General features: G+C 38.6%; 3 protein-coding genes across 3 annotated transcripts; 1 reads left to right on the top strand and 2 right to left on the bottom strand.

Annotated features, from left to right (window-relative positions):
• Nucleotides 1-17,438: 17,438 nt before the first annotated feature.
• On the bottom strand, nt 17,439-21,715 carry LOC145771534 (snRNA-activating protein complex subunit 3-like). The gene is made up of 8 exons (XM_082583232.1): nt 21,577-21,715; nt 21,208-21,338; nt 20,460-20,637; nt 19,400-19,546; nt 19,124-19,308; nt 18,531-18,698; nt 18,340-18,424; nt 17,439-18,049 (listed from the first exon to the last, which is right to left on the bottom strand). Exons 1-8 carry the CDS (start codon nt 21,667-21,669, stop codon nt 17,876-17,878), a joined length of 1,161 nt encoding a protein of 386 aa, XP_082439358.1. The 5' UTR covers nt 21,670-21,715; the 3' UTR covers nt 17,439-17,875.
• Nucleotides 21,713-31,231, bottom strand: LOC145772465 (snRNA-activating protein complex subunit 3-like). Its single transcript, XM_082584343.1, has 8 exons — nt 31,118-31,231; nt 30,160-30,287; nt 28,355-28,553; nt 27,767-27,913; nt 27,286-27,470; nt 26,299-26,466; nt 25,711-25,795; nt 21,713-25,268 (listed from the first exon to the last, which is right to left on the bottom strand). Exons 1-8 carry the CDS (start codon nt 31,229-31,231, stop codon nt 25,095-25,097), a joined length of 1,200 nt encoding a protein of 399 aa, XP_082440469.1. The 3' UTR covers nt 21,713-25,094.
• Nucleotides 31,232-35,055: 3,824 nt separating this feature from the next.
• LOC145771922 (3'-5' RNA helicase YTHDC2-like) lies at nt 35,056-59,744 on the top strand. The gene is made up of 32 exons (XM_082583686.1): nt 35,056-35,224; nt 39,296-39,386; nt 40,052-40,171; nt 40,527-40,600; nt 41,000-41,202; nt 41,749-41,915; nt 42,401-42,503; nt 45,168-45,327; nt 45,739-45,793; nt 46,553-46,605; nt 46,942-46,991; nt 47,264-47,328; nt 48,056-48,177; nt 48,601-48,793; nt 49,215-49,357; nt 50,295-50,476; nt 50,828-51,006; nt 51,264-51,471; nt 51,781-51,862; nt 52,273-52,422; nt 52,690-52,818; nt 53,232-53,344; nt 53,958-54,089; nt 54,594-54,761; nt 55,165-55,308; nt 55,674-55,829; nt 56,138-56,292; nt 56,592-56,665; nt 57,487-57,581; nt 57,793-57,903; nt 58,243-58,386; nt 59,527-59,744. Exons 1-32 carry the CDS (start codon nt 35,137-35,139, stop codon nt 59,578-59,580), a joined length of 3,963 nt encoding a protein of 1,320 aa, XP_082439812.1. The 5' UTR covers nt 35,056-35,136; the 3' UTR covers nt 59,581-59,744.
• The last annotated feature ends 12,345 nt before the right edge of the window (nt 59,745-72,089 follow it).

Raw genomic sequence — 72,089 nt, 5'->3', positions numbered from 1 at the left:
ATGAGCTACATAACAATTGTCATGACAAACAATATGTAAATTGTGATGTCATCAACAAGCAATAATGTAAATTGTGATGTCATAGACAAAAATCTTAAACAATGAGTGTAAAAAAGGTCAAAATTTGCAAGTCAGAAAATCTAACTTTTATCATAGTAGTTATCAAAATTAATTCAATTTTTTTATTTGACATGAAAGTGTATTGGTATAAGTATAAAACATGTGAATTTCAGTTCTTAATTTTTATACCCATTTTTTTTATAGGCCCCCAAAGTTTGGCCTCCGAAAAATGCATGTAGCAAGTTGAAACCTTTATAATCATATAAAGAAGTTCTCTGTCAACTTTTTAGTTTACATTTTTGGATTCCTTGGATCTTAAAATGTCTGTTTAGCAATTTTCAGCCATATTGTATGATCGTAGGATAAGAAAATAGAAATATGACAAGAAATTGGACAAAATCACTGAAGTGGAACAGGCAAAAATGGTGATTTTTCCAATGCCTATAACTCCACCAATGTTTGAAATTTTTCAAAAATTTTTTTTGCATTTTTTATATTTCGTCAGACTAATAAAATAATGGCGTAACTCACTTTTTGACGAAATTGAGATATTAGTGTTTTTTAGGTCCCTAAAATATAGCGCATCTGTCACATAATTTTCTAAGGCCTGCGTTAACGAGAAAGTGGTATTTTTGTAAAAATGTCAAATAGCCTAACTCAAACGCATGACTTAGGCCATTTTACAAATCTCTTTAATCGTTGGCTGAAAGTAAAGCTTTCCACCAACCGAGCAGATATTCAGCAGACGACGATATAGATTGTACAGAAATTGAGCTTCCACTTCATCACAAGTCTAGACGATTAATTTAGCACAAAATAATTATGTTTTTTTCTATTCTATGTATCGTAATCTTGGCCATTTCCAAGTAACTACCCTACTTATTTCAATCTGTTTTCTTTCTGTTCCTTTGAGAAGCTTCATTTTTCTAGCACTCTGGTTGTGCGACTTATCACCTCACACTGTGATACAGGTCAGATCTTCTCAATGCACCGTTTCTCGAAGTCTTCTTGCACCCATGGCAGGTTTTTGTAGAAGGCCATTGTTGGATACTTAATTAATTCTCAGATTAATATCACACTTAGCAACTTTATAAGCTCGTTGCTGGTTCATCGCCATCATTCTTGAGTTTCACTGACATGGGAGGAGAATATAGGAAAACATAGATTTAAATACGTTTGATTTGACTTTTAAGTGTAGGTAAATGTGCTAAAATAAAAAAAGAGGAAAATCACTTTTTGTCGAATTTCCCATTGACTTGCCTACTGTAGATTCCCATTAGGCCTACATGTAGCGGTCCCACGAATTACCCATAAGTACCCATAAGCACCATAAGTACCCATAAGCCCCATAAGTCACGTCGAATTACCCATAAGTACCCATAAGTCGCGTCGAATTACCCATAAGCCCCATAAGTCGCGTCGAATTACCCATAAGCCCCATAAGTCGCGTCGAATTACCCATAAGCCCCATAAGTTGCGTCGAATTACCCATAAGCCTCGTAAGTCGCGTCGAATTACCCATAAGCTCCATAAGTTGCGTCGAATTACCCATAGGCACCATAAGTAGCATTGAATTACCTAGAAGTAACGTCGAATTACCCATAAGCCTGTAGAGTGTAGTCTATAGCCGTCTAGAAGCCTAGTAGTCGGCTGCATAGCCGAGTGGTGAGGAGCACTGGCTGGACGTTCCAAAATATAGTTCGACACCGCTCAAGAGCAGGACACTTGAAGGCATGCCTAAAGGTGGACACGAAGATTGGCTTCATTGCCTTCCCGTCCGCTTATGTGTAATCTGCGGTTTACTGCAGCAGATGGAGTGTTTTGTCCGATAAAACACCTTAACATTGGACAATTTTCCCTATGAACCAGGTGACTGCAGCATAGCAATCGTTCTCGCACTCAGCCAGAGACTTAATTCTTGCTTTAAACTTGATAATTAAAGAAAAAAAGAATAATGGCAAGGGTGGGAATCAAACCCGTGTCACCAAAATCCAATAGCCCTTTGACTAAACCACTCCGCCACGCAAGCGCTCGTAACATCTTCGCTTAATTTGGTTTATATGGGTAATGTTTCGAGAACGCTCACAATATTATCAGTTTAGTTTGTTTTTATTTCTGACCACCACAACGAAAAAACAATATACGACAAACTTAGCACAGATCTATAAAAGGTAGAAGCGACAAAACGCGGACGTTATAACGTGCATGATACCAAAGCAGGACAATCAGTTTAACATATGACACGGTCGCAGGTCGCAACAGCAACCTGCAGATTACGTATACGCTGACATGAAGCGTAAGTAATTCCACGTTGCTTATGGGTAATTCGACGCGACTTATGGGGCATTTGGGTAATTCGACGCCACTTATGGAGCTTATGGGTAATTCGACGCGACTTATGGGGCTTATGGGTAATTCGACTCGCGTCGAATTACCCATAAGTCGCGTCAAATTACCCATAAGCAACGTGGAATTACTTACGCTTCATGTCAGCGTATATGTAATCTGCAGGTTGCTGTTGCGACCTGCAGTGAAACTTTTCTGACCAAGTGTGATGGTCAGAAATAAAAACAAGCTAAACTGATAATATTGTGAGCGTTCTCGAAACATTACCCATATAAACCAAATTAAGCGAAGATTTCGCGAGCGCTTGCGTGGCGCCGGCGGAGTGGTTTAGTCAAAGGGCTATTGAATTTGGTGACACGGGTTTGACACGAGTTTGATTCCCACCCTTGCCATTATTCTTTTTTTCTTTAATTATCATTTTCAAAGCAAGAATTAGGTCTCTAGCTGAGTGCGAGAACGATTGCTATGCTGCAGTCACCTGGTTCATAGGGAAAATTGTCCAATGTTAAGGTGTTTTATCGGACAAAACACTCCATCTGCTGCAGTAAACCGCAGATTACACATAAGCGGACGGGAAGGCAACGAAGCCAATCTTCGTGTCCACCTTTAGGCATGCCTTCAAGTGTCCTGCTCTTGAGCGGTGTCGAACTATATTTTGGAATGCCCAGCCAGTGCTCCTCACCACTCGGCTATGCAGCCGACTACTAGGCTTCTAGACGGCTATAGACTACACTCTACACTATACATGCTTATGGGTAATTCGACGTTACTTCTAGGTAATTCAATGCTACTTATGGTGCCTATGGGTAATTCGACGCGACTTATGGGGCTTATGGGTAATTCGACGCGACTTACGAGGCTTATGGGTAATTCGACGCGACTTATGGGGCTTATGGGTAATTCGACATGACTTATGGTGCTTATGGGTACTTATGGGGCTTATGGGTAATTCGTGGGACCCTACATGTAGTGTCCATTACTGTATATGCCCATGACTGCAGAAAGATCACAACGTACAGAAAGAAGAAATTCTTGTATCGTGGAATTACCATAATCCAACTTCATCGACAATACAAAGAGCTTGCTGAATCATTAGGAATATGATCATTGAGCACAGCCTATTTTAGTGAAGTATTTCATAATGAGAACTTCTCCGTCTTCATCGTGGGCTCCATCGTGTCCGAGTATTGGTTTGTCTTCAAATTGAATTTGGCTTTGGATGGTGATGTCGTATGTGGCTTTGGAGGCCCAGTCTATGATGGAAAAAGACGTGGGCAAAAGGCACTGGGAGACGGTCATCATAGATCTACCGCCAATGTGTGAAACCAGGCTGGAGGCTTCCAACTCTACCAAGCCTGTCCCCATTACCAGTGATATCATCGCCATTGGGCTTTGTTTGGTTTGGTCCAAGTCCACATTGAGACAAAGGCCATTCGCTTGTATGGTTGTTTAAGGTGGTCGTAACTACGCGAGGGCTACGCACACACTCTTGGCCAGCTCCATGTCCACTGCGGTCCAATAAGATCAAAACGTGCAGCTTCACGGGAACTGGTTGCAACTGGCTGCCGGGTGCTCTGTTTATACCACGTAGGGATCAGTGCGACGTGTGTGTTTCATTCAAACACGGGAATCTTACCAAGGAACAATACGATAACCAGATCAAGTTGAAGAATGAAGCTAGAGATGAGAAGATGAAAGACAAAGAATTCGCTAGCACAGTAAAATCCGTTTCGACAATGGATTTAAAGGCTGTACTTCTGTGTCCCAAAACTAAGGCAAGAAGTATGTACTATAAAACCAAGCTGCAGGTACACAATTTTACACTATTCAATCTTGAATCAAAAGATGCTTATTGCTCTATTTGGAATGAAACAGAAGGTGATTTACGCAGTGCAGTATTCGCTTTCTTGCAGTTTAGTCATTTCGAACGGGTAATTTCTGGAAGCCCCGGTCTGGAGGAGATAGTTATTTGGAGTGATGGATGTGGATATTAAAATAGAAATTCTAATGTCTCTAGTGCCTACTGTGCCCTTGAATGGAAGCATGGCATCGCTATTACTCAGAAGTACCTCGTGGCTGGTCACACTCAAATGGAGTGCGATAGCATGCACAATACTATCGAGCGAAAATTGGTAAACGACATTTTTACGACGAGAGATTATCCAGAATGCCAGGATCAGACCGCATCCCAACAATGTACAGAGGATGCAACACAGTGATTTTATGAAAATCGATGGATGATGCTTGTTGAGTATCAGGCCTGGAAAGAAAGCTGGAGCTCCCACGGTTCATGATCTTAGAGGCCTGAATCATGAAAACAGTGGAAAGGTATTGTACAAAGGTGACACTACATCGATTTCTATTTTTTCAAGCCATCTTCCAATCAAATTGAGGAAATATAATGATCTCCAATCTATGAAACATGTTATCCAACAGGGTGCCACTCCTTTTTTGATAATTTGCCTCATCACTGATAATAATGTAGCCTATTCAGCTTATCTTGCCAACTCTGAACTGTTTTTGGGCGAAATATGCAGTCTAGCATGAAATATAACTCCTATCGTTAGATTGGAGGTGCTATTAGGGATTTTCCTCTTAATTCTAGTCGTATTATTACTGTTATTGTGTCACCGTTAAAAAATTCATATTGATAAACTCAAAATATCAAATGGCCTAAGTCATGACTGTGCATTCGGAAAATGGCCTAAGTCATCCCAGCACATTATGGGATGCAAAATGAAGCAAATCAAAGTATACATGCTCATTGTACTTGTATCGACATGCTATTTTCGTTTAACTGTACAATAAATATGATAAAAACAACCGTGTAGACAGTTTTTTTCGATTATCTCAAAACAAGAAAAAATGAGTTACGCCATTATTTTATTAGTCTGACGATTTCTTCGACATCTACAAGTATGCCAAATTTCAATAAAATCTATGACATGTGGTGTAATTTTTCCAAAAAATTTGCTCATTTGGCATGGAATGACCCGATGATGATTTGAAACTTGACTGATTGTTGTGCGACAATGAGACTGGATTTAATTTTTAAATTCGGACTTCAGCGAAACGTAATCTTACAGCCTATTAGAAGGTGTGATTTTTTCAGAGAATTTGTGCTAAGAAATGAAAGGAATTTGTTAAAAATAAAGACTAGAAAAAACTTTTTTAATTCGTTTTGAAACTTTTTTATTCACTTGTTGATTCATTCATATCAGTTTGTATCCTTTTGTAGTTAAAAAAAAAAAAAAAAAGAACGCTTCCGGATAGTATCGAACTCATTCCCTCTAGAATGGCAGTCCGAGACGTTACGTATGCGCCACGGACTCAGTTGAAGAAAACGTGTTGAATTTAAAACTTAAGGCGCTTATCGTCTTTTGCTTTGAAAGAAAAAAGTGCTTATGTAGTGACGTCATGACCGGTCAAATAGTGTTTCAGATTCAAAGACCGGAGCCGGTCAAATAGCCACTGCCTTTATAATAAACTTATTCACAGACCAACCCAGTACGAAATCAATACGTTTAAGCAGCAAGCAAACAAAATACGACAAGATTGCAAAAATGGAATGCAAACACATCACATTAACAAACAAGGCAAGTGTAGACTATACTTTGCGGTTTACGGCAGGTGCAACTTAATAGAACTGCCCTGTCCACCGCTAACACATTCTCTACTTTCTACCTATGTCTCCACCAGGGTTACCAGATGTAAATTTGGCAAGGGGCCAACTGCACGTTCAAAAAGGGCTAAAAAAGAGCCAACTTCTAAAACAAGGGGCCAAAAATAGGGCCAACTCAATTTTCAAGTACTAAGAAGCAATTTCACTGAATTAGCAACACATTCTTAGCAATACAGCCACATATTTCACTTGTAAACAAAATAATTAAAGGAATACCTTAGGAAATAGTTACTGTGTACACAAAAATAAGGAAAATCGACAAACAGTATTGTTTGAAATAGGAATCCATCAGCCAGTTTAACGTTATTTCCAGAAGTAGCACAGACATTGCAGCACTGAAACATAACATACCATACAGCATGTAAGATCATGCTTCTGGAAAAACACAACAATAACAAATAAACAATTTACAAAAAGGCGTGCAGAGAGTCTGATCCCAATAAATTCCACCGAGCAAGTTATCTAACAGTTAAATAAATATTTCCTCATTCAATTCACCATCATCCTCCCATTCGAGTTCACAGCATACACAATGTCTGTGGTACGTTTTTCCCCAATTACCGTACTATTGTATTTCCTACCGCTCTCATATCCTGCTTTCTACTTGTTTGGCATCCTAGTCTTCCTGGATCAAGTCCAACACACAATAATAGTAACACTTTGAAAACGGCCAAACAAGGTCCAAAAAAAACTAAAGGGAGTCATTCTCTGTCAACTCAACCAGGCCATTCAACCCAAAGTCTCAGATTTTGCTGAAATTATATTTGTTTGAAAGAAAATTTAATTCTGAGCAAAATAAACTTTATTTTATCAAAATCGTATAAGTGGTTGCGATGTTACGGCTTTTTAAAAATACTTAGTTTTTGTGCTCAGTGAACCGTGAAAAGTAGTAGTTTTTCGAGATGTTGTTTACAAACTGCCACAACTTTATTTTGAGTTGGAGTTGGAACCTGAAACTTAGCTTTTTGAATAGGTTAGTCTCTAAACTGTACTTAGGAACAACTTTTATGCATATTTAATTGAGGTCAAAGGTCATACATGGCTGCAAAGTTCATATGATTTTCAAAATTACTCATGCGGAACACAAGTTCAACGTCTAATTTCTCAAAAGTATATCTCTCAATTTTTTTGAGTAAGGTATCATTGGAAAGCTTTTTTCATCCACTTTCTGCTCACACTTGGTCCCATTGCTCATATCAAATGTTATGATGATCATATGAGGGTTAGAACACAAGCTACCAAATTTTCGACAAAAATTTTCCTAATCCTAGGTACACTGAAATTGCACCAAGCAGTTTTTCTGCTTTATTTATGTGTTGCAAACTGATACCTGATTTAGACTGTGACAGAAATTCATCCCAAAACTGAAAATTGTACATGAATGCCAAAAGTTGAATTGTCACACACTGTCTAAAACTTCAGTTTTTATAGGGTCCTTCGTATAGTGTATGACACTTTAGTGAAGTTGCTGTCTACTGTCCATGTATAATTTATCATCTTTCAACCTTGCAGATAAACTTTCTTAATACTAACAGCCTATACTAACATCTACATTACCTAACTTGATTTGAAATGAACATGGATCTGGAGAGCTGCAGTATTGGAATCCTCATCAATAAGGAAACAGAGTGTCACAAGCTCACATTTGCTAAAACAAAAGCATTGGTTTACTTTGCATTAATAAAAGAAGAAGATAAAGAAAAACTTCTCTATCGGACGCAACTGGAAAACAAAAAGGATGAGATTGTAACTGTTTGTGCACACCACAAAGCACAATTTATTGAAAAATATGAAATGCAGCAACGAAAGTGCTGTGATCCGTTTAAAGCCCACAAGAGAGATATCAAAGTAAGGCTACAAGTAATCTCTACAAAATTTGCCAAGCTTTTACGAGAAAAACATTATGTAATAATCCCTGGAAAAAAAGTTTGTGGCAACTGCAAAATTCGGTTAAATCAGATATGTGAGGCTTCAAGTTCATCTTCCGCTGAATTGACAGGTCACAGTACCGACAGCGAAGCAAGCAATTATGATGCTGAATTGTCCACTAGTGCCCTAAATACAAGCTTGGTGGAGATTGGGCAGTCTCCAATAAAAGTACATGGTGTCGCCTCCAGTAGCAGACCTATCTATGCCAAGCGCAAGCTTTCCTTCGTTCAAGAAGAAATGAAAAAAAGAGTTGCCATTGCACTTGGTGTTGTTGAAGCTGATGATGAAGAAGAGTGTGACTTCGATGATATTCAAAGGAAAGCCAATGAGTTTGACATATTAATGGGAAAGATAAAGGAAAAAATACACAAAGAAGGAACTACTCGCTCAGAAAAAATACAGCTGCTGACTTTCTCTCCGGATTCATGGCCACGAGATAAAATAGCTGATTATTTTCAAGTTCCTGTTTATATGGTCAGAGCAGCTAAATCAGTGGTTAAAACCCACGGTATTTGCATCATGCCACAACCAAGAAAAGGTAAAAATTTAAGTGAACATGTCAAGAAGGTTGTTAAAGATTTTTATTGCGATAACGAAAATGCAAGGATCATGCCTGGTGCTCATGACAGAGTAAGTGTAGCCCCCAATGTATATGAACAAAAAAGGTTGATTTTGTGTACACTCAAAGAACTCTATCAATTGTTTAAACAAAGATATCCAGATGTTCAAATTGGTTTTTCGACCTTTGCTACATTAAGACCAAAATGGTGTGTGCTTGCGGGATCATCTGGAACACATTCAGTTTGTGTATGCACCATCCATCAAAATGTTGTTTTAATGCTGAATGCCACCAAAATTGAAGAGAAATATCAAGATCTACTGGCAATGATGGTGTGTGATCTAGGCAGTACAAATTGCATGCTGCAACGATGTGAAAGTTGTCCTGGTGATAGTATTGTCACGAATTTTCTGGAAAGCAAGTTTGATGATTTAAATGAAAATATTACTTTCAAGCAATGGGTAACAGTAGACCGAACAGAAATGATCCAACAAACACTGTCAGTCATTGAGTATCTCAACCTGCTTGTAGCCAAACTTCACAAGCTTCTACCTCATTCGTTTATTGCAAAGCAGCAGTCAATATATCTTAAAAACAGAAGACACACTGGAAAACGGAGATGTTCTATGCTTAATGGATTTCAGTGAAAATTATTCATTTCATGTCCAGGACAACAACTGCACCGTGCATCCAGTGGTATGCTACTACAGGGAAATGGAAGAACTGTCTCATGTGAGCTTGTGCTTTTTGTCTGAAAATTTAAGTCATGATGTTTGTATGGTGTATCAAATTCAAAATCAAACAATTGCTTACTTAAAACAGAAGTTTGAGCACATAGAATATTTCACAGATGGTTGTGCTGCTCAGTACAAAAACAGCAAGAACTTCCTCAACTTGTGTTATCACAAAGAAGATTTTGATGTTGATGCAATATGGTCTTTCTTTGCCACTAGCCACGGGAAGTCCGCGTGTGATGGTATTGGTGGGACAGTAAAGCGTTCCACAGCATTAGAAAGCCTAAGAAGACCGTATCAAAATCAAATTCTAAATGTGAAAGATATGTTATCACACTGCAAGATATCGATGCCGAGTATTCATTTCGAAGAATTAGATGAACAGTGCTTGGCAGCAACAAGAGAGATGCTTCAGTCAAGGTTTAAACAGGCAAATACAATAAAAGGCACAAGAAGTTTCCATCACTTTAAACCCTTGTCAAAATCGGTTATTGCCACAAAAAGAATAAGTAATGATGAACACTTCACATACATTGCTGATTTTTGTAAACCAAACCTTGAAAGAGAGATTATCAAGCAGTGTGGATATGTAGTGGCTGTTTATGATAGAGAGTGGTATGTTGGGGTGGTAGCTGAAGTGGATCGGGACAATGGAGATGTTAAAGTGGATTTCTTGCATCCAAAAGGCCCAGCTACGTCATTTCATTTCCCAAAACAGCAAGACACTTGTTGGGTTCCAGTGGATCATATTTTATGTCCGATTGAGACACCAAAAGTTACAACAGCACGAGGTCAATATCAGCTATCATCTGCAACTGTTAAAAAAATTTCATTAGTTTGGCAAGCATTTTTGGAGAAAAACATGTAGAGGAAAGAATTAGCAAAAACAGTAATTGCAACCCTCATTTCAAGTTTACATTATTTGGTATGTTTTATTACTTCCAGCTTCATATTATTCATGAATTTTATTTCACTTGCATGTGTTTGAGAATTTAACTATTGAAGTATACATCAAATTTTCATTAGCAATGAGGTGAACAGGGTCGTTCGTTAGAAGTTTTGTTTGAGCTGATGCTATACAGCTGCTACTATAGTATACATGCGGCCATGCAATGATGCATGCAAATCACTGTTAAAAGACCTTTCTTCATAATAATAATAACATTTGATAACTTTGGGATGAATTTCTGTCACAGTCTAAATCAGGTATCAGTTTGCAACACATAAATAAAGCAGAAAAACTGCTTGGTGCAATTTCAGTGTACCTAGGAAAATTTTTGTCGAAATTTTGGTAGCTTGTGTTCTAACCCTCATATGATCATCATAACATTTGATATGAGCAATGGGACCAGTGTGAGCAGAAAGTAGATGAAAAAAGCTTTCCAATGATACCTTACTCAAAAAAATTGAAAGATATACTTTTGAGAAATTAGACGTTGAACTTGTGTTCCGCACGAGTGATTTTGAAAATCATATGAACTTTGCAGCCATGTATGACCTTTGACCTCAATTAAATATGCATAAAAGTTGTTCCTAAGTACAGTTTAGAGACTAACCTATTCAAAAAGCTAAGTTTCAGGTTCCAACTCCAACTCAAAATAAAGTTGTGGCAGTTTGTAAACAACCTCTCAAAAAACTACTACTTTTTACGGTTCACTGAGCACAAAAACTAAGTATTTTTAAAAAGCCGTAACATCGCAACCACTTGTACGATTTTGATAAAACAAAGTTTATTTTGCTCAGAATTAAATTCTCTTTCAAATAAGCATAAATTCAGAAAAATCTGAGACTTTGGGTTGAATTTTGCTATTTTTCTGGTTGAATTGACAGAGAATGACCCAAGGGCTAAACTAAAATTTAAGGAACTAACTGGTTTTCAAAAAGGGCCAATAAGCCAACCCAAAATTGAAGAGCTAACTGGCTTTCAAAAGGCCATATTTCTGAAATTGGCCCAAAAAAGGCCAACCTCACCTGGCAATCCTTCAACTCACTAGAAAAAGGTCATGCTGATGTCAGACTCGGTCAGAGCCGCGTATGAAAAGAAAACAGTATGAAAAATCAGAAAGTCAAGAGTTGCCAAAACAATACGTTTTGATTTCCATATTGCTGAAGCTTTACAAAAAAAATCTAGATAAGAGTTCTCAGCCTGCTCAAAAAGAGCCAACAAAGAGCCAACGGGCCAACTAAAAATTTGGGGGCCAAATAGCTTCAAAAAGAGCCAAATTTCTGAAAGTTGGCCTTAAACAGGCCAACCTGGCAACCCTGGTCTCCACTCACTAATTAAAATTAAAACGAATATAGGTCAGGCTCTAAGTGATGATAAGTGATACTTTTATATTACAATTGAAATTGAATTTCCTTAAAAAAATACTTTCTAAACCGGTCAAAATTTTCAACCATAAAAAGGGCCAAATAAGGCCAGAATTTTTTTAGGCCAACTGCAATTTATAAAGGCCAATTTTCTGGAATTTGGCCTAAAAAAAGGCCATCTGGCAATCCTGGTAATAATCATGAGGATAGAAACAGCAGCGTTGCCAGATGAAATAAAAATATGGAGTCGCCAGACGAGCCCGTGTGATTTTTAAATCAATATTTTGTACAGTTTTGTTAATATTCCCAGGTTTTTCTGCGCGGTTAATAACACTACACTTAAGTCTAGAGGTAACTAATCAGTATATCCGCTTTTCGGACGAAAATTAGTGCTCCGACTCCGCTTGAAAACAGCCGGACTCCGGCTCTTCTCTGGTCACATGTAGGCTATTGTACAGAGTTGCCACCCAAAACCATGTTTTTAACTAACAACTTTAAATTATGAGAACATTTAGCCGAAACCGGAGATATAGTGAGCTCACTATGTCCCCGGCCGAAACCTATGAGAACTGCAATTTACAAATGCACTTCAACTGTGAAAATTCAATGGCTCATCGTTCCTCTTTTGTGTGTTCTAATTGTTTGTCAAATGCCTGTAGTTTACACCTCATGTGATCTGCTTCCACCGTATAATTTACTTGTAATCATTCCTGTGTCACTCGTTCAGTTTGTGCTTTTCAGTCTGGAGTATCGTTAGTATACAGTTACAGTTATAATGCAAAGTCAAATTTACCTTACAATTTTCATTTTATTTATATTGCAGATATGTAATTCCTGATGAGGACACAATCATGTACGTGTCGAAAACGTTTGAGTTTATTTTAATTATGTTATATTTGTGTATGTACAGTAATACATCATGTTAATGTGGAGCGAATACTAGAAAAGAGGTTAAGAACATTGGTGAAATTAAATGATATGCAGTTTGGATTTATGCCAGGAAAAGGTACAGTGGATGCTCTGTTTATATTGAGAAGAATGCAGGAGGAATACCGAGAGAAGCAGAGAAAACTATATATGTGTTTCGTCGACTTAGAAAAGGCATTTGACAGAGTACCAAGGAAAGTGATGGAATGGGCAATGAGGAAAAGAGGTATACCGGAGGTATTAGTGAGAGCTGTGATGTCTATGTATGAGGATGCAAGAACAAAAGTGAGAGTTGGATCAAATTATTCAAACGAGTTTTCTGTGAAGGTTGGTGTACACCAGGGATCAGTTTTGTCACCTCTGATATTTGCTATTGTGGTTGACGTTGTAACTGAAGGAGTGAGGGAGGGCTTATTGAGTGAAATTTTGTATGCAGACGACCTGGTCTTGACAAGTAATAGTATGGAGGGAATGGAGAGAAAGTTTGAGAAATGGAAAGAAGCATTTGAAACCAAGGGTATGAAGGTGAATCTTGAAAAAACAAAAGTGATGGTGAGTGGAGCAGAAGGAACAGTTGTTGAGAGCAAAGTAGATCCCTGTGGAATATGTGGCAAGAGAGTGATGAGAAATTCAATGCAATGCAAGGAATGTGGAAAGTGGGTACATGCAAGATGTGCTAATGTCAAGAGAGCCGCAACAAGATTGGCGAAGTGTTTTGTTTGTGGGAAATGCAGTAAAGGAAGGAATGAAGTGGAAGGCCATGATGATGAGTTCTGCCATGGCATCGAAACAGTGACAGACTTCTGTTATCTGGGTGATCGGATAAATGGAAGTGGTGGATGTGAAGCAGCGGTGACAACAAGGGCAAGATTGGGCTGGGCAAAGTTCAGGGAATGTGGGGAAATGTTGCATGGCAGAAAATTTTCACTAAGGATGAAAGGAAAAGTATATCGGAGCTGTGTGCGGCCTGCAATGCTATATGGTAGCGAGACATGGGTATTGAGAGAGAGTGAACTGGCAATCCTGAGAAGAACGGAAAGGTCAATGGTGAGAGCAATGTGTGGGGTGAAAACGAGAAGGGAAAAAAGGACTGAAGAACTGTTGGATATGCTAGAGATGAGAGAGACCATAGACCAACTGGCAAGGGCAAATGGAGTAAGATGGTATGGACATGTGATAAGGAGGGAGGAAGGAAGTTTTATTAGAAAGGCACTAGATCTAAAGGTGGATGGGATCAGTGTTTCAGTATAATTTGCCAGAAAATAAAACTCTTTTAAGTTGTAAACTTAGGCTACAGAAGTGTAAACCTTCGACCAGTTCTTTGCTGTATTGGAAGCGATCTTGCCAGGCAAAGATAGGAAGAATTTCTTGTATTATACAGCTTCAAAAGCTAAGCATGCAAATCAAAATGTTGATGCAGAACTTAGACGAGGCTACTTTCGAAATACCTCAAAATGCTACAGGAGCACTGCATCTACATAGATTAGCGGTGGAAGATTGAATTTTTGCTGGTGTTGAAGCTTCGCCTGGGTTTGTTTTATACAGACTTAAAGCACAAGGTTTGGTATTAGTTCTGCATTCGTACTGTACTGTACATCGTATTTTTCATTCATGAATGCACCTCATGTATTTAAGGTTGATTGGTTTGAACATATTCCCTCATCGTGACGTTATCATAGCAACCATGAAGCCAGACTTCTAAAAGGACTACCCAAGCACCATGATCATCATCGACTGCACTGAAGTAGGCCTACGTCTCGAAACACTGTCCTCACTTCACCGTCAGTCGCAAACGTACTCGAACTATAAAAGTACGAACACTGCAAAGGCATTAGTCATTAGTGGGAGTTGATCCAAATGGGGGTAATATGTTTGTATTTCAGTTGTACACTGGTAATGTGAGTGACAAAGAAATATATCAGAGGAGTGGATTTTTTCACCTTTTGAAGCAGAAAATAGCTGCTAATGAACTGCACGCCATGATGCTGTTATGGCCGATAAAGGGTTTATTATAAAAAAAGACTTAGCCTACATGGTATTGGTCTACATTTGAATATCTCACCGTTCCTAGGCAGAAGGCCTCAAATGAGTGAGGACAAAATGTTAAATAAACGACGTATTGCACGTCATCGCATTCATGTAGAGAGGACCATAAAAAAATTTGTCAATTTCACATCTTCGACAGGAAAATACCAGTGACTATGCTTGGTAACTTATCATCAATAAAATGTGGTTGGTTCGTTGCATATTATGTTATGCAGAATGAAAATAAAATGTTGCAAGACAAGGTGCCACTATCGTGGTCAGTGGCGTAGCCAAGGGGGGGGGGTTTTGGGGGTTACAACCCCCCTTTGGCACGCGTGTGACGTCACGATATTGAGAATGATGCTTTCAGTCTCAGAGGACAAAATGTTAAATAAACGACGTATTGCACGTCATCGCATTCATGTAGAGAGGACCATAAAAAAATTTGTCAATTTCACATCTTCGACAGGAAAATACCAGTGACTATGCTTGGTAACTTATCATCAATAAAATGTGGTTGGTTCGTTGCATATTATGTTATGCAGAATGAAAATAAAATGTTGCAAGACAAGGTGCCACTATCGTGGTCAGTGGCGTAGCCAAGGGGGGGTTTTGGGGGTTACAACCCCCCTTTGGCACGCGTGTGACGTCACGATATTGAGAATGATGCTTTCAGTCTAAAAAAAATCGCCTAATTTTAAACAAAATTGCATTAAAAGAGCGAGTTTTGCCAATACCAAACATTCAAACATCTCAGCCAGGAATTAGCAACAAGAAAACATAGAGACTTAACTTTATTTCCGAAAAATGCCGAAGAAAACATGATGTTATACTTTTGCTATGCCACCGGACAGCACCATTTTACAGGAATATTTATACCCACATTTTTGTTGAAAATGCTCTCAGAATGCACCAAATTCAAAGTAATTTTTCAAAATTTTCTGGGGGAGGGCCCCCAGACCCCCCGCCGCTGGGTGGTCAAAACCCCCCCTTTCCAAATTCCTGGCTACGCTATTGATCGTGGTCCATAATTCCCGGTCAAAATGCACACGCTTCACAATGGCGTCCTAAATTGCCTTTCCTAGTCTGTTAGCCAACACTATGATTAAAACGAACAAGAATTGAAGTGTGCCGATAATCTACAACAATTCATAAACACAAAAAATTTACTTTCACCTGCCACCGACCTCACGCTTGCTTGCAATAACAAGAAACGCTTTCATAAACCGTAGTAAACAAGCGATTCTCAACCCCCAGACTCCGCGTAACTCAAACGTCACGCTCTGGTGATTTTGAATGTGCAAAAGGTCTATTATTTCGGATGAGGTGCAATTGCCCCCTTGTGATAATGGTGACTAATTGTGATCCTTTTTTGAATACTAACTTTTGCTTTACTAATTGTGAGTGTCAAGATGAAAAGCACCATTGTGAAAAATCCCGTGGGGATTCCCTACAACAGTAGGGATAAATTCTTACGTATGGCAACATTGGCGCTGTAGAGTTCTGAGTAGGCCAAGCTGAGAGGTTTTAAAGTTTCTGCTATTCCAAGCAAGATTGCCACATATTTTTATTTTCAGTTTTCCCAAATTGCCAATAAAATGTAGCCCAATTATTCACAAGCCCAAAATTTGCACAAACTAAAGTAAAACGATTTGCTTTTCCAAAAATGGTATTCATCAACTTAGTTGAAATCGCGACTCCAAAACAAAATTACCGCACCGTACCGAGGTAGGCACTTTTACGTATTACACTGCCCGAAAAGGTAACCGCAACCATGCGTGACATACGACATCGCTGATGTTGGTAGCGCTATCATGCGTGACATGACTCAAGATGTGATTAACTGGTCGTCTTTATCGAAAGATTTTGATACAAAGAAATTTAACTGAATGCATCGCCACAACCAACGTTGCCTAATGGTTAGGGCAGAGGAGTAGTAATTTCGATTGCATGGGTTCGATTCCCACCCTCTGCTAATACTATTTTTTCTTCAACTGAACTGAGTGCAAGAAGAATCGTAGTGACTGCAAACAATGGAGTTTATGAGAAAAGTTGTGACTGAAACACCAGTAATGTCATAAACGATACGCATGATTGTGGTTACCTCTTCGGGCAGTGTAATACGTAAAAGTGCCTACCCCGTACCGAGGCCAGGACCGTACCCAATTCACCAGAACTGGCAACTTTGGACCCAGGCCTATGTGTCCTTTTGCTGTCTGTAAATTATTCCATCCACTTGATGCCACCAAATAGAAAGCAGTCTTTGAAATGTGTTGCTCAAGTGCGATATCCCGACAGCCGAAATGGCTCTGCTTGATTTTGCGGGTTCGTCATGCACAAAGTCAGGCGCTTAATCAACTATGCTATCAGGGAGAACAATTTACATCTCGCCAACTTCTTGTCGCTCTTTATGGCAGTCAGCCTTCCGCGTTGACAAAGACAAGATTGATTATCGTGACAAGCAGGCGTAAGCCTAGCTATTTGATAAGCATATGATCCTCATTGTAGCCTTGCTATTTCACACCAACTTAACTTCCGTATTGAACGCGTTTACCGCCAACAACGAGAACTTTTGGTTAGCAATTCGCACAAAGGGCCTTTCAAATTTGGACCTGGTAAGAGCGAGGTTTCTCCTTTTTTTTTTCTTTAACGCGGAATGACACTAAAAAGTTGGCAAGACCTACATGTGCCAAAGCTAGGGCGGATCCAGCAAGTAGCCTGGGGGGGGGGGGGAATAAATCACAATGTGTAGGCTAGGTAGGTCTACATTACTCCGACCTTGCAAATACACTGTAAATAAAGTCACTTTTGTGTTTTAGAGGTGGGGGAGATTGTCCCCTTTCTTAAATCCATAGCTGACCACAGCTTACGTGGCAGTGATTTATTCGAAATTCGATTGGTGGAAGGTGAAATTGATGAAAATTGAACATATTTAGCTTTAGTAAACATCACTTTGCAAGTCTAATAACTTAAAGAAACAATAGAACACCAAAACAATACGCGGTGATTTAAACAAACTTAGTGATATTTAATTTGATGCAAACATAGGGTCAGTAGCCTAAGTCAGCATGAGGTCTTAATCAACCAACAGTTTTTTTGATACCGGTGATGATCACATTTTCACGCCAAATTTAAGGATGACAATAAATCGATGTGTAGATGGGTAGCCAATCATAGCCCAGACCATGATATCCGTTGAGCTCATTTGAAACCATAGTCTATAAGCCTCTGCCTCGTCACCAATACTATCCGTTTCTTCGTGTGAGATGAAAGCAGTATATACTGCAGTCAGCAGCGCTGTTGTTATCCGTTGAGCTCAACAACATTAGTCCTCGGATAAGCTGTGAATTCACCAAGTTTTTTTCCTTGCTTGTCGTAGTGTAGAGTTTTGAAGCATCGTTCGCAAAAGAACGCAGGATCTGAACTAGCCAGTGTGTCTTCTCGGGTTAACCACGTAGAAACATAGAGGCCGCATACCTGCAAAAACGTTCGTCAGGTAACCTGTCTTCAATTAAAAAAAAAAAAATCAGTAAGCAGGAATCCATAATTTCGACCATGGCACACATGTTTCTACCAGAACTAGCTTACACCAACCAACAAGGTTGGTGTAAGCAGGTTCATGATTACAGATTTAAGCACTTTCCGTACTTAAGTCTGCACTCATGCGCTTGAATCATCGCTATTATATCTTGCATTGCCTATCCGAAGCAACTAAATAAAGTAAAAGAAATAACAAAACAAAAGGCTAATCTCATCATTGCCCTCACCTGGCAGGGGGAGTTCTTTCGATTGGGCCTCGATACGGCAAACGGGTAGCTGCTTCTTGACTGGCAGTCGCTAGAGTTGAAAAGTCTGTAAAAAAGATTGTCTCGGTTGAAGAGAACCCGACGTCAACAACAGTTGTATCATGACAAGTTAAAAATTGACATGCACGCATGGAATAGAAACTCAAACAAACCGAATGTCTTTGATAATGACGACATGTTCACAGTCTCCCTGGTGGAGGAAGATGTAGGGGCAACCAAGTCTGACGTTCAAGTCATCAAAAGTGTAATCTTCCATGCTGACGCTTTGTGTGTCCGGTGGAATGAAAGTATCACCAGATTCCGCCCACTCGACCAGATTCCTACATCAGGGACCATCTGATATTGTTGTTACGGAATTGCGGCAAACAGAATACCGATGGCGTTATATTGCATCAGATATTAAATTATTTCATGTTTGATTTTTACCGCATAAGATAACCTGTGCGACCAGAAAAGCGTTATTTGTGCATCGACATACAGCATCAAAAAGTATAACACATTAAAAAAACGTCATTCCCTCATAAGATGAGCATTGAGCAATGTAATGGTGCAAGAAACGTTAGTGAAGCAATAATACAACCTACATGTTCCTGCTTTTACTTTCTCATTAATCAGACAAATATTTTAACGATTACAAGAGAAGTAAATATGCCTAAAACATCCTACCTTTTTGAATGCATTTTGTACTTGCTTAATTTAACGCTAAGTACATAAGTACAGTTTTAAGTTTAAGTTCATAACGTACTTGCTTAATTCAACACTTTCTGGAGCTCTTGTGTCGTTAAAGAAAGTGTTTTCTATAAAAAATAATGAAGAAGTGCAGATATCTTTCAACTTAATGTCCTTTGGGTGGTCTGGGTTGGCAGTGAAATCTCCCACCGGTTGCTCGCTCAACACACATGGGATCTTGTCTCGAAGTTCTGTGAGATTCTGGGGAAAAAAGATGCTAAGGTCTTTAAAGCTATGGAAGGTGCAATAATACATCCCAATGTTAGGAAATAACTCGAAAAAAAAACTGTACCTGACTTCCCAAAACAAAGTAGTCCACACTGCAAGCTTTGTGACGGCGAAAATCCCTCGGTAAGCAAACACAGACAGTTATGACAGACTCAGGACATGCCACTTTGTCGTCTTCGCTCTTAGCAGGGGTCTGCAATGCTTGTGCATGCTGAAGATAGATGGAGTTTACTTAAGTTGTATTAATATACTATTTTATTTATTATTATAAGGGTAGTTCTCAATTAAGTAAAAAATAAACACAAATATGAGGGTATGAAAAAAAATCTGCATCAATGTGTTGAAACTACTGATTCGCAATACAGACTGAGCTTCATAGAAGTCTTCCGAAGCACAGAAGGATATTGAAAGACAGAGTTTCATAAGCTCAACCCAAAACTATTATACATAAATAGTATAAATACATATCATATATAATAAGTAGGCTGTAATTTTAGTTTCATATGGCAATTATTCTTCGGCAAAACTTGACGAATATTATCACCGATACTGAAGGTGTTTATTAGAATGAAATTTGAGAAAGCCATTAAATTGCGCATTTTTTGCACTCAGACACGATAAAGATATAACTTTTAAAGCAGTGATATCCACGGTGATTTGAAAATAAAACTACAAGTAACCCAGCTATTAAAATAATCGTAATTGAAAAGTCGCATCCCAAGATCGCCAGACTGTTGTAACTTACAGTCAATACTATATACTATCAAATTTAATAATAATAAATACTATATACCAACAAGTATCGATGACGATATAATATCAATGTTAAATAGACGTGAATCAATGTTAAATAGACGAGCTAAAATTGCAAAAGTATGTTCTGAACTTTCCGCACATTTGTGACATTTTGTAAAGCTGCGCTGTTTGGAATTTGTACAACGGTGACTTGTGTAATCACACAAACAGCGAAAAACTGGTAGTTTTGTAACAAAGTTGTTGACGATTTTGAAATGACATCAAAACAGACTAGGACACATCTCGTCCCCCCCCTTCTGGCTCATACCAGCGAGGACGTCGCTTTAGGCATAACCAACGTCTATGCATAAAATACTACATAATCTTACCAAAGCACAGGTTAATTGAGTGTATTTTGATTTCAAAAGACGAGTTGAGCGCTCAGACTTGTTCTCATTGAATCTCTTCCGGTAATCCAAAGTTAGTAAGCCACTATCTGCAGGTACACAGCTTAGGTCTCCCCAATTCAAGATTTCAATTTCACGAGGGCAAGTCAAAGATGAAGTGCTGCGTTATATAGCATTAAAGTATGAAGTTTAACAAACTGTAGCAAAAAACTCCATCGACCAACAATTCACTGCAACTATTACAAAGCACGGAATAGGAATTTCCCAAGTGTGGCTTTGAATCGCCACAAAATCTCGGAGCAGGACTTGTGATGCAAAATGTATTAAAAAAGGGGCATTTAAGAAGTCATAATGCAGCACCTGGAAATCGTACAACGGAATGGCTCAATGTGGCATGGTGCGATACTGATGAGCCCCTGCCCAGCCTCATGGGCGAACCACGTGTCTAGCGCTATCAATTCTTGCTACATTGCATTTTTCAAAGTATTGGCAAGAACTTTGATTATAACCTACTGAAGTTCTCTAACCACTAAAAGATGACGCAAGTCGGTGAGGTTACTTTGATTTCACATATATCTACTTGGATTTGTCTTGCTCAAATTACAATTTAGCTTGTCACAAAGCTATAATGTACACTGTCGAGGACATCATAACCTGACATTTTTATAACAGTTGAGGTCGATTGCTGCAAAGTGTTAAATATAAAATTGTCTCAATTTAAAAAACATACTTGCAAACTTCTTCTAATTCTTTGATGGTTTCTTCACTCACATCCATTTCTTTGCTGATACTTTTGGCATCAAAAGTTCCTTTTTTACGAAAATCAACTTCAGTTTTTGGAAGTAGCTCTTCACAATTTTTCTAAAAACAAAAAAATAACATTTAGGTAAAATCATTGCACCAATAGCAAAGTAGTCTCAGTGTACCAAAAACACAAAACTGTTTGCCAAAATGACACGTATTTTAGCGTGAACACAAAGCTACGAAATATTGCATTACGCATTATTTTTTGACACTACCAAGTCTAACCACATTAACTCAATTGTTTTTCAACATCAACCTTGAGAAATTTAAAAACTAGCATCGTCATCAAACTCACCTTAAATTGACCTAGGTTAACCAGCGAAGAAATAAATCCATTTTCTTCTGCTACATTAACGAAGTTATTCAATTTGGCCCGTATTTTTGACATATTGGACACAACAAATTTGAAATTAACTAAATGTTAATAATGCTCTGCAAACAAAAAATTATTGGTGTTTTTGTAAACAGGAATAGAAGCAAAACCAAAAATATACACTGATAAAACTATTTTTGACCTCAGTATCGTTAACTTGTACAACTAGCAAACCCAGCCATGCATAGAGACATAGTCTATAGACCTAGTCTGTTAAACTGCAGTGCTGGAGTAATGGATTTGCCTAGATTGCTTGGAATTGTGAGAGATCAACAGGTAGCGATCCTTGTTCAAAAAAGTACTGTTTCTAGAATAATTTAATTAAAATTGAACTTAGCCTATGGAATAAGTATTTTAACACAACATTCAAGCAAGAGTTCGGTCTTCTTAAAAGTCTTTGATGAAACCAAAGAGTATCTGCTCAAAAGTAGCTTTTTTGGTGTAGTCCGATCTGAAATGGTAAATGATTACTGTCGGGCTCAAACTCTTTCATGGTGGTAACACATTGGCATCATATTAGGCATGTTAACTTTATAGGGCTCCGGTATATAACTAACAAGAAAACTACAGCACGTCAGGTCACTGTGACATCATAAACATTCAGTGTCTGCGCAATATAACAAAAAGATAAAAACATATTCTTAAAGGTAGAACAACAACGTTCAATGACAAATCAAAACATGTATAGTAAATATCGTAGTAAATGTAAGCGAGGAGAGATCTCCAAAGTTGTATGTTCATATCACTAAGCTCAGGTCTATGATATGAGGTACAAGAAGAAGTCAACCACGTGACAGTAAACGAAGCGAAAACTCAAATGACAAAATTCTTCAATGAGAATGGGTTTACATCAGCAGTGCAATGTGCATTTCCTAATTTATGTGTTGCACCATGGCCACCTGAAGATCCGGCCTGATTTGTCACATTTTGCAGATTTTGATTACGGCTACTGCTAGTGCTTGACCAGGCCTCGAAATTCACGGCGGACATGTCCGCCGTCACAGCATGTGATGTCCGCGGGAAGTACCCTCTAGATCGGTCATATTTGTCCGCCGAGAAATATCGCAGAAACTGGCGATACAAATCGTCATTGCATAGCACGAACAACTGTTGCAAGAATATAATTTGCGCTGGGAATGCGAAATTATCGCATTCTAAGCGCGCATCTAGACAAAGTTAATACAGTACTGTATCTCTTACCTTCCATTCAAGCAGAAAAACTTTCGAATTTTACGTTGCTTCAACGATTGATGACATTGAATCAGCGTAACAGAGGTGAATTCTTAGCTAAGAATTGATGGGAGTACCGGTACTTCTACACTAATCACGCGCAACTTAGTTCAAGTCTTATGTCACAATGTCTGGCTTTGATCTCCGAGTAATATTGATAAGGCAAGGTTGGTTACAAAGTTAGATTATAAGAGTATAGGCTACTACAGCAAGATGCCGCAAAACTTAAGTTTTGATATTACAGTAAGAAAGAAGAGGCCCAGGAAAATTTCTGAAAGTGAGAATGAGGGCGATGAACCTACTACTAGGAATTTTAGTGGTGATAGACGCATATATTAAAGGAACAACGAATGTAAGGATTAGCTCTGTCAAAGATCACAACACATCGTTTACCCCAAGCCATCAATTTCCGGTCATCAAGGCCATCGACAATATGAGTGACAAAAAAAAATCAAATTAAGAGATTGTTTGAAATCGCATATTTTATCGCTAAAGAAGAGCTCGCATTTACGCTTTTCCCTCAACTAGCCGGTCTGGAGAAAAGACACGGAATAGATCTCGGTATCACGTATCTTAACGACAAGCAGTGATCTCGTGGAGATTGGCGCACGTCTTTGAAGATCGATGTTATTGAAGCTCTATTCATGCGCATATGTTTGAATGGCCTTGACTGCGCTGATTATAACTCCGAGCCTGCCATGGTCTCGTGAATACTGATACTATTTTGGAGAGGCGACCGCATCACGGAGAGGGGAAAAAATAATTGTGCTTTTTCTAATGTTTTGTTTATTCTTTTCGTCACTTTCGCTCACATGACACGCAAAAATAAACCTAAAGAAAAAAGCCTAGTGAAACTTTGCACATCAGAAAATAGTAGCGTTACGCGTTAGTGTAGAAGTTTTCCGACTCGTGCCCAGAACATTGTGACGCAAGAAGCCACACGACCTCGTTCGGTGGAAGTTAATCAGTTATGCAGCGGATTATTTTTTTATTATTTATTTGCATCAGACACAAAAAGTCCATAGAATTCAAATTTTTAACAATCATCATATTATCATCATCATATTTAGTAGCTACACGGCGTCAAGCGCACGTCGTTGGTCTGATGAAAGCTTTTCAGAGTGACTTCGCTGAAATTTTAAAAAGCCTAAACCGTAGCTATGGTTCTCAAATGGCGAAGACTTATCAAGATAAAGGGATTAAGTATGACGATCGACGTTAAAACTGGTGTGTCCGCCGTAAGACTTAATTTGTCCGCCGAGATAGCTGCTCAGACCGGACACGTTTGTCCGCCGTCAACAAAAACGAATTTCGAGACTTGTTGACTGATATTTTTTGAGATGTTTTTACTTTTTGCGGTTTCCTAATGACATTAAACTTTTTTGTTGCCTTGGGGAAGCAGCAGCAAATGAAAAAAAGTAAGTTGAACAACGCTAAATCAGACTGTTATTGAAAAATTAACAGTCTGACTAAAATCTTCGAAATCAAATTTTCTTTGTTTTTCAACATGTGAGGATGTTAAAACCTATTGTGATATCTGGGGAAAAGAGAAAAGAAAGCGTAAAAATCTAATTTTTAGAAAAATTTATTTAAACGTTCGCCCAAGGTTAGAAAAACCGGGAAATTTCTGCAAAATGTGACAAATCAGGCAGGATCTTTAGGTGGCCACGGTTGCACTAAAAGTGTGTCCTTGTCTGATGACTTCTAAATGCTCATAGGAACGCTCATTTTCAGGACTCACAAACGTGACCAATTAACTATCTTTGTCTATGGGGCATAAAATGCTGAACAAGTTTTCATTTTTATTCCAGTGCCGACAAAACGACAACGCTGTCAATATTGACAGGCTTGCCTTGCATACATAATAAAAAAAATGTCATTTAAATGAGCTTCTTCAAGTAAATCCCGCGGGTATTTTACTTGTAAATTCTTTTTGGTACAATACGCAGAATACGTGGCAATAACGCTCTGACCATCACAAAGTTATTCTTCTTTCGTATGAGACAGGATTGTTAAAACTTCAGGGCAGGTGATAGAATGCCAGGTGAGTGTAGCTTCGTCCAGTGCTGCTATATCATGGATTCCATTTGGTGCCTTAAAAATGGGACATTCAAGAACGACATGGTCAGCAGAAACATGAAAACCTTAATCTCAGGTTGGGGACAACGTGCTGCAACGTCGTAACAAACAATTTATAACATCATCATTCATCAGTACTCCAGTTCTTGCACATTAACACGACGGAAGGCTGTGAATTTGCCGAGCTCATTCCCATCCTTGTCATAATGTAGTGTTTTGAAGCATCGCTCGCAAAATAGCGCCGGGTCACTCTCAGCCAATTCGTCACCACTGGTGCTCCATGTTGCCAAATTCAGATCGCACAACTGCATAAAAAGAAATCAATTCTAGAAGATTGTGAATAAAAACAAAGACAAAATCGTAAAGTACACTGCATCTCAATGTTAGGTTACCGGTACATTACTTTTTGCGATAAAGACGTTATTATTTATGTCTTTTAGCAGAGGCTACTTAAACCTAAATAGTTTTAACCATGTTTCTCATAGCTATCAGGACAAGAGGGCGTGCTCACCATGATGAGTAAATGGAGAAAAGGTGGTTAAGTGCTAAAAGCTATAGTTACCTTTAAAGTCAAACTGTCCTACCACCAAGCTAGGCAATTGATTCGCCTTTCTTTTCAGACGATAGTCAGTTTAATCGCAGGGTATACTGTATTATAGAAAACCAAGCTTTCCAAAAACCTCGTGCTTTCAAAAACACTATTTATTGAAGCTTTTATTTAACTGATTTCAGATGCAAAGAGCTAACCTGACAGTATCTCCCTGGTACGTTAGCTCGTGTAGCAGTCACTGGGTAGCTGCTTCTAGACTGGCAATCGGTGCTGTGGAACAATCTATGAGAGAATCACATGTTTGTCAAGAATACCTCTCAACACGAAGCTAGGAAAACTTGCATGAAAAGAGCTGACACTATTTTGGGGAAGGACACGACAACCTTTTCAGCACTACCTAATAGCTGTAGTTTTATAACTTTAATTTAAAAGTAAATGTATGCACGCAGAAACATACGAACATATAGTGAAAGATTGAAACATGTCATTCTTCAATTCAACCAATAACACTGAAGATGCAGTTCTAAGAAACAAAGCAAAAACATTGTTAACATATTTGCGATAGTCGTTCGTTACATGGCCATTGGCCAAGTGGTGACATTGCTTGAGCAACCCTCCAAAGAATGTTAGTTCTACACCTACCAAGGGTGGGCGCTAAATGAGATACACGAAAGTTAGGATTCTTGTTACCCTTCGATTTTTGATACTTTTCGGATAAAGTACACTATATGTTAATAACGCAAAATCCAGTCGATCCTATGTTTTTTTGTTGTGAATAGAAATACCTGATATCTGTAAAAACCACTATATGTTCGCAATCTCCAAGGTGTAGGAACGTATATGGACAACCTAACCGAACTTTGAGGTCGTTAAATGTGCAGTCTTCCATCTTGCGGCATCGCGCCAATGATGGAACTGCCGTTTTCACGGTCTTTGACCATTTCATGATGTTCCTGTGCCCAAACACGCATTCAAAGATTCATAAAATAATATAATTGACATTGACAAACCAATCGCTTATATGCAAAAACAAGTTTTCAGCAGACAAAAACTCGTCCTGTTGACATTCCGTTAACATTTGACAACGATAAAGTAACGCAAATAGAAACTTTTGCTAGATGTGTAGTTTGTAAATGATTTCCAAACAATTCCTCTCTAAGAAAAATGTTTGAAAAAATATCTCAATCCGATCAGACATTAAACACATAACTTACATGTTGCTAATTTCAATAATTCACTTAGTTGACTCTCATTAAATTTTCTATAAACACACGCAATGTTTCTGCAATGCAACAGGTTTCACATAAGCAATACATCGACAGGCGAAACCAACTACACGCCGTACCCCGTACGAGTCTCATACAACTCAGCACATTGCAGTTGAGCAAGTGACAACTGAGGTAAAATTTCAGCAAGTGGCTAAAATAGGTAAATAATGAACCTAAGCCAGTAAACACTGACCAAGCCAATACTTGGCATGCAACAAGTCAGTAAATTCAGTTTAGCAGGCAATCCCCAAGTAAGTCCGATGCTAGATGAAAATTTCATTTGCTGATTTGCGCAGTAGCTGAAATGTACATGCTGAGGCGTCGCATGCCGAGTGGTCCAACCCGCCGTACGCGGCAAGTTATGCTCATCAATAATAAGGAGCAGTAAAAAAATGAACCACCTCACGCTCAAGTAGCAGCGGTTGAAAGCCTCTACAAGTGTGTAAAGTTGTCAGAATCAGATTAAATGAATTTCTTTAATCAAAGTAATATAATGTTGCTGACCTGCTTAGATCGAAAGTTTCCGACGAACGTAAATCATTATAAAACGTATTTTCAATAAAAAATGAAGACGATTTGCAAATATCCTTCAATTTAATGGAACAACGATGTCGGGGATGGCCGATGTTTGCACCGACAGGTTGGTGGTCCAATGTGCATGGTATCCGGTCCCGCAACTCGGTTAGTTTCTGTCGAAAAAAGTGAAGGAATTAGAAAAAACATAACAAATCGCACAATAAAAAAGCAATAAATTTTCGCCAATTCCTTTCAGTGATAACTGGGATCAAAATGTCCCTTTTGAAACCATCGCTTACAGAGAAGTAGCTTTCAAAATAAAGCTTAATGCAGTTCAAGTACCAGGAAAATGCAAAAATATCACATCATTTGCTTATTCTTAAAAACTACGTTTTTTTAACAGTTAGAGAATACACGAAATATCTATTCTAAACCAATAGATTTTTCATCATATTTAATCCACGCTTACCTGGCTCCCAAGGACAAGAAAGTTCACACCACAAGTTTTAGTTGATCTTGTTCTAACCCCAAGACCGACTTTGACAGTGATGACAACTTCAGGACACATAATTTGATCCTCATCACTTTTAGCATAAATTTCAGATGCTTGAACACGCTAGATGAAACATAACAATACATGCAGTTGAACAACACAATCCTCGAGTGCAAATCATAACAGGTGAAGTCAAAGTAAAGAAATGTAATATATATATAATATATACATATAAGAATAATTGGGCATATAAGCAAATAAAGTCAACCAACAACATGGCATTTTTCATATTACAAAGAAAAAGAAACTGCAAACATGTTTGGATAAAGGAAGCACTTAAAAAAGATCCATATATATATATATATATAATTAATTTGATTCTATTTGAATAAGACCCTTCTGATGATCCGTTAAAGGTGAAACAGGCTGTTAAGGATTCAGATAGTAATAACTATATAATATTTGATTTAATTAATTTGGTATGTATATCACAATATCACATTTTTGCATCAACATTAAGTAAGTTATGTATAGAGGATTTTAAGAAAATTTACGAATACCAACCAAAGCACAATCCATTGGTGAGTATTTTGAAATTGCCACTGACTGTCTCATTTTGTATAATGGAGTGTCTGGTGTGTGCCGCAGCTCATGAATTCTTGACCAATAATCAACAGAAACTAAGCCAAGGTCTGAAGGAGCAGAACAATGTTCATCCCAATCAACTATTTCATTTTCTCGAGGGCAAGTCAACAAATCAGGGCTGAAATACAACAAAAGTTGGTTTAAAAATAGGTCACTTACAAAATTCCATAATGTGGCGGAATGATTTGAAATGCACATTCTATCAGGTTGCAATAAAATACCACGGGACTTAGGGCTTTTACAAATGACTTAACAATAACAAACATTGGGTAAATACTTTTCTGCATATCAGGTTTAACCCACAGCATCTAGCAACATGTATAATACAAAGAAAAAACAAGACAATTTTTTTCAGGAAACTTTTAATATAGTCAATTGATATGAGTGGAATTTGGTTCGGTAAGTTGATCACCATTATGATATCTGAAGTGATTTGTGTTTAGTTGGACACATTGGGCATGTTTAAGAAATCTCCTCAAGGTACTGAATTGATGTAAACAAATTTTATTTGATATATATTATATATCATGTAACGTATTTAAAAACATTATAATACCACTGCTAGTACAAACTTGCTATATTACATAATATATATATTATATAATATTTGCGAGGTGTGGAGGGGAAGACTTCATTCTCGACAGACAGGCCACACCCTCGCAGGGTTGTTTTCTAAGTGGTCAAAACTGGGTTTTGACCAAAACCAGGTTTTGTTTTGACCAAAACCAGGTTTAAACCGCTTAGTGGTCAAAACTGGGTTTTGACCACTAAGCGGTTTAAACCTGGTTTTAACCAGTCAAAACTAGGTTTAAACCGGTCAAAACCCTGACCTGACTGGTCAAAACCCTGTAATGAGTTGCTTGATCGTGTTCGCCAGAAAATCACTGAAAATGTGAGGGAGATGGTAGAAGGTGAGGGAGGAGGGAGAAGGTGAGGGAGAAAGAAAAGACGAAATTGACTGGTGAATGAAGCATTTGAATATACTGGAGAGACTTGTTAATTCCAATTGTTCAATTGAGGTGTTCTAACTTGCATAAAGTAGATAGGCATAAGGCATCACAACTTGTTCCTTTTCCGATAATCCTTTCTTGGCTTGACGTGTACTTTGCTTCAAAGAACGAATCATAAACTATCCTGTCTTTAATTTTTAAAGCATCTTAGAATATGCATTCGCATTGTTTTATTTTAACTGGATAAAATTTGATGGCAAATGTTTTTCATAAAAAAAAATTGTTGGAATAAATTCTTGTACTTCAGTTGGCTGTGCAAATTGTTCATCGTTCTACCAAGCATTTTTTGGTTCAGCAGAAACTTATTTTTAGAATTTGAATTTTCTCAGTAATTAAAATAACCAACTGATTGAAATATCAAAAACAAACAGAGAAGTTGAATATTTTTTGTTCCAAACCAAGCATTTAGGTTATGTTGATCAAAACAAAATATAGTTGAACATCATTACTAATAACATGGAGGGTAATACTTTTAATTCAATTGAAAAGCAACTTGATTCATACACTAAAGGGGTTTTGACCAGCAATAGGTGGTCAAAACCGCCCGGTTTAAACCAAGTTTTAACCGGGCGGTTTAAACCGTTTATTTTTAACCGCCCCGGTTTAAACCGATCAACCCTGCACCCTCGACATGAGGATTAATTTATGGCCTGTACAATCAAAATTGGTTGATGATGATATATCATTTAGAAAAAGTAGTATCAAACATCATACCTACACACTTCTTCTAATTCTTTGACTATCTCTTCACTCACATCCATTTCTCGACTTAAACCTTGAATGGTAAATTTCTTCTTGCGAAAATCTATTTCAGATTCTGGAAGTATGTTCTTGCAGTCTTTCTATCAAAAACAACAAAAACTCTATTAACATTTTGGGCTCCAAAAATATTCAGGAGAAGCAAATTATATACAGAATAAATATTTAACCATTTTTTAATGAAATAATTGTGTATATTTTCTAGCAAACTAATGTGGGATTATTTTTCTTTGACAAGAATAACGTATTAATTTTACCTTGTCTAAATAAATATTTTAGTGCTATAATATCCAATTCTGTAGCACAATTGAAGTCTTTAGTATAAATAGGTGGTAAGTCAAAAAGTTGTTAAAAGTAAGTTTTTCAAAAACCTAAAAAATGCTATAACATATTTCGGAGCTGGTATAGAAGTCCCCCCCCCCCCTTGGCAACTCATGACAAAGAGGAATTGACCAAAACATGTGGATTGACGTGTGTAAACAGTAAAGCAAAGGTAAAGTAGTTTCACCCTATATGTTTGGTTGAGTCCTGTCTTTGTTATGAGTTACCAAGGGGGGGGAGGGGGATTTGTATACCAGCTCCCATATTTCCTTATGATGGTACGGTAGGCTACTGAACAAGTACGATAGGCTACTGAATATTGAGAACACTCAATGGGAAATGTTCGATCTCAATTTCCGAAGTGTTTAATCCTAACTATACTTGCATCATTCAAGCGTTTTTGCAGATGTAAGCCATGAAAAACCATAGAGCCCTGCAGCATTGAAATAAATCTGCATAGACTAGGCAAAAAGCTCCACAGTACCGGTACCACAGTAGTTCAATTATTTCTGACAAAGAAAAAACTTTATTTCAATTTTTCTATAGGCTACACTATTCAGTACTCAATAATTAATATATTTCAAAAACTTACTTGAAACTGGCCAATATGTACAAGAGGAGAAATAGCTCCATTTTCTTCTGCAACATTCACGAATCTAGCAAATCTATACTTGCACGATTTACTCCCTCCATAGGCATTGTTCATGGCATTCACAGATTGAGATGAAATTCAATGATTCATATCCAAAGGAACCACCAAAACATACATGATGTGATAAATAAATAAGCCACACAATGCAAATTTTTTTTACAAACAAACACAAACCATCTACACAAGATAGAATGAGTTTAAGAAGAGATTTAAATGACCAGTGAATATGAAGATAGTAGATATAGTATTAAAAGCGTTTGCTGAACATGAGTTTAGTTTCTAATCTACATTTTAGGTTCTTTATTTTTAATTGGCTATTACAATCACTGGTTCATTTTTTACTCACAATATCACGACAAATACACTGGTATATTACATAGAAGTGAGAGAATAAGGAAGCAAAAGACCTTATGAGGTCACCCAGTCAGCTTCCACCCCAGCAGCGGTAATTTACAGAAAATATTACCAATGAAAATTATACTGAAAACACTTTGAGAAATTAATGAAACGTTGAATAAGGTTACAATCGCAATGTGGTGGTTACTACAGTACAAGCCATAACATGAAAAAATTGTATATGAACATGACATAACAACAAAAACACAGAAATCAAACAAAACACAAAAAAGATCCCAAAAGCTGTCAAACATGTCAGATCAATTTCCACCGATTGAACGTCTGCGCGACGTTCGAAAGGACGTGGGTTCGACACCGCTACAGAGCACGCGGCTGTGTCTCAGCGAAAGACACTTAATGGCAAGCCAAAATAAGGGGAGCAGCTGACTCGAAGACTATATGTCACTTCGCTGCTTCCTGTCGTCTGTTGTATCGCATCTGTGATCGCAGTGTACTGTATGTTATCGCAATGGGCGCAAATAAAAGCATGATTATTATAAAAAACACATAGTGGAAAAAAACACTATTGTGGAAAAACACATAAAACACATAAACACATAAAAAACACTATTGTGGAAAAAAAATCATTGCTTTAACTTTACATATCAAAATATATGATGATAAAAGGTATTTAAAGTTGGAACTTAGAATTGTAATTTGCACCATGCTATCAATATTTTATATCAAGAGAAAAGTATGATACCTTTTATTACCTTTAATTACGTAAGCCCTCACTCTGAAGTTGGAAATTGGAATTGTTTTCAAGAGTTTAACGCATGAGTAAATTTCATTGCAATACGCAGTCAACCGGAAAACTGACAAATATGTGTTATCTCGAGAAAACTTTTATTTTGTCTGTTTCCTGAGTAGTACCAGAGCCACTATATACATATTATGCCACTGTATATACATTATGTATATAGTGGCTCTGGTAGTACGGTACAAGAAACTTTACGATAATTGCCTCTACCCAGTGATCGATTTCGAGTAATGGGTAGTAGCCAAATTTAAGTCATAAGTAGAGTAGACAACCGGAAACAGACATTGCCGTCGGCTGCAGCGTGGGTCAGGTGTACGTCGGAAGGCGTACACCGATGCATAGCGCTCAAGTCCGCTTTCCCGCAATGCAGGATAAAGATGAAAAACAAACAAACCATAACAATCTAGATTCCACAACAGACAGGAAGCAGTCAAAGGTAACGCCTAAAACATCACACAACTAAGGCGAAAGAGCCATGTCCATTGAGTCCTGTCTTTGACTGGTATATAAGTCCCCCCCCACCCCCCTTGGTAACTCATGACAAAGACAGGACTCGATTTAATTTTCTCTTTCGCCTCAGTTGTGTGATGTTCTAGGTTTTTCCGCAGTCAAAGACTATATCAGTCATTGAGTCAGTTTTGGATCTTAAAAAAATATCTTTTTACCAAATTTTAACTTAAAAAAAGGACAATTTGAATCTTTTTTTGGACTTTTTAAATCATTTTGTATACATGCTTACCTTTCATAGTAAAAATATAAATCTTGCTCAAACCTCTTCTGTTGACTGCAGGCTAAAAAAATAACGAACTAAATTCTGCAATCACATGACCTACCTGTTGAACTGTTTGATTCAACGTTTTGATTGGGTAACTCCAATTATGTTTAGCTCTGAGACAAATCCGGGTTTTCATTTTGGATCATCCCTTGAGTCGCATGTTATTTTCACTTGAATTGTAACCATAGATTTCCTAATTGCAACGTGTATCCTGGAGTGTTTTCATAGGCTATGGGATGTATTTTGAAATTGTTAACGCACTGTAATTTTTAGATTTTGATCTGGCAACTCCTTTCCCTCTGTCTATTTCTTTGATGTCGTCTGCTGTCAGCTGATCCGAGTTAATCACTTTATGTTTGCCTTTGACAAAACTTGCCAGTTAAGCGTTTAGAGTCTAGAGATATTTCAATAGAAAAGAGTTTAGTTTGTTCATCTTGTCAATCTAGTGCCATTTGTCAGAAAATCAATAGACATGTGGACAATTACACTCATTTAGCCTTAAACATAATTAGACAACTTAACATACCGTAACTGCGTATGGCCTATTTAAACAAAATAGATTGATATTGTCCAGTGATTTCAACCCATGAGTGACCAATGAGCAGAGATGGGCAAGATCACCAGTATTGGTGATCTTGAAGATCAAGATCACAAAGAATAGGTGATCTTGAAGATCAAGATCACTTTCAAGATCATTTTTTGTGTACTTGAAAAAAAATGAAGTTTTTAATCAATGATGTTGCAAAAAATAATAACTATAAGCAATCTGGGTAAAGGTATATAGTTGGTATTGCTAACTTTTACTTTTAACTACTCGATCGCTGGCCTAAGAATTGTAATAAGTTAGTGACTGTTGCTATTATAGGCCTATCAATTGTTGACGTAGTTTGCTTAGAATCGCAACGTCACCCCCAAGGCCGAGGTTAATTACAGTAGTTCTGAAAAGTCGCAAAATTTGCAATTCATTTTTTACCAAATTTTTTTCTGGGTCATGTGGGAGTTTTTATTCGTGTTACTAAGTAGTTTTAACTTTCACTGCATTATGTAAATGTTTATTGCACCATTTACCCACCTGGCAACTTTGATACTGTTGTCTGCTATCAAAAAAGTTCAGAGGTTTGCGGTCTGACAAACCGCTCCATACTCTGACCCTAAACAAGTCTTGGTCTAGTTGATTTGCTGCAATAAACCACTTTACATGACCAAAGTCGGCTAGAGTCCAGATTTTTTAACACTGCCATTCTAGACTTTTGAAACATCTAAAATTGGATCAATAAAAGCAAACATTTCTTTAAAATTCACATTAAATCATTTTTTATTATACGTCAACATAAAGTACACGGAAGTTGACTTCTTCATTATGACCCACACACAAAACTTTTTCAATTTTGAAATGGCAACACTGACCAGATTTGATGGAGACTTTAAATCGTCTTTTGTTGGGCACATATCATATTAACAGTGGCTTAATGTTAGTAGTTGCCACTAACTACTTTGTACAGTACGAGTTCTAAAAAAATGCCTCTATGTAGGAAGTAAAATTCAATTTTAAAGTGATATTGATCTTATTGTTCTTCAAGATCAAGATCACACAAAAAAAAGTGATCTTAGATCAAGATCACCAAAAAAAAAGTGATTTTCAAGATCACGATCTTGATCTTCAAGATCACGATCTTGATCTTCAAGATCAAGATCACACCCATCTCTGCCAATGAGCACCTAAAAATGGGTTGCCAGAATTTTTTTGGGTTGCTTGTCTTCAAACAAAAAAAATTGAATTGTAAGACTAACCATTTTTCAATACGATAAAACGAAACCCCACAAGTAAAGCTATGTTCATCAATACGTAGTCCTAATTATGCAGGATTTCTTTTCACTTCTACTTCATGTTGCCATTGAGATTAAGATTTCAAATTTTACACATGAATCTCACCAGTAGATATTTTTAAAAATTTTTTAACAAATTTAATATTAAAGCAATAGCTAGTGGCGAACTAGCAACAGAGTAAGATAGAGGCAGCTTTCATTATGAATAGAGATATTTATGTTGACGAAGATTTAAAGCTAGCTATTCAAGTTGCTATAGAAAGATTCATCAAAGACGAAGCAACAGTTGGTAATAATATCATTATTGCACTAATAATTTTGATTAGCCTACTAATATTCTACTTTGCAAAACCGTCCTTAACTGTGCTTTAGACTTAGTTTTAACACTTAAGTTTAAGTACTGTATCGGTAGGCATTATCTAAGCCTATGTTTGTTTTATTTATTTATTTGCACCAGACACAAAGCAAATATAATTCAAGTTTTAATTCAACCCAATATCAGACTAAAACAACACCATGCACTCATGCAGGCTACATCAAACAACATACAAAATACTGTTGTAGTGATTATAAAATGTAGAATTGAAATAGTAACCAGAAGGCATGACATTGCACAAAAGTGGATTAATAGAACTTTTGCAGCATTCTACAAATGCATAGCAATTTTTTCTAAATATAGCATCAAAAGTTAAAATGTTGTTCGGTACCTGATACACTCTAGCACTATCGTATCTTCACAAATTGTGAATAATGATGTAAGAGTCATTGTAAGCAACTCGTATGCAAGTTAAAGTACAAGTTTTTATAATTACACCATAGCTGAGAACGGATGCAACCTATTTCGTCTCCTGAACACTTCACACCCCAATTTTGTCTGTTGAATGAGTGGGCTACTATAATGAGCTATGTATTGCATGTAACTATTTATAACAGTACCGGTAGCCTATTAGTAGATTATACATTAGGGAGGGCCATCAGAAACAGATCGCTTAGCAACTCGAGTTTCTTGAGAGGTTCGTCGACTATATGGCGAAATCGAAAACCATTTTTTAATTGAACGCCAGGAAGACGTTGCACAACCAGGGGCGAGTTTAACTGATGGCTGCCCAGGGCACTCTTAGATTGGGAGGCCGTGCAAAAAAGTTTTTTGTGCCTAGGGTGCGAAAAACTCTGCAAGGTAACTTGAAAGTCACCCACACCGCTGCTAATGCCTTTGCGCCAAGCTCAATTGCCACCTTGTGACTAAAAATTAACATTGAAAGAAAAAGAGGCATTTTGCAGAAACTTCAAAGGCTGAGAAAAAGTAATTATAAACACAAAATCACATTTTTCCGCGTCAGAAGGCCCTTCAAAAGAGGACCCCGGGGAAACTGCACCCTCTGCTCCCCTAAATCCGGGCCTGTGCACAACACGGTCCAACTAATCAGTAAATCACCCCATTTCAGGGATATTACTTTCCACCAGTGGTGATGTTTTCCGAAGTTGCACCCTAGTGAAAGAAGAAAATCATGAAGAAGGACACCGGAGATTACAAAAAGGAAATGGAGCTGAACGAATTGGCGGAAGCAGGGATGGCGACTACACAAGTATCTACTGTTTCCCCATAGTGGCGATTATTACGCGTAAGGGAGTGATCAAGAAGATTCTGAAGGAATAGGCCAAAGTTAAGATGAAGGATAAAATCCCCACGGCGAGAAAAACGGCTGAATGGAAAATTTCATTGAAGGCCAGTCTTTGCCTCCACACTCTTATCAACGTTGTTGACGACAAATTGCTGCACTCACGCGAGGTTGATTTCGTTAAGGACCAACGCGGAGCACGCATTGGTTTCACTGGAAGAGTCGATTGGGAGGCAGTGAAATCTGAAAAGAAGAGGGACCAGCAGAAGGAGCAACTGCTTTCGAGAGAGAAGTGAGAAAATGAGCAGAAAAACGCGAAGAATGTACTCACGACTCAGATGACAACAATACAGAAGAAACTCCCAGAAGGCGCTTCCCTTCAGAGTGCACGATCGGCAGAGAAGAACTCGAACAAGAGCAGGAGTGATGTACTTTCGATCATCGTACAGTTGCGCGTGAGGCAAAAAGGTATAGAATTCCGAGTCGAGCAGCAGCTGCCCTCGCAACCGCAACATTACTGGACACAAAAAGATGATTTCAATCCGACGATGGTAGTCGACAAAAGCAAGCTTGTTCGTGCACGAAAACTGCTTCGTTTAGAGACAAATCACTTTGCTTCCAGTTCGCTCGGCACAATAGTTGACGGCCTTTACTTTGATGACGGAAAGGATAAAACCCTTACATTGAATGGCATAATTGGTTATCGTCAAAATCAATCGAAGCCCACTACTTGATACTGAAATACCCAGGATCTGATTATATCGACCACGTTTGTGGCCGAGCAGTGGCCCAGTGGTTAGCGCGTTGGGCTCGCAGTCGAGAGCCTGCATGTTCGACTCCAGCCACCCGCACTTGCTGTTGTTTCTCTGGGCAAGAAACTTCACGATAATTGCCTCTACCCAGTGATCGATTTCGAGTAATGGGTAGTACTAAATTTAAGTCATAAGTAGAGTAGACAACCGGAAACAGACATTGCCGTTGGCTGCAGCGTGGGTCAGGTGCACGTCGGAAGGCGTACACCGATGCATAGTGCTCAAGTCCGCTTTCCCGCAATGCAGGATAAAGATAAAACAAACAAACAAACAAGGGCTTTCAACTGGGAAAAACATTGCCAAAACAATGTTGGCTGTTCTTGAAGTCAAGGGAACTGACCTAAAAGGCATTCAGGTTGTTGGGTGCAACGGAACTGCCGTCAATACAGGTAAACAAACAGGAGTCATAACCACCATTGAGCAACATATCGAGAGTACGGTGCAATGATTGATTTGCCAGTTTCACCTCAACGAACTCCCGCTTCGGCATCTCTTCGGCGAGCTGGACGGGAAATCGTCAGGACAGAAATCTTTGTGCAATATGTATTTTTTTCCAAAGGATTTATCGATCGTGTCGTTACTAATGATAGGTGCAAAATGGGAGAATTTGCATTGGTCGAGTTTGAGAAGATAAAATCCAATCTGACGGAAGTCGATGAGGTGATGGAAATTAGTCCCGATCAAAAGTATCTGCCGGATATCGTGTTGGTCATCGAGGAAAGTCTGCCTCCAGAAAGCATTCGATTTCGTGATCCAGGAAAACAGGGTCATGCACGATGGCTTACTCTTGCTTTAAGGATATGCCGACTTTATATCTCAGAGCCAGAACCAACAGAGGCGCTGATAGAAATGACGACGTACATCGTTAAAGTTTACGCTCCAATGTGGTATACTACAAAGCAAAACAAGAAGATTCACTTCGCTGCTCGGTCCTTCCTTCAGTTGGTTAAGCTGACTCGCTATCTGACAGGCCAATCAAACAAAAGTCGTCGGCAGTTGCCTACAAACAAACGCCTTCGCTGCGCATGTGCAAAATGTAGTGTTGGCCCTTCTGCATGACGAGTCTACACCAATGCGTAAGGTTGCAGTTCATCGGATCCAGAAAGCAAAGGACGAGTACACGGGGTTTGCTACTATTCGGTGAGTCCGAATCGGTGAGTTCCTAACCTCTAACCCCTAACCCTAAAACGGCAATAATAATTAGGCTACGGTACCCGATAAATTAAAAAAAAAATGAAAAAATTACCGAATAGGGATCGGACTCACCGAAACGGGCTATTCCGGAGTACACGGGTAGGATATGTCGTTTCGAAATTCCTAAACTAAATTTTGAGTATGGTACACAGATTTGACAACAAACTCGTTACTCTGGTGGAGCGAGAAGAAACTCACTGAGCCATCAATTCTATGCGATTTTAGCATCCAACAGCTCACAGAGCTTTTCGTCGAGACCGATGTTCCTACATCAATTGACAGTTTTCCGGGCTGCACATAAGCAGTTGAGCCCGCAATCAAACTCGTCACCAAAGTGAGCGATGAAGTCATCGGCCATGACAGCAGACATGAACATATGCTGCCGTGAACTGCTGTTTTCTCACAGCGTTCACGTTCTGAGTCAAATGATTGTTTTTGACTGTTTTCGTCGTTTTGTGTATTTTCTATTTATTAATTTAAAAAAAATGTTTTTTATTTTGTTTGGGTGATATTAACTTTTTGTGCAGCGTTTTCCCACGGCCCGATCTAAAAAAGGTTTTTAGATTATTTGTTTGTGACCTAAGCCTCCTATCTGAGCCGAGTTGCTAAGTGATTTGACAAAAAAGTGCATTGACGGCCCTCCCTATTATACATGTCTATCCATCCAAGAATTCATGATATTTCTGATAAGCTTGTATATATATTTTAAAATATTTTCCACTTGTATTTGTTTAGAATGTGAATTTCCTTCTTCTTTTACGAGTGCAGAAAGAGCCTATATTCATCGCAAATGCTATCAGCTGGACTTGATATCAAAGAGTCGAGGGTCAGATTTCAGTTTCAATCTTTTGATAGCTTTCAACTAGAATTCCAAATTTACTTTTACTCAGAGGAAACGGTGCATTTTTAAGAAAACTTGTTTCGTGGTCAAACTTTTTTCATATTTACTTTGGTGGCAGCACCACAGTTACTGTCACACTCACAACATCAGTTCTCTAAATTAATACGTACGGCAGTCTGGATTTGCTTACAGGTCAAAATCATTTAAAAGGTTGGTCAGTACAGTATATTCAGATTGATTTAGCTTCCAATAGTTGATTAAGCCTATTGCCAGTGAAACTTTGGCTAGAAACACTTCCAGGACTTCACCACATTGGCTATTTTGTTACAAACAAAATAAGTGAAATTTACAAGTGAATTAATTCACAACACTAATTCACAAGTGAATTACAAATTGATCTAGCTTGCTACCATCATAGAGTCTGTCATAGCCTCTTCAATTTCAAGTTTTATCTGCTTTTGGTCGGTTTTTAACTTTTCAATATGTTGAAAAAAAAAGTCGAAATGCTCTGACAAAAGTCAAGATAATAGGCTAATCTACAATTTTAACAGTAAATTTAGCAGATGTTTGTGCAATATTTATTTTTTTATTGAACGTTGTTATATATGCACTATGCAGTACATTTGCACTGAATTAAATTATCTTTTCAGAAAAGGTACTAATCGATGCATGACTATTCGAAAGAAGCAACCACATGAAGTGGTTGAATCGGCTATGATGTTCCAATTCGGGCAGAATTCACATAGAGTGCTTCACTCCTTGCTGCACAGGCATGTGCTTTGCATGTTGTAAACTAGTTTACAACATGTGACTTTAAGAACTGTAAATGTTTGTTTGAATTTGTTTTTGAGTCACAAACCTCAACAATAAGTCATGTCAGTATCAAGAATTTTCGTCGGAACGGTACACTGCTTCACATTAGTGTGTCCTCAGCAGTTATTGGTAGGTTTATTCATATGTAAATGGAATTGCTTGATTCAATAATTTTTTTGGTCTTGTAGGTTGTAAATGCAAACCTCTGTTAGGTTGTACTGCAAGTGCATTTTATTGAGTGATCTTAATATTGTTTTGTTGTTCTTGTATAATTTAATTTGGTTTCTCATTTCAGTTGAACATACTGTTTAGATGGCCTCTGAAACAGAAAGAAAAACAAGACATTCAACCTAAGTTAGACAGGCAACTGCAAGCGGGATATTCTGGTTAGTTGCTGGGTCTACCAATAATTTGTATTTTTGATATTGCCATAGATTGGGCTTGATACTTTATTGCTCTTGAACAAAAGACCTTTCAATATAGAAATGTTATATGAGATATGTTAAACTGTATAAAAGTGATAAGTCGGTTTCATTGCAGCCTGTGTTTCGTATTTTGTGTAATTAAGAGGCAAGGATTGTTTGTGGCAAAATTATATGACACCTCATTATAAATTAATAGCTCACTGATTAGCCTTGGTGAGGTTTAGTAACCAGTCTTAACGTTTAAGGTATGACAATGTTGCTGTTCAAAGTAATGTTAGCTGACGATAAATAGATGATCAAACTTTTATATCTATTCAGTTATTTCGAGCATTGTTGCGAATGGGTGACTTTAACTCTCAGGTTATCGTTCTGACTCCAATAAACCCAGCGGTCGCCTCCCCAATGGAATCCCTCAGATCCCCATGAACCGGTCTCCCTCTGACCTCGATGACTTCCGCACCACTCTGGCCGTCCACGATATGAAGGGCATGGTTGTGAAGACGATACGGGACAATGCAATTGTGCTGATAAGTGGAGATACTGGAACCGGGAAGACGACACAAGTGAGAGAAATCAAACATTGTTTCACCATCCTCTAATATCCGAGCATGCGAAATGTTTGTTATCTTTAAAGGTAGCTTACCAGCAGGCTAGAAAGAAAACTGCAAGTTTTAGATGATCTGTGGTTGTTATCCACGGACTGAGAAAGCCACTTTGAGGGCTTAACCCAGGCAGTTTCACATACTTGTAGAGGCTCTGAACGACTAACGCAGGTCCGGTCGCCGAATTTGATAAAGTGGAATTTTCGCTTGTTGTTGAAGTGTTGTCGTTAAATTATTCCATCCACTAGGTGCCGCTGAATGGACAGCAGTCGGTGCGGTCCTTGAAGTGCGTTGTTCAAACGCACACTCCGAAAGCCGAATCAGCGCTGCCTACTTTTTCTTTATGCACAAAGTCAGGCGCTTACCAAGTGAGCCATATAATCGGACATGACCACTGTAACTCACCACTAATAATACTAACATCCATGACTTTTTGTTTCATAGCAACAGATTATTGTCGATGGTGAACATTGAACAACAAACTAAACCGCTGATTCAACTTTTCAGATTCCACAGTTTATTCTTGATGAGAGCTTGAAACGTAATGAAGTTTGCAGAATCATATGCACTCAACCGAGACGAATATCAGCGGTCGCCACAGCGGAGAGGGTTGCGATTGAAAGGGGTGAAAGTGTTGGTCAAACTGTTGGATATCAAATTCGTTTGGAAAGCAGGTTTGCTTTGATCAATAAGTTGTGAAGGCAACCATTGAACTTGGTTAAAGATGGTGGAACTCACTCTCCTATCTTTAAACTCTTAACTGTACTGTTTTTTTTTTTTAAATCATGCATTTTCGAGCTATTTGCCTAACAAGTGATAGTTCTGTAGTTGCTGTATGACTTAGCCATTGATTTAGCCACTCTCGTAAGCCATGGGAATATTCTTCTTTAGATGTGGAAGCATGATAGGTCTATGTTTATTCAAATAAGCATCTTAGATAAACTATGTAGACTCTATGTAGTTTATCTAAGATGCTTATTATATTAGACAATATATATATTGTTTATCAAAGATGCTTTTATATTAGATAAACTATATAGATATAGACTATAGAGTCTTTACTCCTTATAGCCTAGACCCTAGGTAGTTTATATACAGTAAGATGATTATTTAAATCATATCAGTCAATTCACAAATTTTTAGTATCTCTGTTTTGCAGAGCTTCACCACGTACTCTCTTGACTTTCTGCACCAACGGAGTGTTACTGAGAACTCTGATGGCTGGAGACAATGCTCTCCAGAGCATCACGCACATCATTGTGGTAACACTTGTTTTGTTTTGTTCTTATGAGCATGTGAGTCTGTTTGCTCCCGTGAATGCAGATTGATCTATAGCACACTCCAAAGGGTCTGCTACTATTCGGTGAGTCCGATTCGGTGAGAGCCTTTTCGGTGAGAGCCCTATTCGGTGATTTTTTTTGAAAATTATCGGGTACCGTAGCCTAATTATCATTGTCGCTTTTACATCGTTTTAACGTCGCTAAACGTTGAAATAAGACCCTAACCCTAATCCGTAACCCTTAACATGTAACCCTTAACCCCTAAACCTAACCCCTAGCCCTAACCCTTACCCCCTAACCCTATAACGGCAATGATAATTAGGCTAGGGTACCCAATAATTAAAAAAAATAATCACCGAATAGGGCTCTCACCGAAAAAGGCTCTCACCGAATAGGGAACTCACCGAATCGGACTCACCGAAACGGGCCATTCCGCACTCCAAAGGACCACCCATAGCAAGAGACATTGATTTTGTTGGAACTGATCATACGTCTAACTTCAATAGGTGATTTCAAAAGTGATCAGGTTGTAATCAGCAACCGAAGCGCATATTAAAATGCTGAAAGACAATAACCACACAAAAGCACCAATAATGGACGCTGCAAATTGCAACTTTATCCGAATAACATATAATTAGGTTGATCGTTAGGTCGCACTTTATTAGTTATCCCCCCGAACATTAGTTTGTTCAACATTTGTTCAAGGTTGTTTGATAAAGTGAACTGTTGCAAACCTAATTAATAGACAGTGTCGACAAAGTAGCAGTGTTTATTGTGTAAGTACTGAATGTGACTATATAGGTGTATGTCTGTAAGTTGGCATATAGCCAAATAATAAGAAAAACATGCATACGATAATAATAACAAAAAACCATTTACAATTATGCAACTTAGGAATTACAATGGTACAGTAGCCTACAGCAGGGGTCCGCAAATACTGGGTCGCGACCCAAATTTGGGTCGCGAGACCATTCACAGTGGGTCGCAAAACGGTTTAAAATTACCATAAATATAACTTGTATGGCAAAAATAAATACAATCATATAGTCTTTGATGTGCTGAGTTTCGTACAATTTGGTAAGCTACAAGAAAATTTATACTTTCGATTGTAGTACAGTAGTTAAGCCCACGGTTATATATATAGCCTGGAAGACAGCTTGAGCCAGGGCATGAAAACTCTCTCAGCTTAGGCTATCTCCAGAACTGGCGACTGAAACTTAGCGAAAACAAAACTTTGGCGGCAGCTTTCCATCTATAGCCTACAGTCGGGAAGTTGATCGTGAGCTACATGTTCAGAACAATGGAAAACCTCTGACCTTCTGCCCCGAACCAGAATATCTTGGGGTGACACTAGACAGATCGTACACATACCGCCACCATTTGGTGTCACTGCGCAAGAAAATGACATCCCACGCTGCACTACTCAAGCGCCTGGCAGGCCACAGCTGGGGGGCGAGGGCTGACACTTTGCGTATAGCAGCCTTAGCCCTTGTCTACTCTTCAGCAGAGTACTGTGCACCTGTTTGGTGCTGCAGTGCACACTGCCATAACATCGGCACTGCCATAAACAGCACCCTGCGCACAGTTACCGGATGCATGCGTCCCACATCATTGGATAATTTTGCCATTCTCGCTGGCATCCAACTTTCTGAGCTTCCTCACGAAGAAGCCACTCGGTTTCTTAGCCGACGGGCACTAAAGCCTAACCATCTTCTCCACCACAAGATCTCTGCTTCCCCAAACCAGCACCCCAGTCGACTGAAGTCAAGACAACCATTCGTGCCAGCCGCTCAACTTCTGATCAACGCAGCAGATGAACTTCATCTCTGCGGCTACTTGGGCGGACTATAAATGGAATTCTGAAAGGAAGTCAAGTACCACCGGACTTCATTCGTTCATCCCCAACGCCGACACATGCCCCATCCGCCTGACACTACAAAGACAAGCATGGGTGCGCCTCAACCGTCTTCGTACGTGCGTCGGGCTTTTCCGGTCAACCATGCGCCATTGGGGAATTAGCCTCTTCCTGTGAATGTGGTGCCGAGGAACAGACTGCAGACCACATCATCAATAACTGTACCATCTTCAAGCCACCTAACGGAGTGGAAGGTCTGCGTGTCATGGGTGATGAAACTAAATACTGGCTGCTCTCTAATAGCCTTCCAGTGTAGTCCGGGAACATTTTGAGTCTGGGCTGGTAAAAGGATAGAGTAGACCCTCGGCCCCAGAGGCTTGCACGACGACGAAGCGCACAGTTAATAGGTCCACCCGCTTATTAAGCCCAATTTGGTCCATTCCGGAATTACTGAAGGTATAGGAGTGGTAGAAAATTGTCTCCCGCAGCCAAAATCGTCCGGTCCCGATGTGGCCTTAATAAGTGGGGACGACCGTATTGGAATTAATATTAATTTGCAAAGTGTTTTGCGCAAAATTATATGCTTCCGAAACGTTTGGGTCGCGAAGACTTCGAACGATTGCTTTTTGGGTCGCACCAAAAAGTATTTGCGGACCCCTGGCCTACAGCAACGGAAAGCTGAAAATGGCTGTTCATGGTTTCCATGCTAAGCGGGTGGAACACTTAGATGGGGCTGAGATTCATGCGAAGAATAAAAAAGTATTTCAGTTGGTTTTGTTTGTGTTTTGAAGGATGAAGTGCACGAAAGAGATTGCTTCAGCGATTTTCTTCTCATCAAACTTCGAAAGTTGATCTCATCCCGAAAGCCGCACTTCCGCTTGATCTTGATGAGCGCCTCCGTTGATGTTGACCTCCTACTCGATTATTTCGCTCCTTGTCCGCTGGTCAAAAGTAATACTGTGAATATATGCACCGCATTTTACATCGTCGAGCGTAAAAGATTTGTAATTTGCACCATCGGCTATGGTTCAAAGAAGCTGACTTGTTTGAAGAAAAGTATAAGAAAATAAACAATTTTATCATGTATTGTAAAAAGCAGCCTTGCAGATATCATAGAACTCATCATAAAAAAAAATATTCTGAAGTTTTCGTTGTCATCTTTTGTCGTCGTCTTTTGACCTTATATGTGTTTTAATTTTTATTGTAGGCTACTGTGGTTGAGATGCACATAAAATCTGCAAAATCGTTACTGATATAAGTGACAGCTTACATGGCTTTTTGCAAGTACTCAAGCTATGATTTAATGGCAGCCATAACAATAATATTACGTCAATGCAAAGCGTTTTGTAAATTTTCGCGCAGTTAAAGGAAACAGTTTCAAAGTGGATCAGTTCTTTCTTGAAGATCTTCTCTGCAGGTTTGGCCTCGTGTTGACTGTTGATATATGTTATAATTCCACTACCGTTTTGTGTTATCTGAAAACTGTACATTCAGCAGCGAGGGTTATCTTTCCTCCAGACTGGTTCTCAGTAAGATTTTGAATTTAAATGAAACTAGAAACACAACAGTGCACCATATGCACTTCGTGTTGTGTACCGTCTATTATTATTGGCAAAATTATTTAAAACTTGCATACTATCGAAACAAGTTATCGAAGAATCGTAATGGTAATGATCCTACAAGGCAAACTACGTTACATTGCGTATAGCTTGAAAGAAAAACACAATTGTTTAAAAACGGCCTTCCCTCTTTTTCACGATGCTTGCAACATCGACTCATGTTTTTTTTGCTAATGTAAACATACTGAGCATTCCCGTGTAAAATGACGTGTGTAATTATGTTCCACTGTCCCATATGTGATGGAGGCCAGAGATTTGGAAACACCTCAACCACCATGAAAATTGTTTAAACAGAAAGCGTGGTTTGGTGGGATAGTCTAGTCACATAGCTTGTGCACAGCTGGTAAAGTTTTTTGCTTGGTTTCTTTGTAATTGACTTACATTATCTTACGGGAGTTACGACGATATAGCTGCGATGTGGGGCGTTGTTTAAAGAAATCATTGAAGGCACTCTGGATGGCGTCAATTCTATGATCTTTCGGTCAGCACCTCCTCATAGCACAATCGGTAACTAGGACTCCGCTGACCATACAAAATAAATTCAACTTTGATTGCAGTACTTCCTACTTGAACAAGAATATGAACAAGTTAAGGAAGGAAAAGGAGGAACGTAAGTTGGGTCTGGCAATTGGGTGTTTTTGAAAAATTAACCGCTAGCCAAAACTTATTTGTCTATAATTGAGTAATGGTACGTTTTTTTAAAAGAGGAGTTGAAAAGGCAAATTATCAAATCTATCAAAAAGTTTGAGAAATTGTAACAAATATGTTTTTGAATGCCTTCTTTTATGAATCGATGGAACTGTCTTTGTTCAAGCTAAAACACGTGATAGGGTCACGATTTTTGTGAAAATCGTGTACTTTCAATATAAACTGTGTATAATTCATTGTATAACATTTTACATACTTTATCAACGTCTTCGTACTAATTCTTCTTCTGTATCTTTAGGAGATCTGCAGGAGCAACGCTTCAAGAAATGGCGAGCTAAGAACAGTGAGGTAATTAGTCATTTTTGTAATTCTCCCCTGTTTAATAATGATGGCCACAAACTTCTTCCAGGTTTTTTTCGCATGTTATTCATGGGAAACTGGTGTGGTTTAGTTTTTTTATGTTGATTGTTAGTGTGCTGTTTACACTTAAGATTGGTTGAAAAGTATTTCTATAGAAAATTTGGAAAGCAATTGGGAAATAGCTATTGATGTAGTACAACTATTGCAAACTTTTTTCTTCATACAACTAAAAGTTCCTTGACGTCGTGTATTGTTTAAAGAAAGTAATGGTCAAAGATGACGATCTCGACAACGAAGTGAAAAAAATCACCATGGAGGAACAAAGGTATCTACACTTGTGAAATAAAAAACAGTCATGCAGCTGAAAGCGAAACTCAATCAATTATATAACTTTTCTTGCTTCAGCATCAATGACTTCAGCAATTATGAACCAAACAGGGTTGCATTGTCATCTACTGTACATGGCCGCGTGTTAAAGATGCCTGGGAGACGCTCGAAATGATGTCTGTTTGGTAACCTTCCATAGCACGCTGCTGTGCTTAGACATGCCAAAATAATTGGAAGCAACTAACTCGTTGACTACATGCCTTCGCTGCTTCCCCGTTGTCCATGGTGTTGCATTTGCGATCACGGTATAGTCTACTGTATGTTGTTGCAATGGGCGCAAAAGAAATCATAATAAATATTATCATTATTTCATGATATACACTAGCATACTACATGACGTAATAGGCAGGGTGAACGTTATTTTTACAATAGCCTACGTTGTTTAAAGGCGACCACACTACGTTTCCTAACTCAAACTTCAGATTTTCTTCAACGTCTCCCTGCAGATTTTAATTGCAGTTGCACATCAACGTTGTGCACAGTAGTTGGCTTCAAAGTAAATGTGATATGAAACTACAATATTGAAGATGTTATAGTTGGTTAGATTTTAGCTCATTCACCTAGTTCGTAGGCTACATCGATAGACTTACAACATGCTTGTACAATGCCATTTATACAATTATTTTTAAATCTTTGCAATAAATTCTCTTGTGACTCCTCACCAGAAGACCAACTGGGCTGTTGGGACTGGCCGATCTGGACAAAGCGATATACGAAGCCTGGTGCAACGAGGATGACACGGCGTTTGATCGGGTGCTCGCTTACATCATGGATGGAAATGCTTCAGGTCTCGATGGTCACAAAGCTAACGAGGCGATTTTTTGTCGTTTGAACACGATTAAACAACTTATTTTAACCGTATGGAAACTTTTAATCACACGCTTATCAATCACTGGGCACATTATCACTTAGAAACTTTTCAATTTTTTTGACGGAATCTGTTGCTAATCTCATTAAACAATGTCTAATAATAATCTGTTGTAAGATTCACTGATATATTTTCACGTTAAAATAAATTACGTCACATTTCTCATTAAGCTTGTCTTTGAGTTTTGTTTGCATGTTGCTGAAATGGCTTATGATACCTTGCTCATTTGGCTTCATTTAGTAGACAAGATTAACGAGAGCTGGAGAGATTTAAATGCAACCGAACGCTTTCAGAGTGTTGTCAAAATGCTTGCATTACTCACTTCTTTCTGATTGCTTTCAGTTGATTACCGGCACAGCGACACTGGAGTCACTGCTCTGATGACATGTTCCGCTCATGGGATGCTCTCCCATGTGGAGCAACTGATCACAATCGGAGCAGACCCTAGCTTGTTGGGACCCGATAGAACCACGGCCCTGGATATGGCCCGAAAAGCTGGTCACTCCGAAGTTGTTGCTTTGCTAACCGCTCTGAAGTAAGGAGTAAATGTATTAGGGGATGGAAGGCCAAAACAGACATGCGGGGCAAAACGGGCATTTACTTTTTTTTTAAAGCTACAAATAAAAATAACACGTTTTTTCTCTACTCAAACTACTTGAATGAATATACCACACAAAAAAAATTTAATTGAAAAAACACAAATAGTCCATGATATATCTAATTTGTTTGCTCAAATAGAGTACTTTGAAGTTAGCACGTCCGTTTTGCTCCGCCTTCCTTTAACAAAAGTATTCAGATTATTGCTAAAAGTGCCATCATAGCAACAAGGCATCGTCAGAAAAGTATTTCATATTTCATAAAGTCATCACCTTCAAGATCATTTTTCAGAAAAAATATGTCTCGTAATTAATGAATAAGCATTAAGCATCCACGTGATCAAACTTCGAACATTGCAGCAGTGTCGGTGGAGTTGAAGACAAGGAAGAAGTGGACAAAGATAATGAGTTATTGTCGCTGTACAACCAATCATTCAACAAGTCTGTGGATTATGACCTCATAATGTCGTTGCTACACATGATATGTTCCTGTTCCGATGAAGGTGACATGTTTTTAACGATTTTTTGCTTTGCAACACTGTCTTGTGAGTATTCCTTTCTTTTAGCTTAGCATTGCGTTAAGATTAGATTGGTGTTTATATGTTGTGGTGAATTTCTTAATGTGCGCGCAAGAACGACATCTGCCTCAATCTCATCACAGAGTGTGAGTTTACTTTCAAAACACTTGTGTGGCCTAGAAGCTGCAATATCCGCCCTGATGTGTTGTACTATCACCGAAAGTGTACTGTTAGGTCTTACAGGCCTCGAAGCGGCCATGGCCGCCGGAAGTTGTTAAATGGCCTCTGAAAATATCGCACCGTTCTGCCATGTATGGTCGCCGGTTGTCACAAGCCAATATTTCTCCACTCGCGTTTATATTTCAAACTTTTTTTCTCCACCGCGTCTGTACTTGAAACTTTTTCTCTTCACTCGCATGCGCAACCTTTTTTTCACAAGCAAGGCAAAGTTTCTCACACACCGACCAGAAATATTGCTAATAGAAATTTTGCAAAAAGTCCGAGCGTCGACCTATAAAACTCGAAGACTACCTCTACATCTACTTGGGAAGCAGTGCATTTAAATACAACTGCTACTATGCTTCAGGGCCATGTCTGCGCTGTTCTTACCTGAATGAACGCAAAAACACGATATTAATTAACGGACTTTTAGAAACACAATTTTTTAACGTTTTTTTTTTATTTTGGCCGCTGGGAAGAAGCTGGTAGGCCATGCATGGTTGCCGGAAATATAAAGGAGCTTATAGGCCTGGTCTTAAGTGGTAACCGTAGGCCTGCAATACCACATGTTTGAATGTTGACTCCAATTTTAACTTCGGGAAGGGTCATTGAAATAACAACAACGTTCCTCTATGTAAATATGTCACCGTATGATTTAGAAATCAAATTGTTGTTAATGTATTCTGTTAATCATTTTCTAAAGGAGCCATCCTCATATTCTTGCCCGGGTATGACGACATTGTGACGCTGCGTGGCCTCATCAGTGATGACGTTGACATAACGAAGTCCAGTGATGTGAAGCTCTTTACACTACACACTGCCATGCAATCATCGAGCGAACAGAAGCAAGTTTTTCAAGCCGCATCTACTGGAACCAGAAAGATTGTGAGTTTATGCTTGTTGGCTTTTAATTTTTATACTTACAATTTTCTGAGGCACAAACTTAGCAGTTTCGCAGTAAAGTTGAATCGTTGTTATTACCAGTTAAGTTACTCATTTCAGTTTTCAAATCAACTGTACTTTAAGCTACTCCATTTCTAGTCAGCTATAGAAACTCGAATCAATGCATGTGTCTTACAAGAACTGGAAAGAGCAGAGCGAGTTCAAGAAATCCAGGAGCCTTATGTTTAGTTGCTATTGCCTTCAAATGTTAGGCTAAACGGTGAATATGTACCTCGTCTGTAACAATTTTAAACTACAGCGGTGCAATACTGATCCATCTCAATTTACACGCAGGTTCTTGCGACAGACATAGCCGAAAGTGCTATAACGATCAATGACGTGGTTTACGTCATCGACACCGGCAAAACCGCCTGCAAAGTGCATGATGTGATAACTTCGACTACTCTGGTCAAGTACAGTTGGATTGCGAAGTCCAACGTTGGGCAAAGGCTGGGAAGAGCTGGAAGATGCAGGTAGAAAAGGCAGTATATGCACTATGACACCATGATACCTTTAACCAGTCTGGCATAGGGTACTGTGACTTGAGTTATAAAGTTGATTTAAACTATTAATAAGACTTAACACATTAATAACGTAAACTATAACTTTATATATTACTGTTGTGTAAGATGTTTATGGTAAAGAAGCTATGCTCTTAGCTACTATCAGAGCTATACAAAGCACACATCACGATAACCAAGTAGTCACCATTTTTCTTGTGTCTGTTCAGACCGGGTGTGTGCTACCACCTATTCTCATCCGCTCGATACGAGAAAATGTTCGAGCAACCCACTCCCGAGTTTGTATGCACGCCTCTCCATGAGTTGTGCCTTCAGACGAAGCTTCTCGATGAAACCACTTCGATATCCCACTTCTTCCTCCAGGCTCCCAATCCTCCTCTCATCTCCGTCACCGACAACGCTGTCCGCTTGCTCAAGGTAGGATATACCGACAGCGCTGCAAAAAATGTGTATTTTGGCCGACAACACCACAAACGTGCTGAACTATGAACTCATGAAGATATCACCTCTATGATCTAAACGAGTCACTCGGTTGTTTATTATGCAGCGACAAAATCTTACTTTTTGTCTTCGTCAAGTAAACTTTACTGGCCCAGTTATCTAACTTTGTAAAGTCATTTATGGCAACTTTCGATGGTACCACTTTTGCTATTCTAAAGTTTTTACCTTCAAAAGAAAGCAGGCGTTTTTTCAAAATAACGTAAGTAAATTGCTCCATGTCTTCAGGCAATGGACGCTCTGGATTCTTTTGAGAACCTAACAGAACTCGGACAACATCTCGTTGACCTTCCAATCGAACCACGTCTGGGTGAGTTAAAGTTATGATGCCTTTGTTTTCTGTCGCTTTACAGCATATTCGCTCAGTGGAATGACTATCCTGTAACAGTAGCCTATACGGCGTTTATAGGATTTTGAAACAAAAAAGTTAAGGATTAAGAAGCTCCCTCCATTCAATCCAAAACAGCATTAAAACTATGCAGAAGTAACTTACTCTCATCAAACAAAAAATACTGAGCTTGCGCTAAAGGTGGCAGTCTTTACTCATATACATCACGAGCATTATGCATCAATTTATTCATGTTATCTGTGTACGATTGCTCAGCGTCAGCTTCCAATATATGGCATGCTTCATTCTGGTTCATGTTGTATTTGTCAATTTTGTTTCTTGCTAACCGGAATCTTCATCCAGAACAAGGCACAATTTATTTTTCCCCTCAGGAAAGATGATTCTTTACTCCGTGGTCCTCAAATGCCTCGATCCTATCCTGACAATCGCTTGCTCGCTTTCATTCAAGAATCCCTTCATCTTACCACGTGACCCACAAAAAAGAGCGCAAGCAATGGAGAGCAGAAGAAAATTTTCCGCAGGTGTTTCGTGATTCTCGTTCAAACAAATCTATTTCTTCTGGATCGTTGTTCACTATTTTTGCACCATGTTGAGGCTAACTCAAAGACACTTGTTACTTGTAAGGCAACAAGGTATAACACTAATTTGCATCTAGCCTGCCAAGCCTTCAGTGTTTCAGCGGTGTTTTGTTTTTATACATTAATTTAACGTTTGCAGTCGTTAAAAATTCAAAAAACAACTGATTTGCTGTCTCGAAAAATCGACATTTAATTTGTTTCAATCTGTAGGTACGTTTAGTGATCACATGTGTCTTCTCCGGGCCTTCCAGGCATGGCAGAAAGCTCGGAGCGACGGATGGGAGAGAAATTTCTGTCAGAGAAATTTCATGTCTCAGGCTGCTATGGAAATGATCGTCGGTGAGTGTTGAGGATTTCTCGAGCGGACTGTTGTGGTTGTGCGCATCATTTGCATGTCCCTACATCAGTTAATATTTTTTTTCAATCAGCCACTGATGACCCAGAAAAATTGGCGTCTTTAACTTTTTGTTGACATAACTAGCATTGACCGATCACTTTTTAATTAAAACGTAAAACAACGTTTCATCTTTTTCTGAACGATCCTGCAGGATTTCCTAGGTTGGGAGCCAATCACAATATTGCAATGACATGCCTAAACAGCTAAGACATTTTAAGGGGATTTTTATGAGTCTTGTTGTCGCGGACCCTATTTAACTTGAGCAATTAAAAGTCAACGGTCTACAATACACAATTAGATGGCCTCATTGTTGCACACACATCTCTGATCAGCCAATTTCTTTGCATGTTTGCAGCTATGCGCAGTCAGCTCTTGGGACAACTTCGGGCCACAGGATTTGTCCGAGCCCGAGGCGGGAGTGACATTCGGGACCTCAACACCAACTCAGAGAACTGGGCTGTTGTTAAGGTAAAGCTTTAGCGATATGCGGCTTAACAGCCGAAAAAAATGACATCAGTTCATACTTGATTAACCCTATCGAGAGTCTAAATTCTTATACACATGCCTGCAAACCCAAAGTGGTGAGTGCGTATTCATTATTATCACCATGTGCCGTCTCCGATCCGAAGGTTGACTGTCATTTGCTTCCACCCGTCACGTTCCTCAGCTATTTTTTTGTTTCTCCTATGCTTGGTAGCCCACAGTTTTAACATCTGAGTGCTAATTACCATGCGATAAAACTTTCGTGTGTTTCTTAACCACTTGAGGACGGCCTGTATTTTTATTTCGCTAAGCCTACCGGACAGGATTATTCTCAGAGAAAATTTTCATTTTTACTGTAACTTTGTTCCTGAATAGTTTTTCAGTTCGGTGGTCTCCCCAATGCACAACATAATATTGTTGCCATTATTAAAATACTGTAAAGAGTTTCTGAAAGGTTTGCGTATATGTCATCTGTCTTATTGCAAAAGTTCTCTCCCGGGCATATATTATATACGTCATCCGTCCACAAGTGGATTGTCAGCACCTAATCGTGTAAGTTGCATAATCATACCATCACATTAACATCTTGTTACGTCAGGCTGCTCTCTGTGCGAGTATGTTCCCGAACTTGTTGAGGGTTGACAGGAAGTACCAGCGACTAAGCTCCGCAAATTGCAAGAAGGTTCACTTTTACCACTCTTCTGTGCTCTCTCAACCTCCATATGAGAAGGTAACGATTCTTAACCTTTGCTTATAATGTATCGATAACATAACATTGCATGTATGCATGACAGCATTGCATGTATGCATGACAACACGTATTTCAGCATACCATTTAGAGAGCTATTTGCAAAACTGGCTTGCACTGTCGATTAAATGTCCGTGAATCTTCATGATAGCCTACGCGATTTTTTTTTTTAAGAAACGTTGAATTCTCACAATAAGATAAAAGTAGCTTACACTTCGATTGAGTAACTTTGTTCTTCACAAATCAAATAAACATGGCATCCTTGAGTATTTGTTATAAACCTATATTATGACTTTTTTTCAGTTTACATTATTTGCTGTTCGTAAACGTTTTTACAATTTAAGAGCTCATGTCATTTTTGGCTCATCCCAGATATGCATCTTAATGAAGAACTTTATTTTTAATGAACTATGTTTTCGCTAATCACTGGTACTACTCGGTTAAGTCTCGAACCAAATCGCTTTTCACGAAACTTTCTCCATATAGAAAAAAAACTCATCTACAGTCTTGCAATCTCTGCCTTCTGATTGGCTGATATACGACGAAATGATTCGAACAGGCAGCGAACCCACCAGCCTGTCAATGGCGGTCTGCTGCACGGCTGTGTCATCCACTTGTGTGGCTCTGTTCGGTGGACCAGCATACTTGGCCGAGGTGAGATCGAAACAACACCGATGATCACGAGAATTATTTAGAATTTTGTACACACAGCAGGGTCCAGGGTGTATTTTTATTGCATAGTAGCAGATGAAACACAATCAATAAGAAATAGCGATAAATTGTACTATGCGTTTTGGCATGCTATTAATTATCTTGTCAAGTGCTCTCGATGAGATCGAACTTACAACACTCACTGTGGGTGAATTCAAAGAGCGCCATCTGCTATGTCTTTTGCCCAGTTATATTGACTACATGAGACGTAGAAAAGACCATACTAGATAGCCTTAAAACGTAAATCGTATTGAATCTATTAGACCTAGTTTACAATATGTATTTTGCTTTGTCTGTATAAATAAGTCAGGAAATGTAAATCCTTTCAAAACATTTCATGTCACAGAATGAAGCTGTGACTGACCCTGAGAGCAATGGAACGCCACAAGGTTATCCGGTGGATAGCGATAGTGAGTCAGATGAGCTTGATGTTCGTCAAATGTCGACGGTCTCCATCACAGAATGGATCAAGCTTACCATGGAGCCAACTGTGAGTAAATAAATAGGCTAATAAATATAATGTGAATAAGTTGGCCAAATAAGGTACATGTTGAAGAATGTAGTCAACGGATGAATTGCTACTTAGTAGGCCATTTTAAGTTCTAGATTGTGATGCAACTTCTTTTAATTATTTAACATTTGAAATATCGTAGTGATAGAGACTGATTCCACCTGTTGCCCTAGCCGCAATCATTTCAGTTTGTTTATGAAGACGTTTAACCGTGTTCGGCTATCGAAATTATCATAATTGGTTTTGCAATGTAATACCTAAACACTTTTGGCGCTCACAAGATTAATAGTCCTCACTGGAGACGCCAAATGCGAGTCAACAAACGATGTGTTTTCCTCCAACAGTTGGCGCACATGATTCTTCATCTTCGCACCAAGTGGTACAGCTTGTTTGCCAGGAGGATACGTAACCAGTCGAAACCATGGCAACAAGAGGACGAAGCCATTCTCTCTACCCTTATTAATATTCTGAGCAGCGAGGACCAGACCATTGGACTTACTGTGAGCTATAGTTACTTTATCTTCTGACCTTTAAACACAGATCGCATTTGCCTTCTTCATTTATAATCCCATATAATTTTCGCTATATGAATGGTATAAGGACGATAATTGTTTGAAGTGGCAATCGTTATATTCTAAGTGTAGTATCTTCACGCATCATCTCATATTTCTCGCTTCTGTATAACTAATTTTAAAGCACAATTTGATTTGCATTGCCCCACCGTTTAGGGCAAAGCAGAACGTCAAGTGTTATCAAAGTTTTTTTTTTCTTTTGTATTGTTAACCCACAATATGCATTGTAACTATAGCAACCGTCCGGGATCGGACAGCGCCCTCGACCGATCACCCATGACGATGGGAGCAGGTCATCCCACTTCATGCCGCGGACCCCAAGTTCGGGAAAGTCGGAAAGCTCGAGCGTCTCCGCTGCTGGGAAGAAGCAACCAAAGTCACTCAACTTTAGGTTAGGAAGTGGAGCTCTGGCTGCAATAGGCTTATTGTGAATGCTTTTTTATTTAGAATTGAAGCGTATTGCATCGTGTTGCGAAGGAAAAACTAAACGAGTTACCGTACCGTATTAACTTCGGCTGCGTGACAATTAGAGTGTAGCAGGCTTGTTGCAAATATGTGTTCTTCAATACCTTATACTAAGCAATTCTGGCCTGGCTTCACACGAGATATTCTAACATTTATGGAACGTTTTGTCACACAATTGGCGCCACTGGCATTGAAACGAGCCTTTCATTTCTATTTATTTTGCAGGAACATCGTCACCAACACTGAACAACCAAGCGGGTTGGATGGTTGCCCTGGTTACAACCTACCGGCCAGTAAAGGTGCTCAACAGATGACCACGTTGTTCTTATTGTTTGTCACGAAATTATTTGGTTTTGAATCTCTTATCCTCGAATTGACAAAGTCTTTGATATGTTCCCAGACAACAAATCAGTCATTTTTTACATTGATTCAACGTTTGCAGACGTTGAATCAATGTAAAAAATGACTGATTTGCTGTCAGGGTTATTCCTGATAGCTTCGCATACTTGTAGAGGCTTTTGAAGCAGGCCCTTGTAACGAGATTGACATTTTCGCTGGTCCTTAGCAAATTGCTCCATGCACCAGGTGTCGCTAAACGGTGTCCTTAAGATGCGTTGTTCAAGCGCACACTCCGAGAATGGAGTTAGTCAGACCACTGGGCATGCAACAACTCAGTAAGTAGGCTACATTTTCAGCTACTGCACACGTCAGCAAATGAAATTTTCATCTAGCGCAGGAACTGCTTGATCATCGCTTGCTAAACTGAATCTACTGACTTGTCACGTGCCAAGTATCCGCTTTCTCAGTTTTTACTTGCTTAATTTCATTACCTATCAATTTCAGCCACCTACCGAAATGTTGCTATCTCAGTTGTCACTTGCTCAACTGTAATGTGCTGAGCCCAAAGCTGTTGAGCTATAGGAGACGCGAGAATTGAACGAGCGTCGCCAAACTTTGTCGTTAACAGCGTCTATTCATCGGCACGAATCTAAAGAAGTAACCCTTTGCGTGCAGGATAATCCTGACAATTGCGCGTTTTTTTTTAGCTTGTAACTGCCAATGTAAACCATGCACTGCAAAGTAACTACCTCGGTTAATGTGTAACAAAAAGTTTGTTTAGATTCCAGTCACGGAAAAGCCTCATACCAAGACCAGAAACTGCCGCGCTACTTTACGTTGACGATGAGCAATGTACTAGATCTCCAACAGTCTCAGGTAGCCGAAATTATCAGTTTCAAAACTTTCGTAACCTCATTTTCAATGACCGCATGATGACATATACAGTATACAGTAATACACTATACTGTACACCTTTTGAGCTTGCCACTGGTAAGGATCTGGATTTTCTATACATGATATTCCAGCAAGCCTAGGATATCGATAATGCGGCGCAATCATTGTTGTTGATGTTTGCGCTTTAATACAGAGCACTGATAGTTTGACGGTTTCCAAAGATACCGTAGAAGTTTTTGACAAAGCCGGCAAAGGAAATGAAGTTTACATCTTCATGGCGTTGCAAGGCATCTGCCAGTTACAGGTAACTTAATTGAGTCATTATTTTTTCATAGAAACAATCATTCTGGCGGTAACTTAGCATTTGGTAAAAATTGTTTTCTTTTTCGGTAAAGGATCGACATTTTTGTGACATGATACGCTTTCTGCTGTTTTTTATTTTGTCCGGTTTAGGTTTTCAAATCTTTAGAATATTGTTATGAAGCCCACAAGTTATTGTCTTTCGAGGTTTGTGAGAAAACAAAACACAGCATGCAACATAATTGCGATGTATTGAGTTGGACGCCCGACAAGCCGCGATTCTCAAATGAAGTTTGCATCTACGTTTAGGACAAGCACTTATCTTTTACGCCTTTATCACCAGGGTTTTGCCAAACTATGCGGACCATCAGATGGATCATCGAACACATTGCCGGTCAAATGGACGAAGAAGACTCCGCTGTCAAACTCTTTGACGCAACTTGCTTGTAAAATGTGGAACAGTAGAGTGATATCCCCCAGTCTACAGGTTTGTAGCTTGTATCCGATGACTAGTTTGGCTGATGTGCATAACAAAACGATTTCAATACATGTGGTCACTTAGATTGTATTGATTAAAGCAACTTCCAACAATGATACGCCAGATATGTATATTACTTTTCTTGGGCTCTTAGGGTTTCGCGGCCAGTGGCTATAATTATAATCTCAGCGTCGTTTCATAATTAGGTCTGTTTCGGCAAGACACTTAATGGCGTGACGAAACAATGGTAGTAGGTGACTCGACGACATGTCCCTTCGCTGCTTTCTGTTGTGCTGCATCTGTAATCACAGTGTTCCGTATGTTGTCGCAGTGGTGTTTTAGTCCTTGCACATAGCGAGATATATTTACATGAAACGTGCGGCAGCATGAGCATTAAGCATGATACGTGATGATAAAAAACAATGAAGTTAACGACATAATAGTTTATCAAAAATGTATCATGGTACTGCACCGTAATTCAAACATCATTGCCATCAGAGCAACAAAACAGAGGTTTAAAGTGAACAATGATCGTAATCGATGAACCAGACAATTACTTAAAAGTCGAATAAAATCAATGTTTCATCAACTGTTTCGATTTTTGGATGATTAGCTTCAATGATCACTCCCCAAAAACAGAACAAGGCTCTTCCTTTGTAGAGCGCAACACGATAACGCCATTGTCTACACTAGATCCTTATTTTTTTGCCGAGGAGTTATAGCAGTAACAGCGTAGTTTGTGTAAAGAAACTTGAACTGCAACACAACTATGAAAGAATTTCGCTGTCCAGAAGAATTAAATTCACACCCAATTTTTTTCTTTTTTAAAACTCACACAAGTGCCCAATATACCAGTACGGTAACAAAACAACTCCAGCAAACCGATTTCTCTTAAAAAATTCAATTGGATTCAAAATACGAAAGCCGCGTGATTGACAATGACTCCTGTGGCGAAGATGAAGGAAGCAAATACTATATATGATACATTATACAAGCTACGTTTACATGTTTCTTCGTGCTTTAACGTTCCAGCTTGTGATGTTTACTGTATCTATCTGCATTATTTTCAACCCATTCTGTGAATGTAATTACCGACTGAAACAAAACGTCGAAGTAATATTAATCTATTTTATTCTTTACGATCGCTAGGAAGTGGATCCTGCTGTGGGAGACACATTGGTGCAGCTGTGGAGCCTTCCATGAATGACTGGCTTGTTCTTAGTTGTTATTTCGTTTCGGCCTCTTGTCGGGCTTGGTTAAAAATTAATTGTGTTGTTTGTTGAAATAAAATATTGGAATTTCTTCTGGCTTTTGCTGGCTTCTACAGTATTATTAGTTGGTACGGTACCAAAATGTGTTTCAGAAAAGAATTTTGTTTGCAACAAAGTTACGTTAAGTGAAAGTTGGAGCCATGTCATGGCTCGTATCAGGTCACAACACAACAACTTATTGTAGAGAATGAGAATCTCTACAGAAACGCTTGATGTTCTGTCCCGAAAGCGTTAATCGCTCAGGTAGTGCTTCAAACTTTGCCAGAGCAACAGTTGCTTTGCTGAAACCTCATTAAAAGTATGGTGGCTTATAGCAACAAATTCAGTAAAATACAACATCACAGGGCTTTTTCACTTCATGGTTGATAAGCACACATCAACAAATTCAAGAAAGATTGGCTCATGCATGCATTTGTCAATGAAAGACTTCTTGTCGTTTGAACTATCCAGAGTTGCTAACAATGTTTTGAGATGAGGATTAGATAGGAGCTGTTTCAGCTCGTGTGAATGACTCAACAGTTTCAATTTTTCAACACCAATTCTTTCGTCCTCTCCAAGTAATAGTTCTGTTGCAGAGGCAGCTTTTTCAGGTGTAGACCTCTCTTTTCTTATACACGTTTCTTCACTTTTATGCTTCTTATAACACGGAACTGAGCAATATAATGTCAAACATGAGGGACATTTGTACTTGAAGAAGGAATCTTTACAAACTTCGCAAATCGCAAGTGTCATTTTTTTTAAATCAAATCTGGCGTCAATGCAGAACTGTTGTTAGTTGCACTGAATTACAAAATATGCTATCAGTTCGACAATGATTGCTCAACACATCTATAATATAAAACACAGCAAAGCTGTAACTCGTGGAAAGATTTATGAAAAACTCTTGTGCCAGGAATTGACATTGTTTAAGAACTTAGGGAGGCTTTTGCGTTCACCAAGGCATTTTTGTTAGACAGCACCCACGGATGCACTTGATAAAACCACAAAAAGCAACCCTTCTCCATACTGTATGTATATGATATGTTTGTTTTTAACACAATAGGATATGTGTAAACATTATATGATACCCATCCTGGGTTAGTTTAGATCTGTAATATTGGTTGGTAAAAATGCATATATGAAGAAGTAAAGGTGGTCCCATACTTGAATCAAGTGTCGGGTACCGGTATGAAAAGATAAGGTTCTTATTGTACTAAGCCTCTCTCGGCCGCCTTTCCTGCAACAATTATGCCCACCCAATTTATTACACCCTATGTAGAGGTGAGCGGTGTTTTCAACAACCAGCTGAAGCCAGGAGTCGAACCAGGTTTGCATAATTGGAAAGCCAACGCCTTATTCGTTTGCGCCATCCCACCATAAAAATATTTTGATGTAAAAACAGTGGTTTAAATACATTTAGGTTTAAAATCAACTTTGAAAGTGATTTCAGCTATCTGCCGCCTGCACCCATGTTTTTAAATGCACAAAAAGGCCAAGTGACGTTCAAAATGTACAAAAATCCAGCAACGTGAAAATCGATTGTGCTAGAGGGCTGGTTCTTGACTTAAAATACTCGGAGGGTTTATATCAGCTAGAACAAAACTTATAATTGTACCACATCATCACAAATTGGCAAAATCCACATTTTAGCTAAAAGATTGACTCAAATATAGTGAAAACTTCTGCCAATGTTAAAGTGGCATGCATGATTGCATTATGTCACACTAGTAACAATACCGTCAACTGGGGTAACTACGACAATGGGGGTAACAATGACTGCAATAAAATAGGTCTAGGCCTACTACTGCTGCTGTGATTAATATTGAACATTCTGTAAATATTCTATGTTGAATTTGTACAGCACTGCGTTCTTTTAAATGGGTGCAAAATAGCATATTTGCATATTCAATGGTATGATATTGCAAGGTGCTTGTTTGATTTTCTAATTTCTTGTCTTTAAATACAATTTCTTTTTTTTTAAATTCGTTTTGTTATCATTGAAGCCCCAGTGAGAAGATTTAATGATAAGCTGTTGCAAAATATTCACATCTCATAGTTACCCCAACATTGAGGTAACTATGATAATTTTTTGAAGTTTTAAAAAAGGCAGTGGCTATTTGACCGGCTCCGGTCTTTGAATCCGAAACACTATTTGACCGGTCATGACGTCACTACATAAGCACTTTTTTCTTTTTCTCTTTCAAAGCAAAAGACGATAAGCGCCTTAAGTTTTAAATTCAACACGTTTTTTTCAACTGAATCCGTGGCGCATACGTAACGTCTCGGGCTGCCATTCTAGAGGGAATGAGTTCGATTATATCCGGAAGTGTTCTTTTTTTTTTAACTAATTTTTGAAAGTGGAAAGTTGTCTTGAAGGGTTGGTTGAGATGATGATTTGAAACTTGACTGATTGTTGTGCGACAATGAGAATGGATTTAATTTTTAACTTCGGACTTCAGCGAAACGTAATCTTACAGCCTATTAGAAGGTGTGATTTTTTCAGAGAATTTGTGCTAAAAAATGAAAAGAATTTGTTAAAAATAAAGACTAGAAAAAACTTTTTTAATTCGTTTTGAAACTTTTTTATTCACTTGTTGATTCATTCATATCAGTTTGTATCCTTTTGTAGTTAAAAAAAAAGAAAAAAAAAAGAACGCTTGCGGATAGTATCGAACTCATTCCCTCTAAAATGGCAGCCCGAGACGTTACGTATGCGCCACGGACTCAGTTGAAGAAAACGTGTTGAATTTAAAACTTAAGGCGCTTATCGTCTTTTGCTTTGAAAGAGAAAAAGAAAAAAGTGCTTTTGTAGTGACGTCATAACCGGTCAAATAGTGTTTCAGATTCAAAGACCGGAGCCGGTCAAATAGCCACTGCCTTTAAAAAAATACAAAGAAATTTTAAAAAAATTAAAATTTTTATTTTAGCTGATAGGCAAGACCCTAAATGTCATATATTCAGAAGTTTATGGATTTCCAATCGGTATTTAAATTTTTACATCATAAAACATTAAGAATATTATCGTAGTTACCCCATTTGACGGTACACAAAATAAATTGAATGAACTAAAAAAATGTAATGAAATTGAAATACCATCTTTTGCTTTCAAAATCACTCAACGATTGTAATTCTTCCATAACATGCTACCAGTGATCAATTGGCCAATTTACTTGAAACTTACGTAGTAGGAGGTTTAATCTTAGTAGTATTAATTTACTGCATATCAATCTCTCAAATTTAGAGGCCCTAGGCTTCAGCCTTTCCAGTCTAATGGTAAATCCGTCACTGATTAGGTAAATTGTTAGCGACATGGTTGATGAATTTGAAAATCATACACTGAAAAATGCCTGTTCAACATTACTTGGATGTGAAGCACTTTTCAGTAAAATGGTTAGAATTAAATCCAAATATCACAACCTATAACAAGACCTACTGTACTACATCTTTTAATTATCCCTCGTTTTGGGAAACATATTAAAAGTAATAAACAACACCAAGTTTCACAGTAATTTGCTTTTTTATAAAAATTTAGGTTTTGAATTTGGCCCCATGCTGAAAAAGGTTGAGAACAACTGGTCTACCCAAGCTGTGGACCAAAAAACGTCGATTAATTTACTTTATTTTACGACTGTTTGCGTTTTTTCTCTTTCCGGCAAATTCTGATTGGTGAAATCGCCGTTACTGTATTCTGCAACTTCTGATTTGTCTCATGAATGAGTCATGATTCATTTCAGGGTTGTCAGACAGCTTTTGAGAAAAAGAGCCAAACAATGTCGAAAAAAGGGCCAAACTGGGTAAAAAAGAGCCAAATTGTTCAATAATGTTAATAACGTTTAAGTTATTTTGGCAGCCGATTGTAGCATCGAATAGACAGCGATAGACACGTGTTTCGCCCATGAGGCTGGGCTCATCAGTATCGCACCGTATTCTTGCCACTTGAGTAATCGACCGCCGCTTTACCAGTCAGTTTAACTCTTATCTTTGTGGAAAGAAAGAGCCAACAAAACCAGCAGGTGCCTGGGGTGGGTTATGTGAAGAAAGGCGTTCTTCCCGGCTATCAGCACAAGGCTGATTACTCACTAGCACAGCGAGCAGCAGTAACGCTTCGCTAACCAGAACGGTGTAGCTTCCACGCTAGCCATAAAGACCTCCAATTAAACGTTTAAGTTATTTTGGCAGCCGATTGTAGCATCGAATAGACAGCGATAGACACGTGTTTCGCCCATGAGGCTGGGCTCATCAGTATCGCACCGTATTCTTGCCACTTGAGTAATCGACCGCCGCTTTACCAGTCAGTTTAACTCTTATCTTTGTGGAAAGAAAGAGCCAACAAAACCAGCAGGTGCCTGGGGTGGGTTATGTGAAGAAAGGCGTTCTTCCCGGCTATCAGCACAAGGCTGATTACTCACTAGCACAGCGAGCAGCAGTAACGCTTCGCTAACCAGAACGGTGTAGCTTCCACGCTAGCCATAAAGACCTCCAATTAAACGTTTAAGTTATTTTGGCAGCCGATTGTAGCATCGAATAGACAGCGATAGACACGTGTTTCGCCCATGAGGCTGGGCTCATCAGTATCGCACCGTATTCTTGCCACTTGAGTAATCGACCGCCGCTTTACCAGTCAGTTTAACTCTTATCTTTGTGGAAAGAAAGAGCCAACAAAACCAGCAGGTGCCTGGGGTGGGTTATGTGAAGAAAGGCGTTCTTCCCGGCTATCAGCACAAGGCTGATTACTCACTAGCACAGCGAGCAGCAGTAACGCTTCGCTAACCAGAACGGTGTAGCTTCCACGCTAGCCATAAAGACCTCCAATTAAACGTTTAAGTTATTTTGGCAGCCGATTGTAGCATCGAATAGACAGCGATAGACACGTGTTTCGCCCATGAGGCTGGGCTCATCAGTATCGCACCGTATTCTTGCCACTTGAGTAATCGACCGCCGCTTTACCAGTCAGTTTAACTCTTATCTTTGTGGAAAGAAAGAGCCAACAAAACCAGCAGGTGCCTGGGGTGGGTTATGTGAAGAAAGGCGTTCTTCCCGGCTATCAGCACAAGGCTGATTACTCACTAGCACAGCGAGCAGCAGTAACGCTTCGCTAACCAGAACGGTGTAGCTTCCACGCTAGCCATAAAGACCTCCAATTAAACGTTTAAGTTATTTTGGCAGCCGATTGTAGCATCGAATAGACAGCGATAGACACGTGTTTCGCCCATGAGGCTGGGCTCATCAGTATCGCACCGTATTCTTGCCACTTGAGTAATCGACCGCCGCTTTACCAGTCAGTTTAACTCTTATCTTTGTGGAAAGAAAGAGCCAACAAAACCAGCAGGTGCCTGGGGTGGGTTATGTGAAGAAAGGCGTTCTTCCCGGCTATCAGCACAAGGCTGATTACTCACTAGCACAGCGAGCAGCAGTAACGCTTCGCTAACCAGAACGGTGTAGCTTCCACGCTAGCCATAAAGACCTCCAATTAAACGTTTAAGTTATTTTGGCAGCCGATTGTAGCATCGAATAGACAGCGATAGACATGTGTTTCGCCCATGAAACTGTTTTTGTTTTATTTTTTGCTATTTGTTTTTTGGGTTTTGTGGCCGTGCTAACTACTGATATAGCCTACTACATAATTTTTCATTCAGGCACGTTTTAAACCTTTGAAGGTTTTGCCACCTTTTCCCGTTCGTTAACGTGCTGGTAGGTTTATATCGATTTTTGTAGTTAGTATCTTTTTCGTCCCGGACGCGTTAATGACGAAAAATAAAATGATTGATTGATTGATTGAACGGCCACAAAAATGCGTAGCCTAACGATTGAATCGTAAAGTAGTCTAACTAAAGGTTTGAGAACAAGACGTCTCTGCGGCTGCTTGGGCGGACCATAAATGGAGTTCTGAATGGAAGTCAAGCGCCACCAAACTCTATTCGTTCATCCCCGACGCCGACACACGCCCAATCGGCCTAAGACTACCAAGACAGGACGCCGGGCTTTTCCGCTCAACCATGCACCAATGGAGAATGGCCTCTTCCTCCTTCTGTGAATGTGGTGCCGAGGAACAGACCGCAGACCACATCATCAATGGCTGTTCCATCTTCAAGCCACCTAACGGAGTGGAAGGTCTGTGTGTCATGGATGACGAAACCAAAGACTGGCTGCTCTCTAGCCTTCCAGTGTAGTCCGGGAACATCGTGAATCTGGGGTGGTAAAAGGATAGACACTCGGCCCCAGAGGCTCACACGACGACGACGTCATATTTTAAACTGATTGTCCTGCTTTATAATAATAATCGTGTTTTTATTTGCGCCCATTGCGATAACATACAGTAGCCTACACTGCGATCACAGATGCGATACAACAGACAACAGGAAGCAGCGAAGTGACATTTAGTCTTCGAGTCAGCTGTTCCCCTTATTTTGGCTTGCCATTAAGTGTCGTTACCGAGACACAGCCGCGTTCTTTCGAACGCCGCGCAGACGTTCTCGGCTATCTGGTATCATGCACGGTATAACGTCCGCGTTTTGTCTCTTCTACCTTTTTCTAGATCTCTGCTATGTTTGTCATATACTGTTTTTTCGTTGTGATGTTCAGAATTAAAAACAAACTAAACGGCCACAAAAATGCGTAGCCTAACGATTGAGTCACTTCAGGTTAGAATTTAGCTTAAAAAAAAGCACACCTCTTGGAAGTATCGAACTCATATCCTTGTGAGTAAGAACCAGACGCAGACCGCATGCGCCACTGAATCACTTGGTGAAGACAGTTGAATTTAGTTATATATTCAGCTTTTTTCAGCAACAGCGCGCATGCGCACTAAAAGCGACGTAAAGACTAGAAAAAAGGCATGGAACGGCTGTATTTACGGCGCCGTAAACGCAGCCACTTCCTTGATAGTATGTGCCAATTGCTTCCAAAAATAGCCAAATATTGAAAACAAAGGGCCAAGGGGCCAAACAATTTTTTTGGGGGCCAACTACCTCTAAAAAGGGCCAAATTCCACAAATTTGGCCCCAAAAGGGCCAATCTGGCAAGCCTGATTCATTTTGCTTTCAAATTTTTTTATTTAATGCCAGGATTGCCAGATTTTAAATTGTAAAAAAAGCCAAACCTTCATAAAAAAAAAGCCAAACATTAAACTAAATAAGGCCAAAAACCAGCCAAACAAGTCACTTGTAAAAACCAAGTTTGATAGGTAATCTCACGTTGCGTTCTAACAGTTTGTATTTCATTAAAAAAAAGCAACAGGAGCTGGTAATTAGTTCTGATTTTAGCTGTTGCAGTATGCTACCCTTTGCATTTGCAACAATTATGGGTGCTGGTTAAGCATCGGCCGCCTTGGTCAGTGACGTCATGAAAATGTGTGACGTCATGCAAAAAAACGCAACTACTTCTAGGAAGGGTGCAAAAACGCGGAATAGAAAAAAAAAGCGGAATGGCTATTGATTTTTAAATATTTGTAGGGAATAGTGCCTAAAGCTTTCTCATTTCTGCCGCGGAATGGAAGAAAAAGTGGAATAGCTATTGATTTTTAAATATTTGTAGGGAATAGTGCCTTCAGCTTTCTCATTTCTGCTGTTTTCTCATTTCTGCTTAGATCGTTGGAAAGCACGATGCTTCATCTACCCGAATGAATTAATTGCCAAGGCGATTCGATCATTGTTCATCATAAGCCACCACCCGTTTACTGTGATCGGTGAATAGTGCCTCCACCAAATATGCTGTAGCTTTCTCATTTCTGCTCGGATTTTAACAATTTTCCTATCGTTGGAAAGCATGATGCCTCATCTACCCGAATGGATTAATTGCCAGTCTAAAGTAGGCATTACATTTATGTAGCGTTAACTTAAACTTTACTATTTTGTACCAATTCTTAGCAATTCAATTTTTAAAATAAAAATACCAAACCAACACAAATTAAAAGAGTATGTCTTGCTTTATTAAACTAACAACTTTCACGTTTATATGTTATCTACAAAACGAGAAATCGTTGTTCAAACGTAACCGCTCGACGAAGCTTTTTACCAAAATAATGCAAACACAAAGCGATCAATTTCGAGTGTTCATTATACGCCGCCCACAGTTTGCTGTGATCAGTGAATACTGCCTTCACCAAATATGCTGTAGCTTTCTCATTTCTGCGCGGATTTGAGAAATTTTACCATCGTTGGAAAGCACGATACTGCATCTATCCGAATTCATTGGTTGCAAGTTTAAAGTATGCATTATATTGATGTAGTGCTAATTTAAATTTTACTATTTTGTACCAATTCTCAGCAATTCAATTTTTACAATAAAAATATCAAACCAACACAAATCAAAAGAATATGTCTTGCTTTATTCACCTAACAACTTTCACGTTTATATTTTATCTACAAAACGAGAAATCGTTGTTCAAACGTAACCGCTCGACGAAGCTTTTCAAGGCGATTCGATCGTGGTTCAGTATAAGCCGCCCACAGTTTGCTGTGATCAGTGAATACTGCCTCCACCAAGTATGCTGTAGCTTTCTCATTTCTGCTCGGATTCTAACAATTTTACTATCGTTGGATGGCATTATGCTTTATCTACCCGAATGGATTAATTGCCAATCTAAAGTATGCATTGTATTTATGTAGCGTTAACTTAAACTTTACTATTTTGTACCAATTCTCAGCAATTCATTTTTTACAATAAAAATATCAAACCAACACAAATTAAAAGAGTATGTCTTGGTTTATTCATATGTTAACTTTTAAATTTATATCTAATCCACAAAACGAGCAATCGTTGTTCAAACGTAACCGCTCGACGAAGCTTTTTTCCAATGCATTTTTCAAGGCGATTCGATCGTGGTTCAGTATAAGCCGCCCACAGTTTCATGTGATCGATGAATACTGCCTCCACCAAATATGCTGTAGCTTTCTCATTTCTGCTCGGATTTTAACAATTTTACTATCGTTGGATGGCATTATGCTTCATCTACCCGAATGGTTTAATTGCCAGTCTAAAGTATGCATTATATTTATGTAGCGCTAACTTAAACTTTACTATTTTGTACCAATTCTCAGCAATTCATTTTTACAATAAAAATACCAAACCACACAAATTAAAAGAGTATGTCTTGCTTTATTCACCTAATAACTTTCACGTTTATATGTTATCCACAAAACGAGAAATCGTTGTTCAAACGTAACCGCTCGACGAAGCTTTTTTCCAATGCATTTTTCAAGGCGATTCGATCGTGGTTCAGCATAAGCCGCCAACAGTTTGCTGTGATCGGTGAATACTGCCTCCACCAAGTATGCTGTAGCTTTCTCATTTCTGCTCGGATTTTAACAATTTTCCTATTGTTGGATGGCATTATGCTTCATCTACCCGAATGGATTAATTGCTAGTCTAAAGTAGGCATTGTATTTATGTAGCGTTAACTTAAACTTTACTATTTTGTACCAATTCTCAGCAATTCAATTTTTACAATAAAAATACCAAACTAACACAAATCAAAAGAGTATGTCTTGCTTTATTTATATGTTAACTTTTACATTTATATCTAATCCACAAAACGAACAATCTTTGTTCAAACGTAACCGCTCGACGAAGATTTTTTCCAATGCATTTTTCAAGGCGATTCGATCGTGGTTCAGTATAAGCCGCCCACAGTTTCATGTGATCGATGAATACTGCCTCCACCAAATATGCTGTAGCTTTCTCATTTCTGCTCGGATTTTAACAATATTCTTATCGTTGGAAAGCATGATGCCTCACCTACCCGAATAGATTAATTGTTAGTCTAAAGTAAGCATTATATTTATGCAGTACTAACTTAAACTTTACTATTTTGTACCAAATCTCAGCAATTCATTTTTTTTAATAAAAATATCAAACCAACACAAATTAAAAGAGTATGTCTTGGTTTATTTATATGTTAACTTTCACATTTATATCTAATCCACAAAACGAACAATCGTTGTTCAAACGTAACCGCTCGACGAAGCTTTTTTCCAATGCATTTTTCAAGGCGATTAGATCGTGGTTCAGTATAAGCCGCCCACAGTTTGCTGTGATCGATGAATACTGCCTCCACCAAGTATGCTGTAGCTTTCTCATTTCTGCTCGGATTCTAACAATTTTACTATCGTTGGATGGCATTATGCTTCATCTACCCGAATGGATTAATTGCCAATCTAAAGTATGCATTATATTTATGGAGCGTTAACTTAAACTTTACTATTTTGTACCAATTCTCAGCAATTCATTTTTTACAATAAAAATACCAAACCAACACAAATTAAAAGAGTACGTCTTGGTTTATTCATATGTTAACTTTTACATTTATATCTAATCCACAAAACGAGCAATCTTTGTTCAAACGTAACCGCTCGACAAAGCTTTTTACCAAAACAATGCAAACACAAAGCGATCAATTTCGAGTGTTCATTATACGCCGCCCACAGTTTGATGTGATCAGCGAATACTGCCTCCACCAAGTATGCTGTAGCTTTCTCATTTCTGCTCGGATTCTAACAATTTTACTATCGTTGGATGGCATTATGCTTCATCTACCCGAATGGATTAATTGCCAATCTAAAGTATGTGACTTTGGCCACTTTTGTATGATGTTAATCCACTTTTTATCGTTTATTACAGGATATTAGTTGTGTTAGTGATCCATTTTCTTCAAATTTGGCTTGATGGAGTGCAGATTAATATTTCAAAAATTGACATGCCAGAAATACAAACGGAAACCAGGTGCCAGGCCATATATTAGTTGTACATTTTCGTTCGATTAACTTGATATTTGATACATAATCACGAGTGCTGATTGTTAAAAGTATTTTAAAAACTCTAAAAGGGGCCAGTGACACCCGTTTTTGGGGTTGGCAATGAGCATGTCTTGAAAAAAGATTACTGCTTATAGTTTTTTTTAAAACACTGGAGTGAAAACCACTTATAGTTTTTTTTTTTTTTTTTTATACTCTACGCATGGACCAAATGACTTCAAACTTGGTAATATGTAAGGGCTCTTGATAGCCCTCAATATCGGTCATAATTAAAGTTTTCTCCCAGAACCATTGTAAAATTAAAGTAAGCGGTGTCTCATAATTGGACCAAAGTCACCCCATTTTACTTCTCGTATTAAAATAGGCGATGTTAAACTGCTTCTAGACGTAAAATTTGATGCTGTTAAGACTACTGATTTCTGCATCATTAAAAGGTTTCTATTGTTTAATCTTGAAAACTGGTGTTGCTGCGTTTGGCTAAATGTGTAGCCTACTATTTTTGCTTGACCAACTGAATCTTGACTTCAAAAACTGCGTAGGCCAAGCACATTGATCCAACATGTCTGGAATACTTAAAAATGTTCAAGCAAGATTCAATTAAAGGGAATTAGTAAACACTTTTTGCCTATTGTCTGCTTATGGATATCATTGCTTAAGTCTGTTTGCAGTTCATGGTGTTGTCCAAATGTCATATCACTTTCGGAGTAATTGATGTTATAATAGTGAAGTTTAAGTTAGCACATAAATATACTGTATACCTTGGACATGCAACCAATTGATTCGGGTAGATGCAGTATCGTGCTTTCCAACGTCAGTAAAATTGTCAAAAAAGCTTCATCGAGCGGTTACGTTTGAACAACGATTGCTCGTTTTGTGGATTAGATATAAACGTGAAAGTTAACAGATGAATAAAAGAAGACATTTGTGTTGATTTGGTATTTTTATTGTAAAAAATGAATTGCTGAGAATTGGTACAAAATAGTAAAGTTTAAGTTAGCGCTACATAAATATAATGCATACTTTAGATTGGCAATTAATCCATTCGGGTAGATGAAGCATAATGTCATCCAACGATAGTAAACCTGTTAAAATCCGAGCAGAAATGAGAAAGCTACAGCATATTTAGTGGAGGCAGTATTCACTGATCACAGCAAACCGTGGGCGCTTATACTGAACCACGATCGAATCGCCTTGAAAAATGCATTGGAAAAAAGCTTCGTCGAGCGGTTACGTTTGAACAACGATTGTTCGTTTTGTGGATTAGATATAAATGTGAAAGTTAACATATAATTGAACCAAGACATACTCTTTTAATTTGTGTTGGTTTGATATTTTTATTGTAAAAAATGAATTGCTGAGAATTGGTACAAAATAGTAAAGTTTAAGTTAATGCTACATAAATATAATGCATACTTTAGACTGGCAATTAATCCATTCGGGTAGGTGAGGCATCATGCTTTCCAACAATAGGAATATTGTTAAAATCTGAGCAGAAATGAGAAAGCTACAGCATATTTAGTGGAGGCAGTATTTACTGATCACAGCAAACTGTGGGCGGCTTATACTGAACCACGATCGAATCGCCTTGAAAAATGCATTGGAAAAAAGCTTCGTCGAGCGGTTACGTTTGAACAACGATTGTTCGTTTTGTGGATTAGATATAAATGTGAAAGTTAACATATAATTGAACCAAGACATACTCTTTTAATTT

Source organism: Aplidium turbinatum, chromosome 6 (assembly GCF_918807975.1).
Source record: "Aplidium turbinatum chromosome 6, kaAplTurb1.1, whole genome shotgun sequence".
NCBI lineage: Eukaryota > Metazoa > Chordata > Ascidiacea > Aplousobranchia > Polyclinidae > Aplidium > Aplidium turbinatum.
The sequence above is the reverse complement of the archived record's forward strand: the minus strand, read 5'-3'. Positions and strand labels throughout refer to the sequence as shown.

What these genes read in the sequence shown, in the direction of transcription:
- LOC145772465 (XM_082584343.1), bottom strand. Translation starts at nt 31,231, where the DNA reads ATGAACAATGCCTATGGAGGGAGTAAATCGTGCAAGTATAGATTTGCT. An exon ending in TTCTTGTCCTTGGGAGCCAG is followed by an intron (nt 27,471 to 27,766) that starts GTAAGCGTGGAT and finishes TTTTTTCGACAG; the next exon opens with AAACTAACCGAGTTGCGGGA. An exon ending in GTGGTTTTTACAGATATCAG is followed by an intron (nt 25,796 to 26,298) that starts GTATTTCTATTC and finishes ATTCTCTCATAG; the next exon opens with ATTGTTCCACAGCACCGATT.
- LOC145771922 (XM_082583686.1), top strand. Translation starts at nt 35,137, where the DNA reads ATGAATAGAGATATTTATGTTGACGAAGATTTAAAGCTAGCTATTCAA. An exon ending in ACTGCAAGCGGGATATTCTG is followed by an intron (nt 40,601 to 40,999) that starts GTTAGTTGCTGG and finishes TTTAACTCTCAG; the next exon opens with GTTATCGTTCTGACTCCAAT. An exon ending in AAGGAAGGAAAAGGAGGAAC is followed by an intron (nt 46,606 to 46,941) that starts GTAAGTTGGGTC and finishes CTGTATCTTTAG; the next exon opens with GAGATCTGCAGGAGCAACGC.
- LOC145771534 (XM_082583232.1), bottom strand. Translation starts at nt 21,669, where the DNA reads ATGTCAAAAATACGGGCCAAATTGAATAACTTCGTTAATGTAGCAGAA. An exon ending in ACTTTGTTTTGGGAAGTCAG is followed by an intron (nt 19,309 to 19,399) that starts GTACAGTTTTTT and finishes TTTTTTCCCCAG; the next exon opens with AATCTCACAGAACTTCGAGA. An exon ending in GAAAGAACTCCCCCTGCCAG is followed by an intron (nt 18,050 to 18,339) that starts GTGAGGGCAATG and finishes ACGTTTTTGCAG; the next exon opens with GTATGCGGCCTCTATGTTTC.